The 72,089-nt window shown below is 39.2% G+C and overlaps 2 protein-coding genes across 2 annotated transcripts; one reads left to right on the top strand and one right to left on the bottom strand.

The window, feature by feature from the left end:
• The first annotated feature begins 961 nt into the window (after window positions 1-961).
• mapkap1 (MAPK associated protein 1) lies at window positions 962-24,693 on the top strand. The gene is made up of 12 exons (XM_053339943.1): window positions 962-1,127; window positions 3,757-4,259; window positions 8,831-8,920; window positions 9,887-10,035; window positions 10,375-10,547; window positions 10,642-10,818; window positions 11,550-11,659; window positions 17,255-17,362; window positions 17,504-17,644; window positions 20,353-20,490; window positions 21,756-21,853; window positions 23,849-24,693. The coding sequence occupies exons 2-12, from the start codon at window positions 3,968-3,970 to the stop codon at window positions 23,969-23,971; spliced, it is 1,599 nt and encodes a 532-aa protein (XP_053195918.1). The 5' UTR covers window positions 962-1,127; window positions 3,757-3,967; the 3' UTR covers window positions 23,972-24,693.
• Window positions 24,694-47,903: 23,210 nt separating this feature from the next.
• On the bottom strand, window positions 47,904-51,182 carry ajm1 (apical junction component 1 homolog). Its single transcript, XM_053340000.1, has one exon. The coding sequence runs from the start codon at window positions 51,180-51,182 to the stop codon at window positions 47,904-47,906; it is 3,279 nt and encodes a 1,092-aa protein (XP_053195975.1).
• Window positions 51,183-72,089: the final 20,907 nt, after the last annotated feature.

Raw genomic sequence — 72,089 nt, forward strand, 5'->3', positions numbered from 1 at the left:
AGAAGTCGTACACAGTGGTGGAAGAGTTCAGATCCCATACTTATGTACAAGTATCTAAACTACTATGTACAAGTGAAGGTCCTGCATTTGAAATCCTACTTAAGTAGAAGTATTAGGCCTACCTGCTAAATATAATTAAAGTACTAAAGATAAATATACTAAATGCATTTAATAGTCGATTCATAAGCGATACACTATCTTATGCTCTGTGGAGATAGTTTGAACTGCTATGTGAGTGTCACAAGCAGGGGCGTCACCAGGGATTTGGGGCCCCATGAAAAGATATCACATTGGGCCCCACCACCACACACAGACCACACCAACCATTGCTGTAACCACACCTCTACCTGTGAAGGCTTGTAACTCGCTTATAGTCCAATACTAACTGTACAATATTTACTGACATTGAACTGTGAATACTCAAGGACATTAAAATTGGTAAAAATGACTTGCAATAAACATTTGTTTAAAAATAAAAGTTGCTATTGTGAATTTAAAATTTAAATAATTGTTGACAAAAAGTCAGAAGAATTAATATTTCATCACAATGAAGTGATTAAAAATGTATCATGTTATATGAGTATTTATTTAATGACTAGACTCAATTCTAAAGAGAAATGAATTGGATGCTGAGGTGAATTAACATTTTGATTTAAAGCTTTTATTGTCTCACTTTAGCCTGTGATGACACGCTCTTAATGACGTCACCACAGTAATAATACACATTCATTCCCAGAGAGGAAGAGAAAGTTAGGATTAATCTGACACATTTCTCTGATTGTAAGTAGAGAAAATATGTATATAGAGCAGTTTTATCATGTGTGGTTTGGGTGCAGTTTGGTGATTAACATGAATCTCTGCAGAACAGCATAAATCCTTCTAAATCCTTCTAGTGCCTTTTATTCTGAAAAGAAAGAACCGGAAGTAAAATCGAGCTGCTCCGGCTAACAGAATGTAGCAACAGCCACTGCATTGACTTGCAGTTGTATTATGATTTTGCCAAATTATTATGCAATTTATATATATGTATTATAAATTAAACGAGTTATTTCCACAGTTCGGAGTGTGTGTAGATGAAATGGGGCATTGTGGACATTTCTTTCCTTCATCGGATGTGACTTCTAAAGGTGAGACACTGACATAAACTAACTAACTGTCGGAGGCTCTGATAGCAGCTAGCCTAAACATTCATAGTTTAATGTTTTCACAGCCTGAAACCAATACATATGCCCTGTACATGATCTCTACTTTCAACAAGTGTACACTAACCTAATAATGTGAAGGGGGTTAAAGGCAGGTAGCGAAGGTCAGGAAAAGCTAGGAAACACAAAGTAAGCTAACGTCAACCTAGCTGTCGGGAATCACCACTATCGTTAGCCAACCGGGCAGCTGGGTGAGAGTGTTTCAGAGTATCATTTAATATAAGACACTTCCTTCTTTAGAAGAACCGTATGTCAATGCAATGTGTTACAGTGTATTTTCCAGTTTCAAGCAACGGAACAGAAACTTCACGTCGCATTGTTTTGATAGCTTAGCATTAGCCCCACTTAGCTTCCCCTTGGAAAAGCTCATTAAAATTAACTTGCTGTTTAAATATGAAATAAAGCCCACACTACACATGATTTTTAGCTACATGTGGTTGTTTGTGTGGTGTTTGTTCGCTTACATTAACTGTTTCCTGCCCCTGTTTTGTGTTTGAGCATCTTTTAACACACGCACACGAACACGCACGCACGCACGCAGTTCAGGTAGGTAGGATTGTTTTGCCCTGGCTCTCTGGTCACTGCTATGTGTTGTAACGATCAACAGCTTAGTGTCCACAGTGTAAACACTCAGGACAATTCCAGCGTCTCATTTGTAAAGAGGGATTGGGTTTATTGTTCTATACTAATGTTCAGTCATGGCTGACACCAGGTCTGAGGAGTCACTGACAACACCATTAATATTTTGACTACACACAATCATTCATTTAACTGGTGAGTGAATGCAAGCTGCTCCTAATAACACACTGGCAGGAGATATGTATTATACATGAAGTGAGTGTATGAGTAATCTACATAAGGACCAGTATTGTAAATTTAGACTGTAGGCTGACTGTTACTGTTTTGCAGGCCTGTGTTACCCACATTGGTCAACATACCTAAATCTCTGGTCTCCATCAGGCTGTGCTTTACTTCTGTCTATTGCAGACTACTTGGACAATGTGACAAATTAACCACATACTTTTGAGATTCAGATGTTTCATATGTTGTTGCCAATGTCATCTAGAGCTGCAACGATTAGCTGACTAATCAGTTAGTTCAATGTTAAATGGACCGTACTTGTATAGAGCTTTTCTAGTCATTATGATCACTCAAAGCACTTTTACACTACATGTCTCATTCACACATTCACACACATTCATACACTGATGACAGGAGCTACCATGCAGGTAGCTCATCAAGAGAACCAACATTCACACACATCCACACACCATTGTTGCAGCCATCGGGAGCAATTTGGGGTTAAGTATCTTGCCCAAGGACACACTGACATGTGGAGAAACTGGGAATCGAACCAATGATCTTCTGTTTGGTGGATGACCAAAATGTCCAAATGATCCTAGTTCCAGCTTCTCAAATATGAATATTTCCTGTTTTCTTTTAGTCCTCTATGATAGTATACTTGAATATCCATGTTGGGATGTTGACTGTTGATCAGTAAATGTTTTAGACAAAACAACGAATCAATGAATCTGGAAAGTAATGATTAGTTGTTCTAAAGATGCAGAGATGCAGCTCCCTCCTCACCTTTAATAGCAGAATATACTGGCCACACTGACAGGTCTTGTCACTTTCCTCCTAATATTTACTGTTCAAGTTACTGTACCATGCATAGATACTGTAGGACCTAACACTTTAAGGGAGATATATAGATTAACCTTGACTTTAATGTTGTGCACATCATCTTTCTTCATCATCAAAATTATGACATGAAGAGGTCCAAAAGTGTAGGTAGGGGTGCACATCTCCTAAAGGTTAAACAGTTCCTGGACCAATGAAACAACGTAACAAAGAAAAATGAAGCTCTTCACAATAGCTCCCTTTACATACTGAAACATCCAGCAGATACATTTCTAACTACACTACACTACAACCCTACTTCAGATTAAACTCAATCTATACAGTTGTAATCATAGACTGTATGTGGTCATGTGACAGCTGCTCATAGAGGAGGTCACATTGACTCTTTCCTCCTGTGCTGAGGACTGTTTTGGATTGACACACTGGATCCTGGATGAGGACTTCAGTATCACACCGTTCCTTTGATTGTTTGTTTATTGTTGTCGTGTTGTCTTCAGGCATGAATGAATTCCTGTGCTCTTTATTCACATCTGCATTATGTGTGCATTATTTTAAGTGAGGTTATCATTTTATTTAGTTTACTATGTAACACTTGAGAGACAGATATTGTAGACACTTATTTAAATCTAGGAATGCCTCTATTTACATCAAGCTAATATTGAAAGTATGATGCTATTAGCCTGATAGATTTCTATTGTGCTCTGTGGGTGCCTCTATTAATCTATATTTCTTTCAAAGAGTGTAGTGAATGCAATACGCTTCCATAACATAGAATATATAATACAGTTTGTATTATATATTCTATTTTAACAAACATTCTAATGTTTATACATGCATTTTCTAATAGTTTTTTAATTGTAATCTTTAAGTTGAATTCAGCATCATGTAATGATTGTAATGTGTCCTCTTACAGGTACTGGCTCCATTCCTAGCTTGAAGCAGAGACAATAACCAAGAACAGGAGATGGAAGTGATGACTGCTCTTCACTTGTCATCAGACACTGCTTTAACAGTCTCCCAGAGAGACTGAGATTCGGGGGAGTCCTCTGCTGTACAAGCCAAAAGGGTGAAGACGGAAACAGACTACATCCACAGCCCTGAACCGGACTTTAAAAGGAGACGAAATGGCTTTCTTGGACAATCCAGCCATTATCCTGGCCCACATTAGACAGTCTCATGTGACCAGTGATGATACAGGAATGTGTGAGATGGTACTCATAGACCAGGATGTGGATCTGGAGAAGTGCCAGCTGGCTCTGGTGCCCGGCAGCAGCTGTGGGTCAACGGGGTCGGCCTCCCTGAGCGACGGGGGCGGAGGCGGCGGCAGCGTGACGGACAACCACGCCTGCGATCTCTCCCAGTCCATGGACATCACCTCTAGCTGGGACTTTGGTATCCGCCGGCGATCCAACACAGGTAGGCTCAGCTCCTGGTGAGACTGATCAGCAGGGCAGGCTTTCTGTTAGGTGCACCTCTCCCTTCTCTGGCATTATGGTGGAGGGGGGGGGGGGCAGCCAGAAAGCCTGTACTGCTGCTGTTTGGATGGGTTGTGTGTCTAATCTTGGCCAGGGGTTCAGTGAAGCTCAACTTAAATTGTGTGCTGTTGAAGATTGTTGCTGCACAGGTGGAAAGTTTGGGGTTAGATTCATTGAGTTTTATCAGTTGCTGTGAGGTAAGTAGTGCTGATCAGAGTATGTTTACACTATACGTCCCATTCATCCATTCACACACATTCATACGCTGATGACAGGAGCTACCACACAGGGTGTTAACCTGCTCATCAGTAAGGAACCAGTATTCACACACAGTTGGTGCAGCTATTAGGAGCCATTCAGAGTGAGCAGTCAGACAATCAGACTAGCTGGAAGCAAAAGCCCCCCCCCCGTAAATGCTTCATATAGGAAGGGACTGCAATTCTTACCTTGTTCTATTTGTACCACCGATTGTATTTTGTCACTCTCCTTCAATTTAAGGTATTTTATGAACTATATTATATCAGGGTGGCCGCGGGTCCTTAAAAAGTCTTAAAAAGTCGTAAATCAATTTTCATGAAAATAAGGCCTTAAAAAGTATTAAATTGTCTTAAATTCAGATTGCTTGGGTCTTAAATATTTGAGTCTCGTCGCCGCGAAAATGCGGGCAATCTGTTTTGTTAGGTCGAATATTTTTTCTCCGGTGCTGCGTTGTCTATGGTTAGGTCAGAGCGTAGTCTACTGCGCAGCTCGTATTGCGCAGCTCTTGATGGCGTAGGCCAAAGCATCTACAGGTGGGCCTAATTCAGCACTGATAGCCACTCGACTTAAACATGGGGAAATGCAAGTTCAATCACAAATGGCTAGACAGGAATGAATACTCTTGGTTACGATCGGTGCCTGGCAGTGTGTATTCAGGGCCTGAATTTCAGCGCGGGATTGCGGGTATTGCGCACAATTTAATTGATTCCCGCAAATCCAACACTTATAATGCGGGAAATTCCCGCACACATTTACAGCGATGTATTAATGTTCAACCAACGTCTGCAGCGGGCCGGAACCGCTGTGTCCGACTGTCCCTGCGACCCTGAACACACCTGTAGCTCTCTGCACCTCCCGCTAGCATAACACAGACAAGCTAACAGTGATATTAAGTTTAAGGAACAAACACAGACCGCTGGTTAAAACATAAATCTACATCATCTGAGGAAGAACCTGCTCAGAAAAAAACAGCGGAGCCCGCAAAACTAATGAAAACAGCTCCATGTGATGTCAACATTAACAACGTTAATCCTCAGACAGGTAACTGTGACGTTACTATACACTATGCTGTGGTGCTGCGCGTTTTATCAGCTGATGTTACACAACATCAATTTTAAGTCACTCAGAGGTTTCTCATTCAACAGAACTGAAGAGAGAGAGTGAGGCATTCAACAAAAACATGACGCTACTGAAGCTGAATATAACTACTTAACTGTATAATACTAGATAACTTGTAATATAGTTCAGAGAATAAGTTAACTATATAAAATAGACTCACTGGCTTCCAATCTAATTTAATCCAATACAGCAGCTCTGCTATAAATTCTACATTTATGAAGTTTATACATTTTTTGACAAGAAGGTGAAAATTCAGCTTTATGTTCATTATTGAGAGATTTTCCTAATATTGTGTCCACTCCATTAACATACATGAGGAGTCACACCACCACCACTTAGTACAGCCGCAGTAATTTAATTTAGGACAGTGATGACATTTTTGTGATCTTTTTGCATGACACACATTTAGCCGATGTTCTTAAACTCAACCGTCATTTGTCATTTTACCATACTGTCAGTGTGTTTACTTGGAAATATTACTGTATTTCCATCGTACGTTTGGTCTTAAATTTCATTTAGAAGTGGTATTAAAAGGTCTTAAAAAGTCTTAAATTTAACTTGTTTATACCTGTATACACCCTGTTATATAGTAATTTGTTTTTTTATTATATACTTAAGTAGTTATATTCTCTGAACTACAGTCACTGACCTATTCATTAGATACACCTGTACAATCTAATTTAATCCAATACAACAGCTCTGCTATAAATTCTACTTTTTTCAATTTAATACATTTTCAGTTTTGTTAACATTGTCAAAGAAGTGATGATTCTACTGGTGGTGTACTGAGGTGCATCATATTGAATGGTGTTAATATATTGCCCTCCTCATGTATGTTAATGGGGTGGACAGAATAGAACATTATACATCATAGCTGTAAATGTGTGCAGGAATGTCCCACATTAGAAGTGTCAGAACTATGTGCAATACCTGGAGTCTTACACTGAAATTCAAGCCCTGCTGTAAAAGAGAAAACAAAGAGTGAATGATGAAATTATTCCAAATAATCATCTATCAGTTTACAGAGCAACTTCCTGCTTTCACTTTGAACATGTGCACTCAGTCTGTGGACACACTTTAAGTTTGACCTCCAGATGAAGTAGTTTGTTTCCTGTCTGATCACCTGACTGCTCCTGTTTGTTGAATGGCTAGACCTTGTGATATCACTGCGTTCTCAGATGTGAGCAGCTGTGTATGAAAATGAAACCCAACTTTTAATAAACTGGAGTTTCCCTTTAATGCGAATGAACCAATCACTTAGCTACATCTGCAATGCTCCAAATCCAATGGTTGAATTAGAACGAGGCTTAGAAGTTCTACCTAGGGCTTCATGCATTGTTTTATTACAAAGAAATGATTACATTGTTATGAATTATAATATTAGGCTTATTAAGCATCAGTCAGTTAGATGCTGATGTAAGAGAAAAAACTGAAGTGACTGAAGTTAGTCCGATAATTACAGAAGAGTGTTGCATTCACTTCATTCACATTTTCTGAATTAACAAGAACATTGTTCCTCTTATTTCTGAATATTTTTTCCTGTTTTTCTAAATTAACAAGATAAATTGTTCCTGTTTTTAAAAAAATCTTGTTAATTCAGAAAAACAGGAAAAATTATCTTGTTAATTCAGACAAATAGGAAAAATGTGTTAGAAAAACAGAAAAAATGATGTTGTTAATTCAGACAAACAGAGCTTTTTTATTATTTTCAAGTGAATGCAATACCCTTCCACAGATAGTCATGTGTATGTAGACTGACCAACCACTGCTACAAACACAATTGCAGCCTGCAGAGTGTCTTCCTGCCCATACAAAACCTGCTACTGCCAACAAGGTGAATTATTATTGCCTGTGTTATGAGTTTGAAATCATAAAGTATTCACATGTGTACTTTCTCCCAGCCTGGTAAACACTGTTGCTGCTGAAGCTCAGAGTGTTCCCGTTGTTTCTGTTTCATCTGCTCACTTTTTGTGGTTTTTCTGTGTGACTTTTGGTCACCCTGTCTATTAACTTTTTAGCTGTGTTTGATGTGAGTGTGTGCAGGCAGACAGAGTGATTAGGTGTGTTTCCATCCACCTGCTTTTATTCACATCTTCATTTTGTGCATAAAAAACCTGTGAGTGAAGACAATGAAAAAATTAAGTAAAATAAAATAAAATAGTTATATTTGGCTGAAGGAAACAGACACAAACTCGAGCTCTGTGTGGAAATAATATATCTCTATCATCATGTCACTGTAATATTGTGTCCTCTCCTTTTTCTATGTCTGTTTTAATAGCACAGACTAGACAGCTGTTTATTTCATCAACTTTCTGAAAATCCAGTGAAAATTTGTACTAAATTTGGATGGAAACATACCTACTGTTTATTTTTCCCTAACACAGAAAAGTGGTCGCTATGTTTGTCTGAAAAACAAAGTGAATACATATTACTTTAATGTTTTCTTTACACTAGGCAGCAACTATTGGTCTGTTTTACATTTCAAAGTAAATGTCAGAATACAAGGTTTGGTGTTATAATCAACCTCAGATCATCAAATGAGTACAGTGTGTGTAAGGCTGGGATGCGGGTGTGTTAACATCTAAAAAAAAATGAAGCATAGTGAGTTGGAATCAAATGAAGAGAGTGCTTTTATTTTGAAGGTCAGCGTGGTTTGCTTTGGTGTTTAGAGGGAGTCCAAAGGTAGACGGTGTTGTCTCCTTTTGGCTCTCTTGGTTGTTTTCTAGTGAGTTTGGTGGAGTGCTGGTCATGGTTGTGGGTTGTGGGGTAGAAAGCTACAATCCTTTCAGACTGACTGAGAGTGACCTGTGGCTGCGGCTGTCTCATCAGGACTCCAGCAGGACAGCCGAGACAAACCCGGGGCTGCTGGTAAGATGAGAGGGAACAACCATTATACAAGTTTTATATAACATAAGTATCTGTGCACTGAGATGGCTCATGTCAGTCACTTTGGTCTCTATGTCTTACCTTTTGCTCTCACAAACCCATTGAATGCTTTTGAACCAAAGTGTACAGATATATTAATGGTGTGTTTTACCTAATGCTGACTTTTTCCCCCTACCAGCAGGTTTTCAGAGACCATTTTTAGCTTGTTTGAATGTGACTGAAATCTAACAATTGTTCTCTTTTTTTCAGCCCAAAGACTTGAAAGGCTAAGGAAAGAACGACAGAACCAAATCAAATGTAAAAACATTCAGTGGAAGGAGAGGTCTTCCTCCCAATCAGGTAGTGTTCTCATTCCATTTTAAATGCAATGCATATTCAAATATCAGATTAAAGCCTTTTTTCACTGCTAACTTTATAGAAAACTCCTACCTTTTACTTTTCACTTAGTACTGTTTTTAAAGTATATTCTAAATGAAAAGGCTGCTGAGACATTATATCCTATAATGTTTTCTACAATATTATATTAAACAGTAATTACACTTTGAATCCACTAATTAATAGTAAAAATACATTTTATTTAAAACAAATCTCAAAGTGCTACAAAGTAAAAGCATCAATATAAAAGACATAAATGTTATAAAGATATAAGCATAAAAAAACCAATAAACAATAAAAACTTGATTTATATTTGAGGCCAGTGGTTGCCAATAGAGCCTGACCCATATAACGGTCAGTTGATATTATCGGCCAATATTGGCCATCACAGATATATCAGTATCTGCATATATGTTGTCTAATATGGACCGATATTTAATTTTTTGTTATATAGACAGCATTTTTTGTATATTTGATACTTTTTCTTAATTCAAGTTTAATATACGTCTTTCTTCTTGTATGTGTTTTATTATTTACAGTAATTTATAATTATTTAATTACTGTTACTGTATTACTGTTTCAGTGCACTCATTTTCTACAATAAAGTTTATAGATAAAAATGTAAATGTAAAATATCATCACCTTCATTACATATCTTTGTCACAAGTGTTTGATAACCACATTGCAAAAAATATGCATTTTATGTACAATTACCAGCTGATATATCATTATCAGAGTTGTTTTTACATCCTAATATTGGTATCGGCATCAGCTCCGAAAATCCAGTCAAAGTATTAGCACTGGATATAGAGATATGGATATACTCACTCCTTCCATAATCAGGTATAATTTACAGCATCCAGAATAGTGGCAGTAATAAATGGATGAGAAAATAACCAAGTGTTTTGTGCTCTGCGTCTTCCTGTTCAGTCGAGGATCTAGGCTCCTTGTTTGAAAAGCGAGACTTCAAAGACAGACCTCGGACAACAGGTACCAAATCCACCCTCTCACTGCGGCTGGAGCAGTGTCCCCAGCAGCTCAACAACCCCTTCAATGAATACTCCAAATTTGATGGCAAGGTGAGTTTTTACCCACACTTATGTCCTCCAGTATCTTCTTCTTAAATAATCATTCAAATCATTTTGTAGAGAAGGAAAACTAGGCAGGAAGGTTAAGTTAATATGAATGGTAAATGTGATCTTAATGCACCATCATATCACCATAGATACGGATTTGAACAGATTGAAGTGGCTGAATTAATACTGAATAAACTTACACACACTTACTCTTCTGCCTGTCTGCTTGTATATTCCGTCTGTGTTTAATCAGCTGTTGTGCTTTGTCAGTATTTGCCATGTTATCCCTCTACTGTCTGTAATCAGGTTTTTTTTTCTCCCTGTCTCTTGTTCACCTCTCAGGGCCACATCGGCACAACGGCTACAAAAAAGATAGACGTCTACCTCTCAATGCAAATAGCTCAGGAGAAAGTTCACCCAATGACAGTGGTAACCATCGCCAACGCCCGCGTCCACGACCTCATCGGCCTCATCTGCTGGCAGTACACAGGCGAGGGACGAGAACCTAAACTCAAGTGAGTCCAAACACATTTCAACAGCAGTTTTCATCAGAACGTCCATTTCTGTGTGACACACTCTTCTTCTTTCTCGCTCCGTGTCTCTCCACAGTGAGAATGTGAATGCATACTGCCTCCACATTGCGGAGGACGATGGCGAGGTGGACACCGACTTCCCTCCACTGGACTCCAACGAGCCCATCCACAAGTTTGGTTTCAGCACTCTGGCCCTGGTGGAGAAATACTCCTCACCTGGCCTCGCTTCCAGACAGTCGCTGTTTGTAAGAATGTAAGTGTATGGAAATAATTCATATGTACATGAATATGAAGATGTTGTGGTATCCTGCTCATGATTCCAGGACTGTGTTCATGTGCAGCATCATACTGTTTGCACTGTGTAAATATGAACATATATCCAAACTGAACCACATACTGAACCACATACTGACAGCATCTGAAAACTTCTGTGATGTTTCCAAACAAATATTTTGTATGTATCATGCAACAAATTCAATTTAAATAATCTTTATTGGCATGACAGATCATAAATCTATATTACCAAAGCAGTACAGACGATAACTAACATTAACAGATGATTACAAATAAAAATACAATATAATATCAATAAACATATCGAATACAATATAGTAAAAGGCTTTTGAATAAAAAAATATTAATAAACATATCAAATACAATATAGTAAAATTATTTTTATTTTTTAAAATATCAATAGACATTAAATTCAGTATAGTAACAGGCTTTTGTGATTGATTGTGAACACAGAACTGTACAGTCTTTGAAAATAAGACCCCCTCTTCTTCAAATGTAAGTGGCAGTTTATTGTTATTGAAGCCAGAGCTCCATATGTGTGTATTGAGTCAGAACTGAAGAAGCCATCAGTATGAGCAGCCAGGTGGCTGTTCCAGGTCTAGTTAAGTGATGTTTATTACACTTTTCTGTCCGGACGACTGAGATAGATCTGCATCCTTTAACGTTCCTGTCTTTTGTTTTCCATTCTAGAAATGCTGCTCATGGATTCTCTCTAATCCCTGTGGACAGTCTGAAGGTAACCATGAAGGAAATTCTCCAGAAAGCACTCAAGAAGAGGAAAGGCTCACAGAAAGGCTCAGGTAAGTTAACACAGCAGACACATCTGTTTTTAGTGTCACTATGAAAGCTATAGATCAGTGTTCTCCAACCCTGCTCCTGCATGTTTTAGGTTTCTCCTCACTCTAACACACCTGATTCTCATTATTAGTTGCTTATCAAGCAGCTGAAGCCTGTCAAGAGGTTTGGAAGCAAGTAAAGTAGCTAATAATTAGAATTAGTTAATTAGTTTTACTTTTGTACAATGTGGAGGACAAATAAAACGGTTTGAAGTTTACTTTAATTCTAATAAACACCTCAGTGAGATATAAAATTGGAGCTGCATTTAAAACCAACCAGCTCCTAACCAAGACACTTTATGTTGGCTTTTCCTTTCATTAGTCACCTGTCTGTATGTCTAGAGGAGGATCCATATATAAAAAATGGTGATGAGGGTGCAGCCGATTGTCAATATCAAATGTAACTTAACCTCCCTACTGTCTACACACACACAAACTGTATGTGTGTACACCCTCACATCACACACACACACACACTGAAGAGAAAGCTGTTGTCTCATTTACATTTAGATGAGTATTGATCATTTACTGTATTCACACACATTCTTCCTCTTCTCTCTCACTTCCACACATTCTCTTTTTACAAGGACAGTTCAAGGTGCTGCACTGTTGCTGTGTTGGAATAATTATATGTGTCTTCTCACTGGCATAGTAATCATGTGATTCACTGACACAATGTGATCAGCTCCATACATAGCTGCTGATATAATACTAGTGTTGTTAGTGTCACCTTCTGTTAGTAGCAAAATGTCATCTTTATTTCCAAATATTTGTATTGTTTATGGATATATTCCAACAATAAAGTATTCTAACGAGGTAGAAACTAAAGAACTACAGAACCAACACTGAAGACATCATAACTATAAAGTCATATAGAAAAATGTGGGTCATGCTGCAACTGCGCTTGCCCAACAAGTCACAGCCTATCAGTGCATTGTTGGCATGGAGACCAAAATACACACGGTGAAGGACTGGAGTCACACATCCATACCAGCGATAAAACGGATCATTCCGACTCGCGCAAACACTCACATTTAATAATAATAATATTTCATGCAAGATTTTTCTTTTTTTAAGATTAGACCAGGGTCCGCAGATAGTTGTCCCGCGGTCCGGATGCGGACCGGAGTCTGTCTACAACATACCCTTTACTTCCTTTAGTCCTTTGTGACAGTTTACAGGATTTCTGTGTTTTGGACATTTGAGGACATCATCTTAGGCTTTGGAAAACAGTTTTCCAAAAACATTTCTGGCATGTTATGGACCAAAAAACTAATAGATTAATTGAGAAAATAAAGTAGAGATGAACTGATAATGAAAATAATGGTTAGTTGAGGCTCTAATAGGGTTATTGTATTTTAAAGAGCTTAGCATCAGCCTGTGTGCAGCTGTTAAACTTGCTGTAAATAGGTCTGTAGTGTTCACATGCCTCATCATATCATACCTTTTTATAGTGCCGTCCTCCTTTTCCTGACTCACAAACTGTTTTCTTCTCCATCCACCCCCCCCCCCCCCCCACCCCCCCACCCCCCCACAACACTTTAAAGCACACAAAAATCAAATTCTAAAATTTAAGCCAACATCATGAAGAAATATTACTAATTTAGTTTCCGATCCTGGCAGAAACATGGATGTAAAGAGCAGGCATGACAGTTGACTGGAAGAAGCTGTGAAATAAATATGATGTGCTGGAAAGCTGCAGTGGAATATAAAACAATGTGGCCTGTGCCAGCAGATAAGGGAGTATTGAATGATGCTTGTGCACATTATCAGGCAAACTGTAGTGACATTTGGGTAGGTGGTGATGGCTGGGTCTCAGATGATGGGCTGTGTTTGAACTGCAAATGAGCTGCCAGAGGCTGGAAAGTGAGTGTGTGCTTGATGTTTGTACATCATATTTTCTGTTTCAACCTCTCCACATAGATTATGCACATGTGGACTGTAGGATGCTGAAAGCAGGTTTAAAACATGTTTCATAAATAACAATGTACAATTTGCTCACTCACAGTACATCACAGCAAAAGTTATTTCCTTCAACATAGCACATGTCCAAATTAAAGGGCCATCCCAATGATTTGCTTATACGTCTACTACACATTTTGTAGACTTCATGTTTTCAAATTCATATGGTACATTTCATTTTAATTTATAGTTTCTGTTGTTCCTCCATTCATTTCCATTTATTTCTGTATTTTAAGAAAATTAAATAGCAAAATGTTGTAATTAGTTTAATCCGTTATATCACTCAATTGATCAAACTTTATTTAAAATAACAATAACAATAATAATCATAATAATAAGAAAAATAAATAATAAATCAAATAAATGCACTATAAAAAAGTGGGTAAAACCAGAAATGTTAGAAGAGATGATAAGAGGAAAATAAAATAAAACAACTAAGAGGAAATGTGATGATCATAGTTACATTATTCTTATTAAATTATTCATATCAATCTGCACTTATTGCATTCCTACATAGGAATAATGACAATGATTACATTGTAAAAATTTAATACAGACTTGATGTGGATTTTAATGGATTTGCACAGCTCAAGTGAGCTTCAGTAGTCTTCTAATTGGTTTGATTTGATTACAGTAGGGAAATAAATAGAAAGCAATGGAACAGTGGTGAAAATTACATCCATTTTTAAAAACACAATAGCACTGGTTGTTAAATGGTCGGCTGTGATGCTGAGGAGTAGACATTTTGGGAAATACACATACTCATATCAGCACTGTCACTATGAGGCTAGAGCCTGCAGCTTAGCATAAAGAATACATGTTTATTTCTAGTTCATCTAAAGAAAGGAAGCAGGTGGAAACAGCCTGCCTGGCTTTAACAAGATCCACCTACTCACACCTCTAATGCTCACTAATGAACACATTATATGTTGTCTGTTACAAGACATTGTAACAAGCTGTTGTATTGTTTGGGTTGATTGTATCTAGTCTGGAAGCAGTAACTTCCTGTAGTCCCAACCAACAAATAGGCCAGAACATAACCACTGTAAAACAATGAGCCTATTCCCAAAATGTCAAACTATTACTTTAAATATATGTGCTGTGGTCCTATAATCACAGTAGAAGAGGAGGATCTTTATATTCATTGTCTGTCCGTTTGAAGCTAATGATAGTTCAAGCTGCTAACATTTCAACACTGTCAGAAGTGAATAGGTCAATACTCTTGGGAGGAAACGAGCAGTTTGTCATTATGACCATCACTGGCCATCCATTTAGCTGTTTTCAATAGATTTAACATGGCTTCTAATTATACTGTACTATGTAGGCCTAGTTGAATTAAACTGATAATACATGTGTTCAGTTGTCCTTAAAGACAGTGTAAAGTGAATTCAGACATTTTCTTCTAAACACATTAAATAGGTCATAAATGTATTTCTAAAAAAGGTGTAAAAAGCATTTCAACCATTTAGATTTGAATTGTGGAGTTAGGCTTCACAAACTGTGTTTCAAGATTTCTGTGTTCAGGATTTAGTGGGCGGGTCTGAAAATCACATGATTAGCATAAACCCGCCCCTGCTGCTGTAGAGGTATAAATACATTCAGTGCACACTACTACTACTACTACAGTCTACAGTTAGCCAGTTAGCTGAGTTAGCTGCCGAGCTAGCAGCTGAGTTAGCCGCTGAGCTAGCAGCTGAGTTAGCCGCTGAGCTAGCAGCAGAAAGCTCTCAGACATAGCATCCATGTTTCTGGTAGAGGTGGTGACTTTGATTGACAGATGACACTTGGTAGGGGGCGGGGTTTCAGCGAACTCCCACAGCGTTTGGTAGCAGAGAAAGAAAGTTTTACACAACTTTGAAGCCTAATTTCATATATTTGGCGATATTTTTAATAATTCAAATTTGGCAGGGTAGTTAACAACACACTTTTCTGTGATATGTCAAACTCAGAACACATATTTATTCTTATTTTACACAGACTTTAAGTGTAGTATAATATTGATAATGGTGCACATATATATTCAGTAATATGCAAAAATTGACATGATGCCTGCTAGTTTGATCTGTGGCTGTAGAGACTAAGCCAAGTTATCTGTTAAAGTGACAAAATACATTTTATTCTGTAGCCTAGCTTTATTTGGCTAACGTAAGACTATGCTAGATGGCAAAACACATTGCTAACTTTTAAATGGGAGAAAGAAAATAACCACTGTGTTGAAGGCTGAGAGGACTGGGGTTCACTCTTAGGTAAGTCACTGTCCTCTGGCTCACAGCTTGATTCTGGCTCTTATGGCACGAACATGTAGAGCTGAGTTGGCAGAAGACAGCTCGTAGACGTAGTATCCATTTTTCAGGTTGCGGTGATGATATGTGATTGCTAGTTGATTATTGTCAGGGAGCGTGGTTTTGGTGCGTTTGGCGGATTCGCTCAAAGCATTTGGAAGCAGAGAAAATGGCTTGATTTCATATATTTGGCAATTTTTTTAACCATTCAAATTTGGCAGGGTGCTTAACAGCACACTTTTCTATGGTATGTCAAACTCAGAACTTACTTTACACAGACCTTAAGGATGTTCTATATATACTGCTGACATCATATCTTAATAAATATGAACCAAGTGTATTTAAAATCTGACTTTTCTGTGATGGACTTGTTTGAACCCTGAGACCTCAACATCAAACAATTGCATCATTTTATATCTGTGTATGTTTATCAGTTTTCAGATGCATTGATGGCTGGATCTTATTTAATACTAGGCAGACCATGAAAGCTTGGATTTTAATTTACAGAAAATGATTTAAATTTCAATCACAGTATTGGTCAGACAATTTAAAAAAAGAGTGTGTGTGTGTAGCCTTTTGTGGTGGGAAAAGTGAAAGGAGTGAGCAGCCCAGCTCACCCTTCTTTGACCCTGTTGGGTTCACTTTCATGTACTTTTACAAAACTGCAACATTGTCATTCATGGGAGAGCAAATCTACTGGCTCGTCTCAGACATATCCATTCAATCACAGTCAAGTTCTTCAAGTCTCTTATGGATTTCCACATGAGCTACTAGCTTATACAGCAATACACATAGCAGCCAACAAAAGTAAAACCATCTCATCCAGGTCAGGCAGTATTTCATTACAGAGTGCAGGTAATTGTATCTTGCTTTACTTGACCTGAAGAGGTCAAACAAAAGTGGGTCCACATTACAGGAAAGTCTAGGAATCTAATAATGGACAGAGAGAGAACAGACTGAATACAAGCTTTTGTTGGGCTGCCAAAAGAGGCTGGAGCTGAGCTGGAGGTGAACTGCAGTCACCAAGGTAACATTGGTCTATGATGAGTGTGACAGGAGCCAGAAAACGGCTAATCACGGAGGTCAAAACTTTTCACTTTTCAGACACACATGTAAATTATGATGAATAGACAATAAAATAGATCATTCTAAAACCTTTATAAGATATGTGACCAGACTTATGGCCACAAACTAAGCTGAAATAACAGAATTATCTCTTAAGATGGAGCATCAACAAGAACGACTGCGGTCTTCCAACTAACACAAAGAAAATGTAGTTGTGTTGCTGTGGTCTGACTCCATCTTTCACCAACAGGACCCTTGTATCGTCTGGAGAAGCAGACGGAGCCAAACGTGGCAGTGGATCTGGACTCTACACTGGAGAACCAGAGCACCCTGGAGTTCTGCCTGGTCAGAGAAAACAGTAAGTCCAGTACCAGTCTTACTTCACCTCTGACCTGACAGCAGATGTAGGATTTAGTTTGGGTCCTGAATGAGTCACACTCAAGTTCTACTATATGTCAAAATCCAGACTAAAGTTTATGTGTCCTTCTTCTTTCTCCAGGCTCTAGGGGTGAGGAGAGCTCAGAGGAAGACCCCCCTATTGACATCACCACAGTCCAAGACATGCTGAGCAGTCACCACTATAAGTCCTTCAAGATCAGTATGATCCACAAGCTGCGCTTCACCACAGATGTCCAGCTAGGTACATCCTGCTGACTGCAGGCTAACCTCAACACAAACAATGCTTTCTCTCCTTGTAGAACACTAAAGTCACACAGTAGATCTACAAATATGTCATATATTGATTGTTTGCTGGTTACAATGACACAGTCAGTAGATGTACTACTCTAAACAATGGATCCTTCATTTGAATTCTTCTTTCTTTAATGACAACTAGTGCTAGCAGATGTTATTAGCTGTAGTTGGTTAGTAGATTAAGTTGGTTGGATTATCAGGTTAGCATTTTAATGAAAGGTGTTCTAAATATGCATTTGATGGCTACATAAATCATATGCTAACTCATTGATGTGTAATGATACTGTAAGATTTCAGTTATAGCTAAAAGGGAAGAAGTCCTCACCATGTGATGATCTTCATAGAAGACATTAACATAAAGTGATGTTCTTGAATTGCAGGGTAGAGATATTTAGTGTTACCATATTATACCAGTTTGTTCTAACAGAACTCGAAAGATAATGTAGTTAGCTGATGTTAATGCTCATTCTTGATCTTAGAAGACTTGGGTCACTACTCTAGGTTGTAAGTTAGTCAGACGAGCTAACAGTAGCAGTGTACATTATGGTGTGTTCCATTTGTACTCGCAAGTTGGAAATCTCATCTGGAATTCCCTCTGAAGTCAGATTTCTGTCTCAGAAGGTCGCACATACTCACCAGCCCCGACCTCAAAATCCGTGATCGCTGCTCCGTACATCAACAGTGTGAAAGTTGTAGTAATATCCTGTTTATTAGAAGTTTTGTCTTATTTGTGTCTCATTAAATCAGTCGCACACACAGCACTGTCCAACTTCTATATGTGGACATTAAAGCTGGGTATCAGTACCCAAAATAAATCTATACCGAGTAGTATGGAAATGTCTCCCGTCAAACAATACCTACAATCCATCCTTTTTGCACCCAGAGCTAGAAAATATGACTGTATGGACTTGTTCACAGCCAATCAACGCACATGTTTTTCAGTTTAATGCAACATGTGATTGGCCCACTGCCACAGCAGCTACAACCTGTCTGTTGTAGTGAAGCCGCAGTCAAGATGCCACCTAAACACTCTAAAGTGTGTCTACACTACACACTGTTACACCAGATTAAAGACAGAGCACTAAATGTAGAATGGGTTACTGAATTAAGTACTCGGTTGGTATCAGTATCACTTTAAGGGTACTTGGATTGTTACTGGTATCATTTTTTTAAACAATACCCTGCACTAGTGGACATGTTGCTATGTGTTGTTATCAGATGGTATTGCTATCACTGGCTAACCTGGCTAGAAATGGTTTTCTGACTTCTAAACTGACATGATTCAAACTCAGGTGTGACGTCATGCCCAGCTCCAAAGTCCAACCTCCGAGGTAAATGGAATGCATCATTAGAGCAGACACAGTGTTCGCAGCTACTAATAGTTCATCCTTTCTCAGACCTGCATGAGGATGAACAGCATCAGTGTCCCAGTGAGACAGTCATACCTGTCTTTTGATTGACAGCTGGCTTTATTTCATGTCTCTTTATTTTCCAATCCTCACTTTCAGTGATGTGATTGTCAGCTGACGAGCCTGCTATACAGCAGCAGCAGCTGTGTATGCTGTGTGTCTGTGTTTGGCTCTGTAATCCTTAACTCTGTGACTTTAATAAAGATCATGGACGTGCACTCAATACAAAGCCTATAACCACATTCACACAGAGAGATACTCTATAATATAAACACACAACTGTCACCACTGCTGGCTTTGATGAGCTTGAGGTGTCCCCATTCTGTCGAGCTCCCCTGTTTCACAGGCCCTCACATGCTGTTCACTTTCCTCTTTACTTGTTTTAAATGATAATAAACTGCGACTTAAATCAAACTTGGCTTTACAAAGAATGTACAAGTGCACATCAGCTTCACAGAGGATGCAGCATCAGCACAGTGCTTATACAATATTTACCAATATGTAACAGTCAACATGAGTCTACAGCCATGTTATAGCACTGTGAGGATGTACTTAGGCACAGCTACATGCTATATGACAATGCTAACATGCTGATGTTTAGGTATGATGGTTACCATGTTAGTTTAGTGTGTTTAGAGTGTTAATTAGCACTCAATACAAAGTACATCTGAAGCTAAAGGAATAGTTTTGCAGGTTTTAAGTAGAGCCAGATTGATAAATCGCTCAATCGATTATTATCGGCCGATATTGGCCTATCACAGATATATATTGGTATTGGTGTTTATATCGTCCGATACGTGCTGATATAAGTGTGTTTATGTACATATTCTGTGTAGCCTATATAAGATTATCGATATTGGAATTTTTTTACTCCCTAATATCAATATTGGCATCGGCCTCAAAAATCCAGTATTGGTCGGCCCTAGTCTTAAATCACAAACCAAAGTATTGAAATATTGAAATTTTGGTGGCGTTAGATGAAAAGTCAGAAAATGTCCAGCAGTATTATAGAACATAGATGTCTGCATTAAATGTCATCAAACTCATGGTGGCACTAGAGGAAAAGTCAGAGCAACATCAGTAGTATTCATCCACTGGGAACCATGAATGTCATAAATGTGTCAACCTATACTACAGTAGTCTGAACCAAACTGACTCACAGCCTGTTGTATATTGTAATTCAGCAGTGTAACAATGAGAGCTTATCATGTGTGACTGTATTTGTGACATATATGATCCTCTGCAGGCGTTTCAGGAGAGAAAGTGGAGATTGATCCCGTCACCAATCAGAAGGCCAGCACTAAGTTCTGGATTCGACAGAAACCCATCTCTATCGACTCAGACCACCTCTGTGCCTGTGACCTTGTAGAGGAGAGAAGCCCCAGTAAGTGGACCATGGAGACAGAGAGTCACTTATCATGTCAACATTTCATCATGCAAACACAGTAAATCATTCTGTTAAGAGTTTAGCAGCTGTTTGCTTATATAGCAAGGTCTTACTATAAAATAATAAGCAGGCTGAAGAAGGCTGAAAGTCAGAGTGTGTCGTACATGATATTTCACGGAGGTAGAAGAAGTGACTCCAGCTGTCTCTCATTAAGTCCTCATCCTTAATACCTAAATGTTGATTGGACTTTATATTGAAATAACAGCTGATGACCAATAAATAGTGTTTTTCATAAGCTACTTGGTCCTGTTCCTGTTCAAAACTATCAGGTCACTTTCACACACTAAGATCCCATTCACACCTTCCACCTAAATACTCTCTATATCTAGATATGGGTTAATGCTGTTGTAAATGTACTGAGGATGTGATGTGCAATCAGACAGAGCAGTCACCACATCTGGAGGTTTCTCTGGGTAGGTGTATATGCAGTCCGTGAAGAACATCTACCCAGGAAGTTTAAAAAGGTGACCTAACTCCACCTTTTCCTGTTAGCTAAAGATGCAAGTAGCAGCAGTAACTTTATGTCTTCCCTCATAAAATAAATGACACCCTTCCACAACATATCCAATTTCAAAGTAGGTAGAATAAAGATAACATAAGTCCTTATTAGTACTGTATGAGGTTTAAATGCAAAGGCTCATGGATCCAGATGTATATAGCAGGTGTAAACTCTGCCTAAATTCTAACAGTGGAATCTTGCAGCATCACAGCTGATACAGATCCATTAATACAATCTATGTGGATGTTAAGGGTGGACTCAGGTCATCTCTGCAGTGTGTGTTGCATGCTGGGTGTTAAACAGGATCTGTCTCAGGTAACTGGATTACATTTGATCATGTTAGAGCTGACATAGCCAGTGAAGGAATGAATACACTGACACACTGTGAAAATTCACTTTGCCCTTTTTTTGTCATGTAAATATATTTTCATATTAAATCTGGTGACAGTCTTTGGCTTATTATAGAATCTTCTTCTCACATGATAATCCACAGAACTGAGCCTGCCAAATCAATTTGACATTTTATAAAATCTTAATAAATTTATGCCCCGTGAAGAACCTGATGTCTTTTTATTATTATTATTTACAAATAGTTTTTCATCATCAGTCATCTTCCTCAGCTGACATGTGAAGAAGGGATGATGTATAGAGTGATCACTGTCTGTGTCAGTCTCATTAAGCATGTTTCCTCTGTGTGTTACAGGTCACGCCATATTTAAGGTCACGTATCTTAGCAACCATGACTACAAGCCTCTTTACTTTGAGTCTGATGCTGCTACTGTCAATGAAATAGTGCTAAAGGTGAGTTCTGTGTTTAGAGTTAGAGCATGAAAAACTCTTCCAGCTCATGATTCAGCTTTTTATGAGCCATTTGTTGTCATTCAGATATCATTTAGTGACATCTGCTGGATATGACAGAGTAAGTAGCAGCAGAGACTGAAACTGATGGAAGACCAGTCGGTACACAGATGTACATATTGTACTAAAGTGACATTTGAATGTAGCAGTACTTTACTAATATTCTTTATAGTTCTACTTATTTCAGTGTAGTGAGGTTTGACTGGTTTATTGTGCTGCATTATTCTTCAGTCTCAGCTCTGGACTCAAACAGAAGCCTGTGTTACAAACTGGAGGAGTGGACTTTTAAAGACAAAGGCAGTGAGAGTCTCAGGAAAAGATACTGCTGAGCTGCATGATGGGAAATGTAGGATTCAGTGTGTCAGCAGCTTGAAGCACGTGAGGCTATATTGTTTAATCTGAACCTTGTGAGTCCCTCAACTTTATGCTAGTGTGATAACCTCAAGTCTCCAGAACACATTTTAATAGAGATTAATTTTATGATGATCATCCACCCAACAACCCACCCAATCACTGTGTATAAGAATAAAAATGTCACTTATTGTGATGAACCAGCTGTGCACTTCCTCTCAGAGCTGGTCAGATCAGCTGGTGAACATAGTGGAGCATATTATTCTCATATTTACATTATAAACATGACTCCAAACTGATGTTAATGTTGCTCTATGCCTGCTTGATGTTAGTAGAAATGTCCTAGTTTAGAGATAGTGATATTATGTTTATATTATGTGTAAGCTGTCTTGTGTTAATATTACTTAAACTTGTGCATTTGATTTGCATAAGAATCAAAATTCTAATCTTTTACAATTCTGAATTGATTCACAAATAGTTGATTTTTATAATAAAAACAGTTAATGTCTGATGTGAGGGCAGTGCAGCTCATCTTTAAAAAGCCAAGTGTTTGGTTACATTTAGGATTTAATAAGAGCTTCCCCCTGTGATTATTAACAGCAGATGTCATTAATAATGAAGATATATTTCATATAAGTCAGCTGTGTTTTATCATATTCTCATTCATTATGTGTTTCTACAGCAGCCTCCACTAACAGGAGGGGCTGTAGTTTCTGATGAATACATTAATAAACATTATGTTGTGTTAACTGTTTGTACACTGCTGACTAAGCAGGAAGTGTTAGCAGAAAGATATGTTGTGAAGCATTAATGAAGAAAATAAATCAACACACACTTTGTATATAAATAAATATGTTATATTTTCATTTTTCTAGAAGTATATTCACATCATACATACACCAGCTGCACAATATGTTAACAGAAACAAATAGTCGAAACAACAAATGCAAGAAAAGGAGCTAATGGCAAACGCCAAACGCCAACAAACAAAACAAAAAGTAAAGGTCCAAATTTAAAACCATGATCATAATTCCTTCAAACAAGAAAATAAAATAAAGGCCTCCACATAAATCTCTCCATGACCATAATTCTCATCCGTCATTAGGTGTGCCTAAGGGGTTTAAAAACATATTCAAACTACGAGCTGATTCACTTTTCCACTGAATAAGAATACATTTTTTGGCAAATTATGATAATTATTAAAAGTCTTCATTTTGTATTATAATAATATTTATTTGTAGAGTGGTTAAACCACATTTCAAAGTGCTTCACAAGGCAGCAGAAAGTTAGTACAGGAAAAAACATAAAAGCAGGAGATAGATAAAAAGATACAACTCAAATGAAATCAGGAAAGGCTCTCCAATAACAGTATATTTTAAGTAGAGATTTAAAAGGGATTACTGACTTTTATCATATTTAAAATATGAAGACATATTTAATGTAACTGTTATTGTCAGCCATTGATTATGTGTTTATACTTCGTGCAGACAGTACACAGGAGGAGTTGTAGTTGTTAAATGAATATTTAAACCTGCTTACAGTGTTTCTGTGATGATGTAATATTTCATAATATCTTTCCATCCACAGGTGAACTATATCCTGGAGTCTCGGGCCAGCTCTTCGAGGGCCGACTACTTTGCTCAGAAGCAGCGTAAACTGAGCCGGAGGACCAGCTTCAGTTTCCAGAAGGAGAAGAAGACCGGCCAGTAGAGAGACTGAAGCTGCTCAGCCACCTGTCTGTCACACAGAGACACACACACACACACCAAGCCTGACAGTCTTATACACAGACAGTCTCAGGCTTGATATGAAAAGGAGAGTGACAAAGGAAAGTCACTTTTCACGAGGACAGAGGAGAAGAAGAAGACGGTCAGAGACATGTGACGTGTCTGTCTCTGCATCAGCTGATGCTACGCACCAGAGAGGAGTCCACATGCAAAAACATTTCTTATTCTTTTTCTAAAAAAAACAAAAAGAAAAAGACAAGAACAGAGGGTTTTGGATGTCATGTTGCCGTCATTTTTTTTTTGTTCATTCACTGCCTCTGAATTTAAGCTCCGTCCTCTAGGATGGATTTGTACAGCTTCAAGTTGGTTATATACACCCAACAAACATGAATCAAAGCTACAAACTAAATCTTTGCTTCTGTCTTCATCTTTAACTGATCTAATACAACAGCAGTGAAAAAGAAAGCATCACATTTTTAATGTCATTTAACTGCAATGAATTATAAGACATTTTGCATTCAGGATTTGAAATTATGACACAAAAATAAAATAGTCCTGCCTGGATTTTTAAACACATTATTTCCCTCCTGCCTTCAATCCAGATAAGCAAATCCTTGGAAATGATCTATGAGTAGTGTTGATTCAGGGTGTTTAGGAAGGCTGTTATCATCATGACATTTTTTTTTTAGGTGAAAGCTTTGAAGACACAGCAGCAGCAGCAGCAGCTAAGAGAAATAGTCAGATTAGTGTTAGTGATGGGAGGTGATACCAGGACACATTGAAATGTCTGTACAGTGTTACAGCTACAGTTTGGGTTCATACTTCACTCTTTCTGAAGCTAAGAACTGGCCACTCGGCATGGCCCAATGTGATAGGTGGAGACACATGTCAATCAAGCCAACACACCCACAAATGTTAAGCCTCTTTAAAGGGCTAGTTTGCATGTTTTTGAAGTGAGATTGTATCCATAGTCAGTGTATAACACAGTAGATTTGAGAAGCAGGCAGGAGTACCAGCATGGAACAGTATCATTATTAGTCTACACTATATGTAGAACATTTTCACCGCTTTATCTTACCATCTGACAATATCAGACAAATACAACATACACTTTAAACTGATATTGATTTTTAGGTGTCTAAAATACATTTTGCTGCTGACCTGCCTACATCAGTATACTCCTGCCCCCACCAGGTAATACACTGTCTATGGCGAAGTACTTCATTCAACCATACTTTAAAAAACAAAAAGCAAACTATTCCTTTAAAGCCTTACAAAGGGACCCTGTGGAGTTTTTGACCACTAGTGATGTTCCAAAGCAGAAGCTCACAACTGCCACAATAACACCTTAACACTATTCCACTGACAGACAGTTGGGGGTGCTGTCGCACCAACGAATGTAGCAATGCTCCAGCAAAAAGCAGTGAAGAAGACTGTTCGACAATTAAAAAATGCAGGTTGAAAATAGTTAAAAATATTCAAAAATAGCATGTTTAGCAGTTCATTTACACAAAGTGGCAGACTCTCTTGTCTTTTAATGTGTATGCATCAAGCATATAATCTGTGTATTCAGCACCAAATAGTTCATTTCCCTAATCATTTTTCTGTTAAGAAGTTTGAAGTCTCAGTGGTTGTTGAAGTTGTATCAGAGACTCTGACTCATAATTAGGAGAATTGAATTGAAGCTTTTTTTCTCAGCCTCTCCACATCACAGAGACTTTGAGTAGTAGAGCCAGTCACATCTCTACTGTGTGGGTGTGTATGTGTGTGTGAACAGGGTTTTAGACCTCAAAGACACACACAATGTAGTTATAATAACAGTATTTGGTTATAATAAAACTCCACAGGGTAACTGCTCAATTTAATACACACATTGGAAGAGGTATTGCTGTAATTACTCCTGTTACTGGTTGTGATACAACCTCATTTCTATAAGCATGTACATGGGGGGGTTTCTCGTATATGTGTGGGATTGGAGGAGAGAATCCATAGCTGTTATTCAGTAAAAGAAAAAAAAGCATTGTAAAGTTCAGCCAAAGCTATTCTGAGTTAACTGCTGCATGTGTACATCTTCAAATAATCACATCATGCAGATCCTTGCAGCTTTGTGGATGAGTAAAGTAGTCAAAGTCATTTTAGTCAAATCTAATGGGTCTTTCAGGCCTGGAAGAGAAGGGTTTATTACCCTACTGGCAACAAATCTTCATGTGACACCCAGGATGAAAGAAGAAAGGATGTAAACACAGGAAGAAGGTCCTGAAGAAGATCCTTTCTCCAAGAGACCTGGATTACATGTTCCCATCACAAATAAACCGCTCTAAAATTCCTTTATGACTGGACAGAGAGCACTTCCTCTGAAGGGTCTCCATGTGGGTTTTTTTTTTCTTTCGTTCTTTTTTTCAGTCCACACCTGAATATCTGTGTTCAGATCTGCCCAAACTAATGGTGGAAACCAAAGCACAGTCCTGTTCACCCTGACTTTACATCGCAGGTTTCAAAACACCCTAAGAATGCATTTTTGGACACGAACTGCAGATTATTTCCTATATTTTTTACAGTGTAACTTCAGCAGGGACTGATCACTTCACAGCCAGTTAAAGTTGTGGCCTACCCTCAAACATCATACTGAAACAGGAGAAAAGACTTGACAGCTTCATGTTTTCTCATTCACTTCAATGTGGTCAGTTTTCTTAAAGGTGTCTAGAGGCCAGTGGTTTGGCTCTCTCTGCTGTCTGTGGACAAAACAACAGTTTCTCTGTAAGAAAGGGGCTCACTGATCACGTTTCACTGCTTTACACACAGTGAGTGTGTTCATCTCTCTGCTGCTAAGGCCACAAACTCGCCTAACCTTACTTGAATTTGAACCTTAATTACTGTGTATCAGCACACAGCAGTCAGCAGGTAAAGAACAAAGCAAAAATAGGAACTGCTCTTCGGTGAATGTTTCACTCTCTACACAGCAGTAGCTTTACAAACTAACAGAGTGGCATATTTTTATGGCAGGTCTATGCCTTCATAATAAAAATCATTCCACTCAATTTTGACTTTCATATCTCATAATTATGATGTAGAGTGTCTTGTAACTACAGAAGGAGAAACACATTAGAGTTACTCATTATTTATATCCCAGTATTTCTAATATTTAATTTCCTAGAAAGTAACTGACGATGATGATGATGGGAATGGCGTCAGTATGGAATTTGGTTTTGAATATAAAGAAAATTAAGTATTAAACTGCTACTTTTTAATTCATTTAGAATGATTAGCGAATTATTTTGATTAATAATAATTGTCTGCTAGTGTAACCTTCTTATTAGTCAGGGCAGCTGACAAAGATTTGAGATGAAAGTTCATTATAACCTTGCAAACAGCTTGACAGATTTAAAAAAACGTTCAGGTTGTGAGAATTGGCTAAATATGAATCAACCAAGCAAACTTCTTGATTCTTTTTTAAAAATGTCAAATAAATCAGCTACTTCCTGTGTGTATGTTTCTATATGTCCTGTAATTGGTACCAAATTGCATAACTCTGTCTAGAAACTGTCCTGTTATTATTGAGAAATAACAGGACCCATAAGAATAGGTGTCATTTTTTCTTATAATGCACAGATTAAATCTGATCAATCATCAATCAAATCAATACATAATGATGTCATAATTATGATATCTGAAATTCATAATTAATGTAGAAACATCTTTTTTGTTTAATACCATGTGTTTCTGTATATGTCTGTGTAAAATGTATATCAGTTATTTTGGTCTGTATTAAGAATCATTGTCAGGTAGATTTTTTTATTAGTTTTATTTTCTGTCTAGCAGTCAGTGGAGCCTGAGCAGGTGCTGGTTTATGCATACTGCCTCACAGTAAGCATGGCTATGTTCAGAGCTGTGGTTGAAGGCCTCAGTATGCTTCACACAAACTAGTTTGTACGACCTGTCCATCAACCACATGTGAATAGAAAGGTGTTTCTATCTGTTGTGAATGTCCACACTGGAGGTGACAGGTCCTCACCTCTCCATCATCTCTGTCCTTTCTGCCACTCTTTGTTGTCCTGACATCACCAAACATACAAATATGGAGAACCCCCCCACCCCAATTTCAGCAGTAGAAACAGCTGTTGCTGCAGCTTTGTTTGAAGCATGCTGAGACCTTAACGTTCCTACTGCGTATAGAAAGTTCTGGACTTCTGGGTCCATATCCAGCTTTCAGATCTTGAAGACCTCCAGTTAAGTATGTAGACCTCTGTTTCCCCAAGTTTTCCACTGTCAACTATTAAATAAAGAGGACATGCCAAAACATCATCTCAAAGGACATTTAATGAGGACATACAGATACTGGAGTTAGGACCTTTGTTATGTAGAATTTCATCAATTTGTGTCATAAACATGATATCAATGTTTCAAAATGTTTTGAAAGTTTGGCTTTTTTTTAAAAGGGAGTTTTTATTTTATTTATTTTAATTTCATTAATTTACTTCATTCTGTTATATATCTTTTATGTAAATATGTAGTACATGAAAATAAGATCATCTGTGTTATTTTAAAACAAACATTACAGTCTAGATATATTGGTCAGGAGTATACTTACCGTTATGATTTGTCACTATACAATATGTCAGATGCACATCATGCCTACATGAATGTGATATATATTATTCATATTTTTTAAGCTTTCATATTTCTAACACCAGTGTTGATAGAAGGGCACTGGAGCGCTGTAAACATGATCATGTAAACAGGTGTTTGTAGGTTTTTGAACGAGAGGTACCACTGCCATCTGGTGGTCAGATACATAGTAATACATCATCTATTGACAAAAATATTCTGTACCACACAGTGTGTCTGTATTAACAAATCCTAATCCATAATGTTCCTGTCTTTATTCTATCAGCTCCATCAAAGAACTTGTTTGTAGAGTTGGACTCCCCTTTTCTTCTCTTTGGGCCTTTTAAACACTTCGATATCAGTGAGTTTGCACATCCAGCAATGTTTCCAGGTATAAGGCAGTTTTTACCTGTTCATGTGGGAGTCTAACCCTAACCCTAACCTTAACCCTTACCAACTTACCTCATGTTTAACCAGCACAGCTCTGGGATAATAGTGACAGTTGGTCGGTCGTTCGTCGGTGTTAGCATCCTTACAAGACAAAACTAAGATGGTGAACATGGTAAACATAAGCATGTTAACTCTAACACTGACATGAGTGTGCTGACATTAGCCCTTAGCTCAAAGCACCGTTGTACCTAAATAAAGTCTCACAGAGCACTTGAGCACAGCTGCAGACTCTTCTTGCAGTGTCTACAAAATCAGCCTGAAAAATGTATGAGAGTCTCAATAGTGAATTTTATATTTATTAGTTTAAATGTATATGCAATGACATAAACTCATAAACTTTGGTACCACTTTAAATTACAGCCCACAACATACAGAATGGTTCTTCCCAGTTTATAGTGTGTTAACTGTCAGTACAGTAAATCCTGATACAGGTAGACGGGAAAAATAACTAATTGGGACATATTCTCATTTTATGGGGTACAGTTTGACCATTACTGAGCAACAAAGCTGGAAGTTTTTACAATTACACTGTGACAAAAAAATTATTGTCTTCTACGTCAAACTTATTGGCTGTTAGATGGACACTCTTATTTTTCTGTTCAACTGTATTTACTGTAGAAACCTGATCATTAAAAAACGTTTTTTATAATAACAATGGACAGCAGCAACAGTCTCAATCCACATAAATCTGAACCACCTCAGGCTTTTCAATCCCCCTGTAAGTACAGTGTTTACTCCATAAGGCCTACTTTACAAACAGGCCAGCCCACAGTGTGTTTCTGACAACAATAACACAAATCAACCCAATAGTATGCAGTATACAGAAAATGCCATGGTATTTTGAAACATTGACTGTGCTATGGACAAAGTCCATAACAAATGAAGTGCCCCCAGAACATCTGTTGGGCTTTGTTGATTATAAATGCGCTATAATGCGTGTTTCTAGTCTTTACACTGCATGCCAACATTCAACCCTTAACACACACATTTATACACTGATGGTGGAGGCTGTGCAAGATGGTTGTCAGGAGGAGTATTTAGTCCTTCACTCACTCAGTCACACACCAATGGAACAACCTTCAGGATCAAATCACTGATTTTCCAATTAATGGACGACCCGCTCTACCTTCTGAGCCACTGCCACTGTTACGCAGCTTATATTGATGTCCCATCCTTGGAGATGGTGGTGCAAAGGAACTTAATTGACTCCAGAGCGGTGCCATGGTGCATTTGATGGTGAATGGAGGGAGGCATAGAGGGGCTCCCCTGAAGTCTTATTGTCAACTCCACTGTCAGGAGGGTGTTTAGCTCCAGGCTGTTATTGCTGTCTGTACACAGACTCGTCACCGTCCTGGAACAGACAAAAGACGGTTGTGTCATCTGTGAACGTGAGGAGCTTGTGGAGGTAGAGGAGAGGGGAGAGCAAGCAGTCCTGTGGTGCTCCGGTGGTGGAAGCACGTTTTACCGAGAAGGGTCCAGCTGCAGGCACGAGAACACCTATTTTGTGTCTGCAGTGGGATGATATTGGTTTTACCAGCCTCACACACTGCTCTCTGTCTGTCAGCAAGTCTGTGACCAAGAGAGACTCAAACACAGTCAGCTGGGAGATCTTGGTGAGGAGGAGCTCTGGAACAATAGTGTTAAATGCCGAGCTGTAGTCAAAGAAAAGCAACCTTGTGTAGGATTCACAGCAGCCCAGATGCTGGAGGATGAAGTGCAGTCCTAGGTTGACTATGTTATCCACAGACCTGTTAGTCCTGTCTGAAAACTGCATGGGATCCAGTCAGTGATTGATTTTAGGTGGGACAGGACAAGTCTTTCAAAAACTGACATGGCCATAGGGATCCAGGTTAAGCCATTGTCTATCGAACCTGCAGTAAAACTCATTAAGGTTGTCTGCCAGCTGATGGTCGTTGAGCTTCTCATTGCGGCTCTACTTGGCTGCTCTGATTCCTCTCTTCATCTTGTACTTGGTCTGCCTGCAAATGTTCTTATCTCTAATCCTGTAGGCCTCATGCTTGATTCAACAGAGCTGGCTGAGTTCTGCAGTAAACCATGATTTGTCGTTGTTGTACTTTACCTGCTGAGGATGCAGTTATCCTCACAAAACTGATAGTATGATAGTGTCTGCGTACTGCTGAGGTCAGGATTAGGTGAATTACAGTGATCAGAGAGACCCAGTGCTGCACAGGGAGCAGAGTGATATACAGTATAGCAGTGGTGGAGTGTACTCTGTTCTCTGGTGGGGCAGGTAACATGCTGTCTGAATTTAGAGAGCTCATGGCTGAGGTTTGCCTTGTTAAAGCATCCTAAAACAATAACCACAGAGTCTGGAAAGTTTCTATGACACCAATGTTCAGTGACTTGGGTTTGTACTGTTTGCACACTCATGGGATAGCTATACACTCCCATGAGAATGAATGAACTGAATTTCCTCAGAAAGTGAAACAGCCAACAGTTTATGAAAGAGTACCCTAAACGTACAAAAAATGAATTATGTAGTTTACCTGTCTTCTTTAGTTATTGTATATATCTATCACAGCAGATTTATGAAGTTCTCAAGAACTCATTACCCAATCTTATTGTTAATCTTGTATGTTGCTGACTGTTATCATGCCTTTGAAATTTAATTGAAGTATCTAAATCCATTCTGGGGAAAATTCAACTTTGACAGCAAATGCAGTAGATCAGATCAATACCAGACCAATCACATCAAATTAAAGTCCTTTCACTGCCTTAACTGAAAGCCTGTTTTTCGATAAAACATCTATTTTTTTACTGGTATATATATGTCAATTATTCTAGGCTTTTACCAGAGCCTCAGTTTGTCACTGTCCATTGTCAAATTCAAGGCAGTCAAAAATTCCACTGTTGGTTTTAGGGTTATATAAGGACTGGAAGCAATGCAGCATAATGAAGCACAGTTGGAGGATTATGTAAATGAAAGATAATGAGCTGCTGTTCAGGGACCACCCAGGTGTCTTGGCCCATGCTGATGACTGGCTCGTTAACTGATTCTTCTTATCAAGAGCTGTTGAACTTTGTGCTGGACTCAGTCTGAAACAGGGTCAATCCAGGGAAGCTGTGATCCTTTACGAGCACCACTGGGTGTTCAGGTACCATGGAGGGTATGGGGGGTTTTGGATCACAATGGTGTAGTGTACTCTCTTCCATGCACTATTTTTTTAAGAGGTCAAATAGGCTAATAGTCATTTGTCCTCCTGCTCACTCTCACTCCTCTCAGCTCTCCTCCATGCTGCCTTTGTCAGGTGTTCCCTTCCCCCAACTCACAGGTGTGCCTGATTTATCTCTTCCCCCTCCTCTTTCTTTGTGGGCTGTAGAGGGCTATACTGCTCTTTCTGTCACAATGAGACATGTTCACAATGTTTCAAGTCTGTCTTAAATCAAGTCAGGAGCCAAAAACAAATGTTTAAAAATGTTCCTTGTTGTAATGATTCCTCCTGTTCATACTGACCATTAGAAGATCTCTTCATAATGTACTTACAATGGAAGTGATGGAGGACTAAATCCACAGTCCTCCTTCTGTGTAACAATATATTTAAAAAATGATGTGAAGCTAATATGAAGCTTCAGCATCCAAATAAGTCAAATCTTGTTATCTGTGTTACAGTGTTTTTAGTACCAAAGTTCCTTTTTTGTTGAATGTTCTGGATTTTTAAGACTTTTTAACAGGGAAAATTAATTTTGGAAAAACCATGTCAGCCACAAATATATCTAAAAACATGTCAGGAGAGGGTTTTAAAATGTTATTCACAGGATTAGGGTTAGGGTTAAAAAGAAAAGGAGAGTCAGAAAAGCAGAAAGAAGGAGAAAAGACAGATGGAACATAAAGCAAAAGGAAACAAAAAAAGAGGCAAAAGAGGGACAAGGCCGAGGAGGTAACAAGCGGTACAAAAGGTGAGAGGAGGACAGAATCAGAGGCAATGGTCATGGTCAAGTGGAAATTCTGCTTCCTTGAAGATACGTCTATTTGAACCTATATGCAAAGAAGGATTTTGTGGGTAATCATTAAAGAAAGAGAAAAAAAAGAGCCAGAGAAGCATAATTCCAGTCTTCAGCAGCTACACCAACATGGTCAGGAGCAGACCATCAGACAAACATTTTCTGAAGTCAGGAAAGATGAGACCACAGGACTGGAAGCTGGTTTAAGCATCCAAGTCAAGGTGGTTAGTTTGCTTAAAGTCTGTGTAAAGTAAGAATAAATGTGTTCTGAGTTTGACATACCACAGAAAAGTGTGTTGTTAACCACCCTGCCAAATTTGAATGATTAAAAAATGATTTTCACGAGCAAGGAACACATCATCAACGAGATACGTTTTAACAGATTTATTGACAGAATTTGAATGAATTGCGTATTCTTGATGCAGAGTGATTCTTGATGCGGTGTGGGGAGGCCGAATAAAGGATCCGCCGCAGCACCCGGGCAGCGACGAACCCCCAAAACCTCCAATTATTTGAGACGTGCGTTCGTGGATATTAGATCATTGAGTCTGAGCGGATATATCGGTGATACGTTAATGAAGCCCAACGACCCATGATTTGGATAAAGTGCTCGGGTACGCCGTTGCGGGAAGCTGAAGTAACAGCCCCGATCCTAAAAGAGTGCCCGGAGTAGTGCGTAGGCGATAAACCGGCGTAAGTGATGATGAAACCAGGACCGAGTGGTGATTTGACCGGATTCGGAGATGAAGAGGGGGTGAGATAGAGGCGTGCCGTTGGATTTTCGGTAGAGGAGATAGTTAGAGAGGATGACGAATTGATCTAGGGGAGACTGGTTTTTAAAATAAAAAACTGGTGTAGGATGGCCGATTTGATTAGTTTTAGTTTTCTTCAGGTAGAATGCTATGGTGTCTTCAGAAAATAGTGATAAGTCCGAGATACAAACATGACGGCATGGGTCGAAGTGCGATGGTGACGCCGTGAATTCTGAGCATCTAAGAAAACCGAAAAATGCTAATATGAACATAGCTTCGAGGGTCAGGGCGATGTGAGGTGTTTGGTATCCTGAGCGAATGGTGTGTATGCAAGTGGACAGCAGTTCGGCGGTAAGAGGAATCCATTTAGGAGGTTTGGCTGGTTCTTGGCGGAGGAGACCAGAGAGAAGTGACTTTACTTGGGGATGGTTTAAGGCTGAGCTGGGATTACATGTGATTAGTTTGGAGAAAAAACTAGTACTGCTGAGGTAAGATTTGATAGTAGGCATTTTTATGTTCATGGCAGAATGAGCATAAGTGATGTAGCAGATGATGGTGGTGAGATTGAACGAGGGGAAAATGAAGTTGTGTCGGTCATGAAAGTGATGGAAATTATTCCAAGCTGTCCAGTAGGAGGAGAGTGTAGAAGGTGATAAGCTGTTAATGATGTAGTTTGGAATTCGATGATCAGGGGTATTAAAGATGGATTTACAGATTGAAAGTCAGTGCAGAATATGGAGGAACTGGAGTCGGCAGCGGTTCGGCGTGCGGAGCCAGTTTCTCAACTTCTGGAACATAAAACGAGAGAGAGTCAGCAATGGTATTATAGTGGCCAGGGACGTGGGCGGCGCAGAGGATATATTGGTTAGTGACGGAGTGCCACATGAGCGACGCATGAATGGCATGATTGAAGGGGAGTTGGAGCGACCTTTGTCTTATCAGAGTGTATGAGAATGGATTTACTAGACCATTTGTGTCCCCATAGAACGGCGGTGGCTGCTATGGGGTAGATTTCGAAGAGGTGGAGGAAGCGACCTGGCAATTGTTCATGAGTTCTGGGGGCCATTCTGATGTGAACCATATACCGTTGTAGAAACCCTCAAAACCGGCAGAGGGAGCGGCATCAGTGTAGAGCTGGATGTCAAGGGATTTGGTCAGTTGATCATCATAAAAGACGGAGATAACGTTCCAGTTAGAGAGGAACAAGCGAAGCTCGTTGAAACATGATTGGTTCAGTGAGAAGGAAGACTGAAGCAACGGGACTGAAGATGCAATAGACAGCAGGAGGGCTCTAAGAGGCGTTGATAATGAAATAGTTATTGTGACGAAATAGGACAACATGTATGTTACGTTGAACGTGTGAAATGGGCATTGATAATGAAATGGTGGAAGTGACGAGAGAGAGCGACAGGTAGTTTACGTTAAACGTGTGAAAGGAGGTGGTCTCAGCTGGCCATTTGGCGGAGAACGATCAGCCACCATGGAACCCCCAAAATTGGCTTGCATGGTTCTGTCCGATGAAGTTGAAGAATGACATCCCGGTGTCACTGCCCGGGAGAAATGAGCTGCAGGGATCAGTGTAGTCAAATATGGGTTATCCTGGTACCTCGATGACGAGACAGCGGGGCGCTGGTATCCCGGTGGCGGATGTCCCAGTTGAAGCAGAGTGTTGGCAGCTCTCGTTGCCAGGAGTCTTGACTAGAGCAGGCTTCTGTGGCAACTAGAGCAGGACGTCCACGATAAAAGCTGCCTGCTGTCGAACTAGGTGAGGAGCCAAGGTTGGACTGAGTAAATGGTGGGGTCACTGACATCAAACATCCTGGCCGAATTGAAGTGGTGCAAATGTAGTGAAAAAAAGCAGGGGTCATTGGCATCCTGGTGCTGATGTTCTGGTCTAAGCCGAGTGCTGTGATTGAAGTGAAGAGACGGCAGGGGTTGTAGGCATCCCAGTGCCCGATGTTCCCGTTGGAATGAAGTGCTGTGGTTGGACAGATAAACAGCATGGGTTGCAGGCATCCCGGTGCCTGATGTCCATAACTAAGCAAAGCGCTGCTGTTAGATTTAAGGAAACCGCATGGTCGCAGGCATCCTGGTGCCTGATGTCCCTGTTTAGGAGCAGCACTGCGGTTGTAGTGAGGAAATGGCAGAGGGTGTTTATGACGCAGACGATATGGAAGCAATTTCAGGTTAGTTGTATTTGTGATAAATTGTGCTTTTAACGTGGACGATACGGAGTGATTTTAGTATTTGTGATAAGCTGTGTTAGTAATGTGGAACACGATGCATTTAATGGCAGATGATGCCATAAAATTACGATTGACTCGATGTACTAGCAACGTGCAACCCAGTGTTTGTAATGTGCAAGTGCGTGTAACGGTGTGCAATGGCAAAGTGATGTTAGAGTTGCTGCACAAGAAGCTTGCAGCTGGTATATGGAAAAAGACCATGTGGAAGTAACTTTAAATTAATTATGAGTCTTTACTACAAAGTAGTGGAAATGGATAACGTATGATGCAGGACTGATGTCTCGTGCCGTTGGTATAAATGCCATAGACTGTATAGAAGAAATGGACGCAACATCGGTGACATCACCCATTGGTTTGTGGACTGCTGCTCGGAAGCCAATAGTTTCTAATCTGGGCAGCGCCATCTTGAAATTTTCAGGTGCATGCTGGGAAAAATAAAAACACAGATTCTACTTATATGAGGCGGGGCCATGGGCGGAGCCACGGGCGGAGCGGGGAAGTTGCAATCAACCTGTCAATCACGACGTAGCCACACCCTAATGCATACCCTGCTTTATGGTCAAATATAAAATCAGGGAGGGCAAATTTTCACAAATGAACATCATACTGCATTAAAGAAGGCATTAAACTAGCGATTGTGACCATAAACACATTTTGAAAACGTTTACTGAGGTTAGATATTAAGTGAGAAGTTGGTGAATTCTCCATTGACTTGTATAGAGACAGAAGTCCTTTTGACACCAAAACGATAATACTGACAAGTCTGAGTAGAATGAGTAGTGCAATACTACCTGGCCCCCGCCAGGGGGGGCTGTGGCGATGGGGCTACAGGGCTCTGTGACGTCATGCATGCCGATCCGGGCGATGATTGGCTTTGGCGAAAACCCGGAAGTGCAGGACAACCGGTGGTTGTTGTTGACGCTGAGTAAACAATGAAGCTGATAGGTTGATAGGAAATGCATTCTATGCAGGAACCATTGGAAGCGGACGACAGTGTGGTCGCTGATGTCGGGGTCCGCTTGTGGATGTAAAGGCGGCCGGACGGAGAGCGCGAGTTCGGTGTGGTGGAGAATTACCTGGACTGTTGAAGCAGCTGAGGAGGGGAGAGTTGAAGCTCCTGCTCCAGCGGCTATGCCCGTTGCTTCCCTGGTTTTTTGCCCTCGCTAGTGGAGGAGAGGAAGCCGCTGATCTACTGGGAGTGTCACATCAGCAGAGCGTGAGTTGAAAAGCCTGTGAGGCCGGCATATGCCCCGCTGAGCGCAGCAGCTCCTCCGGGACGCTCGGCTGCGGTCTGCTGCTGAATGACGAGAGGAGAACCGGTTTCACACCAATCTTCAGTCAAGTTGGGTTGATCTGCAGTTTGTGATCCGTGGTGAGTTCACTCTTGGAGTAGTAATCGTTGCGTTTGTTCAAGTTTTGTTGGTGCAATTATGCATACGATCTGTTTCTGGGATGACCATGAAAGCTTGACTGAGACTGCCTGCACGTGAAACTCGAATGCGAGAGTGAACGAGGGGGAAGATGTTAGGGTTAGGGTTAGGGTAACCTAATTGTAAGTGTAATTGGTGTGTGTTCCCCTCTCCTGAAACTGCGCTTATCAAGCTTTGATTTAAAAAAAACGGCAAATATATGAAATTTGGCTTCAAAGTTGTGTAAAACGCCTCTTTCTCTGCTCCCAAACACTGTGGGAGTGCCGGCCGAGTTCGGTAAAACCCCGCCCCCTACCAAGTGTCACCTGTCAATCAAAGTCACCACCTCTACCAGAAACATGGACACTACATCTGAGAGCTTTCTGCTGCTAGCTCGGCGGCTAACTCGACGGCTAACTGGCTAGCTGTAGACTGTAGTAGTAGTAGCAGTGTGTGCTGAATGTATTTATACCTCTACAGCAGCAGGGGCGGGTTTATGCTAACGCAGAGGTGATTTTCAGACCCACCCACTAAATTCTGAACACAGAAATCTTGAAACACAGTTTGTGAAGCCTAACTCCACAATTAAAATCTAAATGGTTGAATTGCTTTTTACACATTTTTAGAAATACATTTATGACCTATTTAATGTGTTTAGAAGAAAATGTCTGAATTCACTTAACACAGTCTTTAATGGGTCTTGAGAACTACACGAGTTAAACTACCCACACGTCTGTGCTGTATGAAAGCACAGGTATATAGAGTGAATGTGTGTGTGCAGTTTCCTTCTTTTTTTAATGAAATAAGTATGTGTCCCTTTAGAACTGGCTTCTCACCTCATTTCCACTGCACAGAGTGTGAAGGAGGCGCTTCAGCCAGCAGCAGGTACAGAACAGACTGTCGACCTGTGCGAGGCTGATGGAGATGCCAAGATTCCACATGCGGCATGTTGCTGTGAACGTGAGCCATATTGTTAGAGCATGTGTTGTTATGCACAATAAGGCACAGTGGAATGACCTCCATTTGCCCCCAGACATAAGCATCACTGACCCTGATCCACTCTCCCCATGCTATCATATCTATACTGTGCACATGTGGAAGGGACAAGTTAAAGCTGAAAGAATGATTAAACAAAGTTCCCAGAAATGAAACACAGAGTGGAACCATGATAAAAGCATGAGTGTATTACCAATGACAAGTGTTGGGGTAATGCATTACTTTGTAACAAGTTCAATTACTCACATTACTTTTTTTTATGTAACCAGTACTCAGTTGTTAAATGATGTTTTCAAAAAAAAAAAAATCAATTATTATTTTTAACAACTATTACTGTAGCTACCTTTTTACCACAACAAATCTGCCATCAATGCACCATTGCTACTTTTTTGGCAAGCAGGCTCCTGGCTATGTGCTATAGTTATATCACTCTGTGTGTGTGTGTGTGTGTGTGTGTGTGTGTGTGTGCGTGTGTGTGTATGCATGTGCGCACAGCACAGCACAGTGAGCAAGATGGCAGAAGGGACAGTTTCACTTTGTGGAAATATTCACATTATTTTGAATTCATGGGAGGAAACAAAGGCAAGAGCATTACAGTAACCTGTAAGTTGTGTGTGTTGCTCTGTTGCAGTGATGAAAAGCATTTATGTGTTTATAATCTGTATTCAGGTATGTGATTTGAAATGAATAAATGTAGTTTTATAACTTGTATGTGAGCATACGTTTGAGAAGCTACTTTAGTCCAATAAAGACTGTAAATGGAACATTGTGTGGCATTCCTGCTATTAGTGTAAAGATTTACAGATGAGGGGTCAGACTTGGTACATTCATTATATTTAAAGGAGGTCTGGACTAAAACTACATGAGGAATCACAAAGTAACACTAAAGTACTCTAACCACTTACTGTTCTCAGAAAGAGATGTAATGTAACTAGTTACTTTGTAATGGCAGTCAGTTTCACTTTCAAAAGTAACATTCCCCTACACTGTCAAAAACATGTTAACTAATAGGTTTAAGTTTATGGAATTAAAAATGTAGAATTTAACAGACATTTGCTAAACTAGGCAAAGCGAGCTACTGCATCAGAGACTAAACCCCTATTATAAGTACACAAGTGTTTAAGCTCATTGTTTGGTAAATTGATGCATTGCATGTTTACTAGCAGATATACACAAGTAGCCAGGATGTTTAGCCAGTAAATAAGAAGCATCACTGGGCACATTGAGTAACCGCTCTGGTCCGAGGTTGGCAAAATACCAACCTCATGTTTGAATAAGTTAATATTGTTGTTCCTCACTCCCTGCTGTGGTGGACTTGATGTTTCCTTGTGGGGAGCAATGAGGTCAGAGCTTTGATACTAAAATCTCTTCCATGTGAGTTAACTGACTGAAATGAATTGAAGCCTGTGAGCTAGTTCAAGGCAAGGCAGTTTTATTTATATAGCACATTTCATACACAATGGCAACTCAATGCACATAAAACAGAAAAACATGTAATTTGAGAAACATTAAAACATACAATTAATGTTATTTCCTTGCACTGAAATACAGATTTAAAGATGCATCACTGTCCAACACACCCTTTTAATCATGGCAGTGTGCCACTCTGCATCCTTGTTGCACTGCTCACCTAAAAGCTTCAGTGCTGCTTGCTGCTGCAGACACTGGCCCACATCCATCCCATCATGCCCCTGAAGGTAGACTCTCCCTGCATGCTGAGCTCTGTGCTTCCACTTCCACAAGAGTTGGCTGACTGAACTAATTACTGATTACTAATGAATGCACACACAATGTAAGAGGGATTTTTTTTTTTTTTTTTTTTGCCCCGAGGGCCAATAGCAGTTTAAAACCCTGTGTGTGCTTGTAACTTGGAATGCTGATATATCCAACAGGTGTTTGAACCAGCTGTTTAGCTTAGCTTAGTTTAGCATAAATATTGGAAGCCGGGGGGGGGGCATTTAGCCTGGCTCTATTTAAAGCAAAACTAACCAGTCAAAATTTTTTTTTAAATCTCCTCTGCACTTTTGAATGCTGTTTAATCTAAGCTTTTATTTTGTTTATCAAGTTTATTTATTGACATAATTTATAGATTTTAATTTGCATTTGCATATTTGCTTTTCTTTGCATATTTTATTGCTAATGAAAATGTTGACGATTACAAAGGAGGTTACATCTGAAGTCAGACCTTTAAGATTTTGCTCATTTTTTAATATTAGCATGTTACTGAATACTAAATATTGCTGTCTTTAATTCTTTGAAATCAATATTTTTTTGACGTGGGTTTATTTGGAGCACACATGAGCTTAAATGGAGTCACAGTACCTTTTAAACCCACTTTATTCATCAAATATCTTTATTTTATATTCCAAAACCTATATGAACTAATGAATAGATTTTCAAATGAGAGATAAATGTTGCTTTATAAGAAATGATCTCTCTTATAAATCATGTCAGTATCCACGAAAAACAGCTGAACTTAGATTTTGGTGCTTAACGGGAACACTTCCCCTAACAGCTGGAAACATTGGTTAGAACATTAGAAAAGTCATCACATGTAATAAGTTACATTACTTTGATGAAGTCACTGAAATAGTTACATTACGTATTACATTTTAAAAAGAGTAACTAGTAATCTGTAATCTATTACATTTCCATAGTAACCTTCACAACCCTGTGTATAACTGAGTACAACAAGCCTGACCCTATTGGGATTAATAAAGTTGTTTTGAGGGTTTTTCTTATGTCATATTCTTGAGTAGGGTTCCCTCAGTTAGTCAGTTTGGACAAATCACATCCACTCTCAGTCCACTCTAAAGGGAGCAGCTACTATACAGCCAGAAGACTACTTTACCCATTTCCCCTCACATTCTTTCACTCACATGGCCTTTTCTGTGTGAATACTCTCACACATATATATTCACTGGTGGGGCTCAGAGCTCTTGTATTGACTGGGCCTACAGTTGAGTTGGTCTCTTCAATGAACTGCAGTGCACTAATGTGCTGCACTTATCTGAGGCTCCACAGTCCTGTCAGACTGCCAGCAGTCACAAAAGATGCTGAGCCGAGCAGCTTGATGCCCAGCCAGAGGGATGAGGCCTGCTCTATTTTACCCTTACTGCTTTACATTCTTTCACTGTTCTGGCCTACATCACACACACACACACACACACACACAAACACACACACACACACACACACACACACACACACACACACACACACACACACACACACACACACACACAGCTGTAACAAAGACCATGCCTGAGAAAGTTCAATGATATATTGATTGTGAAACTGAAGGTGGAGGAAGCTGGGATGTAGGACTGATGGAGGTCAGCTCCTGGAGTAGATAAGGGGGGGGGGGTTATCTCATCTTCAGAGTCTAAGGCTCCATCGAGTCCCACCCAGGTCCCTGAAGAAAGTGACACAGAGACAAAGAAGACATAATAGACAGGAAGGAGACAGAGAGGAAGTGCCTCAAAAATAAAGCTGGAGACTTGACGAACCTGCAAAGTGAAGGTAGTGATGGAAGAGGTGTTCAGATCCTTCACTTCAATAAAAAAGAATAGTACAGCAATGTAAAAATACTGTTAAAAAGTCCTACATGAAAATTCCTACCCAAGGAAAGGTACTGCAGTAAAAGTACTGCAGTATTATGAGAGTCTCTCTCTCTCTCATAATAATGTCTTTTGCAATTTAATATTGTCTCATGTCTTTTTATGACGTAAACCCCACACTTCCATGAAGTTCTGCTCATTTTCACTTTCACAAGCAAGGACCACACCACCAATGAGATACATTTGACAAATGTATTAACAAGATTTGAATGACATCCCCACACAATGTTCCTGGTGTGGGGAGGCCGTATGAAGGATCCGCTGCTGCACCCGGGCACCAAAGACCCCCAAAAACCTCCACCAAGACTGAGCGGATCTTAAGAATGGTGCAACGATGATATGTGGAGAAAGTGCTGGTGTGGCCGGGAATGATTAGGCGCTTGTCTGAATTCGGCGATGAAGAGACGCCCTAAGAGGCATCGATAATGAAACAGCTGTGGTGACGAAATAGGACAACATGTATGTAACGTTGAATGTGTGAAAGGGCGTTGATAATGAAATGGTCGAAGTTACGAGAGAGAACGACAGGCAGGTTGCGTTGAACGTATGAAAGGGGCTTTGAAAATGAAATGGACGGAGTGACGATAGAAAGAAATGTAGGTTACGTTGAACATGTGAAAGGGGCGTTGATAGTGAAATGGTGACGGGATAGAACGACAGGTAGGTTACATTAAAGGTGTGAAAGGGGGTGGTCTCAGCTGGTCATTTGGCGGAGAATGATCATCCATCATGGAACCCCCAAAATTGGCTTGCATGGTTCTGTCTGATGAAGTTGCGGGAGTAGCACTCGGGGGCAATGACATCCTGGTGTCACTGCCAAGGAGAAATGAGCTGCAGAGATCAGTGTGGTCAAATATGGGTTATCCTGGTACCTCGATGACGAGACAGCCAAGTGCTGTGACTGGAGTGAAGAGACGGCAGACGGAAGAGACGGTGTTTAATGGCAGATGATGCCTAAAATGACGATTGACTAGATGTACTAGCAACGTGCAACCCGGTGTTTGTAATGTGAGAGTGCGGATAACAGTGTGCAATGGCAAGTGATGTTAGAGTTGCTGCACGAGAAGCTTGCAGCTGGTATATGGAAAAAGACAATGTGGAAGTAACTTTAAATTAATTATGAACGGCCGTGACTTCGGTGTGGTGGAGAGTCACCTGGACTGTTGAAGCAGCTGAGGAGGGGAGAGTTGAAGCTTCTGCTCTGCTTCTGCCCGTTGCTTCCCTGGTTTTTTGCCCTAGCTGATAGAGGAGAGGAAGCCGCTGATCTACTGTCACATCAGGGGAGAGTGAGTTGAAGAGCCCATAAGGCCGGCATGTGCCCCACTGAGCGCAGCGGCTCCACTGGAACGTTCGGCTGCGGTCTGCTGCTGAGTGACGAGAGGAGAACCGGTTTCACACCAATCTTCAGTCAAGTCGGACAGGTTGATCTGCAGTTTGTGATCCGTGGTGAGTTCGCTCGGAGTAGTAATCTTAGCGGTTGTTCAAGTTTTGTTAATGCCAAAAAAGTATGATCTGTTTCTGGGATGACCATGAAAGCTTGACTGAGACTGCCTGCACGTGAAACTCGAATATGAGAGCGAAAGAGGGGGAAGGTGTTTAGGTTTGTTTATATAGGAGCCGGAAGAGGTGTAATTGGGGTGTGTTCCCGCTCCTGAAACTGCCCTTCACAAGCTTCGATTACATAAAATACATTTCCATAATTATTGCTGTGTTATATTTTCATGTCTTAGGTAAAATAGGACATGATATTGTGTGATAGGAGCTGTTTTTGGCGTAAACCCTAAAAAATACACTCTCTCTGCTCTCTGAAACATGAAGCAAGGTTTAATCACATTTATTGATCAGTCTGATCCACTATTGATGCTTTCTAAACACATCTGTGGTTCAACATTTGGTATACACACTTTTATGAGGTTATTCTTAGACTGGAACATACTGTCAGGGTGTAAAATATGAACAGTATGTAAGGGTCAATACCTAAATTTAAAAAATAAGTTGTTTGTAATTGCCTTCCAACACTGTTTTCTGAACATGCACTTCTATGGTAATGGTTTGATTAACTTTAGACTACTCAATCTACCTTCATGTTGAGCTTGAAGGTTTATTCTTGATCTTGGAAAAAGTTACTTGGCCAAAGTTGAAAAGGAAGTGAAGTGTTGGTTGGGTAAAGGAGGTACAGCACCACTATGTCTAATATGTCTGGAGGCACATATAACATTTAAGCAGCCAGCAGCTGGTTACAAACCCTCATCTTGACATCTTCCATCTGAAATATCCAAACCTAGTGTAGCTTCTGACAGTTTATTCACATAACCACACATGGCTTTGTGGGAGGAATCTGGCCGTGAGTGTGTACCACTGTATGATCTGCTGTCATCTATAAAGCAGTCTTCACTTGTGCTCATCCTGAGTGCTTCTGTGGTCAACAGACACTATTCACCACAGAATGTTAATGTACATAATAACTGAGAAGAGATTAAGTCTTTTGATTTAAATGACTCCATGGTACTTCTGTCAGGGTTAGCCTTGTTGCTCCACTGGTAATAAAACCGCTAGCCGTTATTTTTCTGGTGGTACATTTGTATTCTGGGGTGTAATAAAAAGTCTCTTTAAGCATTAGGATTCACTTTAGGATTCACATTTATACAAACTGACATTAACTGGTGTGACTTCTATAATTCTGTACATTTTCTATAGTACTCTTTAAAAGTCAAAGGGTGGTTTGTGATATTATAGACACTATAATGTCTATATTATGCTGGCTAATTAACATAATAAATAAGTTTTAACACTGCAGACCAAAGATAGAAGAATGCTTAATTTTCCACTGAAATAAAGAACATATCGTCATGAAGTGATCCTAATATCAATAACTGTACTTCTACCTATTGCATGTAACTGAACAAGTATACTGTTTTCTTCCTCTTCTTTTATTTGGTGGATGCGTCGACCATCTCTTCTTGTTTTTCTTCTCTTTTCTTCATCCACCATGCTAGCCAGAAGAAGCAATCTGTCATCCTTCTCATCCTCAATTCAAATGACCACATATCGTCTAGCAATGACAGTGTAGCTTCAGTGTTGTATACTGCTCGACATACAACACAATGATGTAATACCACCATCACCATCTGGATGGAACGTGGATTGTGAATCTAATCATGCTAATAAGATGCTAACCATCTAAAGGGACATATTTAGTTCAGTAATGAAATCTTTATCATTTTTGACCCAAATTTCATTCAAATGTATCATTTTCTCGATCCATAATTTAAATGCTACATTTCATATATCAAGATAATTCAATGTATAATGTACATAGATACGGTGGCCGGGAAGTGCAAAACAACATCACAAAGTAATTAGTAAATTTGTCTCAGGACTTGTAAAAGTGTTTAGCATCTTGTTCATTTGTTTTATAAAATCCTTGGTAAGTGTTTTTCTCACGTCATTTTGTTGTATGATATGTAAAATGTTTTCCAAAATGTAAATTTGTATCAAGCTTTGTAAAAGTGTTTCACACTTTGTAATGTTGTTTTGCACTTCCCAGCCATACATAGCCATACATAGAGCTTATCTAACAGAATCAAGACAATGAATAAGACTATATCAGAATTTTAAAAAGGTTATTTTACACATCTATGTCTAAAATCATTATGATAACAATAATTGAAGTTGGGCCAACTCAGTTATCCACATAGAAAAAATAGAGCCCAGTTTTGACAAAATCTAAGGGACTTGGCTTGGATAGATGCGCTTCAACTGAAAAACAAGCAGTAGCACCCAGAGTTCCCATTCCATTTATTAGATATAGTTTATAAATAGACACACTCAGACACAGATGTTGAAAGTATAAAAAAATACAAGATTACGGGATTTTCTAGACATTTTAGTGAGGTCTCTTCATCATTGCCTTTGACACGTTATTTTATCTTGAATGGCTGACCAAAAAAAAAAAGTGTTTTTTTTTCTTCTTACACAGCATAGTAGTTATCACTTTCACAAGTCCATTCATCAAGCAAGTTACTATCATCAATGTCATGTTAAAATGAGATCAGAGCATAGAAAACAGAATCACATGCAGCCAGCAACTTTTCACTGAATGTATACAGCACGCTCTGTCAGCCAAACAAATGAATTTCACTCAGTGAAATAGGTTTTTCAATGTATGTGCTTCAAGTTTCATTATACTTTGTCTTACAAACTCTATGGAAAGCTGAGATCACAGGGGGAAATGTTGGGATAGAGGAAAATGATTAATGACTGGGGAGAGAACAGCTTATTCAACCTTTACTGAGGACTGATTGACAAATGCTCCTTAACGTCTTCCACATATGTTCAGTCATTTGTCCAACCATTTTTCATTTGTTTGGATATTAGCATTTCAAATATACAATATATTCTAGTTACATTATTTGTTTGTTTTTAAACTCAACTGTAGCTTTCAAATCATCATCAGTGCCCTGGCAAGAAATTAGGGACATAGGGCAGTATAACAAAATCAAGCATTTTACTGTATCTTTAAAAAAGAAGAAGAATGAGGCAGCATGGCTAAGTTGATAATGTTTTTAAAACCTCTGCAACCAATGAGCATTTTAATGATTTGATTGGCTAAAATCAAAATGGACAATATAAATCACACATGTAATAAACTTAGTGCAGCACAAATACACAACTAATGTCTTCTTCAAGCATTAACGTACCATATAGCTACTGTGCCAAATCTGGCTCACCTTGTTCTAAGGACAATAACTCCTGCTGCTAATTCATATATTTTAATTTGTAAATATATCTAAAAAATACAACTTATCAACTTATATGAGTTATATGAAATTGCATGATTTCTTGGTATAACACCAAGTTTTGTTTTTATATTAGATTACTCTTATTATTCACAGTGTTTCAAACTGAACAGTATAGGCCAACACCTACTGTGTGGCTGGTAACTGGCACCATTTCAGTATTCATTGTGGAGGCAGCTTTCAAGTCTAGTATTGCTCCATTAATTCTGTAAAGCAGAATTAAAGCACTACAGAGTTTAGCCTTTCTCCAATCTACACCATTAGACTCAGTTAAGAAGAAAACAAAAACATTCCGTATAGTACTCCTACCTAAACAACAGTACAATTTTGTGCCTTCTTTTTTTTCTTGTCTTTTTTTTTTTTTTTAGCACAACTGCCTCTTTTTCAGTTTTCATTACTTCCTTATGATGAGGATCTATGTTTCCACAAACAGTTATCTTGACAAAATCTTTCTTTCTTTCTTTACAGATGTATCTATAATATAATATGATATAATATAATATATAATATAATATAATATAATATAATAAACAACTCCTTTTACAGGAACGTAGTACTTAACTCATGAAGCAACTTTGCATAGAAAGTATTTTCGTAGCTAAGAAAATAATGTTTCATATTTTCTGCATGATATACCATTTAAGTCACATATGAAAAATAGTCATGTTGTAATCGCTTACTGAAATGAACTCTCGTTTAAAGAAGCTAAGTTTCAAAGAACACACAGTAGTAGCTAATATTTGGAAAAAATCAAAATACAAGAATGTCCGTTTCGGTAATCCCTACTAAAGGGAATGTGTTGTAACAGTTAATGGCCAAGATACAGATAAATGACTTGTGGTGAATAAAAAGTATGTACTTGTTAAAAAGATTAAAATAAATAATGTACTGTACTCATTCTGCACCTGACAGGAAATATTCTGATAAAGAATAATACTGACCAAGCAGACATGAATATATATCTATTTGATAACAAAATACATATCTACAAATGTTTGTAACTGTATTGATATATAAATATGTGTAACAATATATATGTATTTCTATACATATATATTTACAACAAAAGGTGCACTTAAATAATGTCATCAAGGAGATGCGGGGTGCCTACCCAGTCCAAAGTCCTGGGCTCAGAGGCAGCCATAATCATGCACATAAACTGTTTACCGGTCCTCTTGTCAATAGGGTAAATAGTAGTGGGTGTGAACCTTCTGTTACTTTCTACAAACTCACAGAGCTGCTGATACACCTGTGGGTATTCGTGGCGTAGGAAAACCCCTCGAATCCTCAACTCCCGTTGTATATTAATAAAACAGATTTCCCTGGCCTTCCTGCCTTCCTCTCCCTCTTTGTCAATATCTGCTGTTCCTGGTGGTGGAGTAAGGATTAGCGTTTCCATGTCACCCTCTTTCTTGTGAACCTTTCTTTCGGGGCTGAAAGAAGCCAGTGCGACCTTTGCATATTTTCTGACAGTTGGAGCTTGATTCCTTGGCGATGGCCCGTCAGGCATTTGCTCACCGACAGCAATTGATACATTCAAGATGAAACATTCATTTGGGTCGTACTCTTTACCAGCCTCCTGCAGTTCCTTACAGTACTCCCCTAGGTTGTCCTTGAAGCTTTCAAGCTCTCGAAGGGACAAGTATGTAGGAGACATAAGTAGACTATCCAGGCCATACTGCAGAAAGTTACTGGATGACCCAGGATTTGGGAAACCAAGGAAGAGAACTCCTCTACCTCGAGAAAGGTAGCCAACTTTGGCAATACGGGAGAAGGCTTTGTGGACTTCAACAGTCTCCCGGCAGTGTTTGATAATATGACGACATATGCTGCCAATTCTTCCATACACGCAGCTTTCTTTATGAATGTCCCAGTCCTCCCTGCGACAGTTACGAGAGCAGTAGTAGGTGTAGCAGCTGTGGCAGGATTTAAAATATAGGCAAGCATTGAACAGGGTCTCTGTCCGCCGGCATTTGTTGTTAGAACACATCATTGTATCATCCTCATCTGGGCTCTGATCTGGGGAGCACTCATCTGCACTCTTCATTGCGTCACTGGCCCCGTCCATATCTTGAAAAGCATCAGGATTCATTCTTATTGAGGTCGGCTGCTTGTCAAGTGGAGGAGGTTCATCTGTACCTGCCTTTGAGCTCTTTCTGGATAAAGATACTGCTTCTTCCTCATCAATTAGCTTCTTTAGTTGATCCAGAATGTCCTCACTTGCCCTTCTACTGGGTGGCTTGTAATCAGTCACAAGATCTGCCAGAAGCTCATCAAGTTGTTCAAGGCTTTGCTGTAGTGAGGCATTGTCATGTGTCTTCTCTTTGGTTGAGCTTTCAAAGTCACGCTGAGATAGTTCTGGACCCTCTGTGCTTCTAGAGTCAAGAATGTCCCAGCTGGCAGACCGTGCTTCAGCCCTACTAAGGTTCCCAGTTCGAATGTCGTTATCAGTGATCGTTATCTCAGGAGTGACAAACCAGAGTTTACTAGTAGTGCTCTTTGATGTTTCTGTTGGGCTTTTGTCAATCAGTGAGTTATCTGACATTGATAAAGCTGCATAGCGTCTTGGTGAACTGGATAGATTAACTACCACTGGTTGCGGTTTGTCACCTGTGGCTGCTGCAGGCTTCCTTGAGTCGAGAAGATCATCATAGCTCTGACCTCTCTGGACAGGGAGAGGTTGTTCCCTCTCTACACGAGAGTTAAGAATATTGTCCCAGGACCTTGAGTAAGATTTGGACTCTGTGCCAATTCTTTGAGGTTCTACACATGGGTTGGCATACCATGGTGTTAGCACAGGGTCTTGACGGGATCTGGTTGGAGTGACTTGGGATACATAAGAGGCAGGATTGGTGGAATATCCAGATGCATCTGAGCCGTACCAGTCATCTGTTTGTGCCTGAATGACTCTAGCATGTCTTCGACCCTCTGTGTAATATGCCCTTGCTGGGATATGATGCTCTGGAGGCATTGCATACATGTCGCTGGAGTAATAAAACCTTGGCGGAGCAGTTTGGATTTGGTAAGACCTTGGATCATCCCCGTAAAATATTCTTGTTGGGGGTGTCTGTATTATGTATGGCCCTGGCTCATTTGCTGTGTAGGGTTTGGGATACCCTGCCTGCACAGAGTATGGATAGGTCTCCATCTCAGGATAATAGGGTCTTGTAGCTACAGCATGCACCACTCGAGTCCTTGGATCTTGCACATATTGCACTTTTGGAGTGTATGTTTGTCCTGGTGTGTAACGTTCATCATGAAAGTAAGAACTTGGTTGAGGAGGAGCAGTGGTGACATATCTCCCTGGGTCATCTGCATAAAAGAACTTGGTTGGCACATTAGGGCTGGAATGAGCTCTGCGTTCCCTACCATAGTACTCACCTGATGAAGGCATTCTTTGCAAAGGAATCTCCATTGGTTGTATGTAACTATTTGGCATGCTGCGGGAATATTGATAAGCTTGCCTACTTTCTGTGCCTAATGAGTCAGTGGGAGTTGGTGTTCTAGAGTAGGAGAAATGGCGTGGCACTGTCAGGCTCCTACTCCCCCCACTGTGGTGCCTCTGCCAGGGTATGTCCATTTGAGGTGTAGCCTGCTTCCGTCCAGATTGATGTAATGCTGCGTCATCAGGTTTGATGTCCACCCGACACCTGACATGAGGGCTAGTTGCTGGTTTATCCAGCCCTGTATCCTCAGAATTATCAGCACCATAGTGAGGTGAATATCTACTGCTGTCCCCTATTTGAGGCTGCAACTTAATGGGATGTACTTCATGCATATGAGCCCTAGTTGCTGCATAGGAGGATTCCCTACGCGGTGATACTTCTGGTCTCCAGCGAGAGTCTCTTGGAGCCCTTTGTGACTCCCTGCCCTTCCTCCCTGAAGATGTGGAGCCTTCAAAAGACACAGGGGTTAGACTGGTTTGGACACGAGTGGCACTTTTTGACCTGGTCCTTCGTTTTTGTTCAGGGACAACTACCTCACTGGCCATATCTGCTGCCATTGATTGAGGAGTTACCCTATGGCTGAAAATGTCTGGAGCAGAAAAGCGGTATCTCTGCTGACGGCCCAAAGCATTCCAGGCAACATCTGGGTTGGCTGCATGCCTATCAGCCTTCCTGTATGGGGACTCCATTGAGTATTTGTGTGATTTTGGGTAATCCAATGACTTATAGTCAAAGGTACGGCAGTGCCTCTTATTGACTTTGCTCTTACTGTCCTCCAGTTTGCTGCAATTTATAGAATCACATTGTTTGGAGGGTTGCAAGGACTTATAATGTGAAGAAATGGGGATCACTTTTATATCTCGATGCACAGTTGATACCAGTATGTCAGGCGGGTCTGTGCGTGTCATCTTAAAGGGACTCCTCTAGTTCTCTCCATCAAGTTGCTTTAATGTTGATGTGGCCTGGGGAGGAAAATAGAGAATTTCAGTCAGTGATATTAATCTGGGTAATACAAATTTGTTCCACCAGCGAAGCAAGAAATACTATTCAGTGTGAGTTAGTTGATAGTCTGTGGACTAAACTCTGGCAGAAATATTAAACATGCAGTGATATTCAATAATGAACATTAATTCTATACTGCGTGTTTAGGCTTATGCAAAATAAAATCAGTGATGTGGTCTATTTGTGAAAACTGACATATCCTCCGTTCGTTCTGGGGAACATATCACTGAAGTTAGTTCAAAAAAGGTTTTAAATGGTGTTTCAAATGTGCAAATGTAAAAGACAAAGTAAATGACTCCACAACGGACCACAATTAGTTTGAGCTTGAGCTTCACAGCTTTTTATGAATCTAAAAACTCTGGATACTGTGGGAGGAATAACTGTAAAACATCAAGGATTTTTTAAACAAAGAAACAAACTATTCTGGGAGCTATTTCTGTCTCTGTTACAAGACATCCATTTGAAGACTAAAATAAGTTCCTCTAATGACTTTTGACCTCATGCTGTCTTCACTGATGACATGACATCAAAAGTATGCAAGAATATAAATACATGAAGCTTAATGTGTGTAAAGGCATCTGGAACTGGTTATTATAACAACAAGCAATACAGTGGCTGTATTCTAGTTCAAAACTTCACGTTGTTGAAGTTTTTGCATTTTCCATTGTCCATTTTCAATACTGCAACTATATCTCCATTTTTAAACTTAAACTTTAAGTCCTCATAGCATTTCTACTACATGAGAGGTACCAGTTTGCCAAAAACCCTGCCCTCAAAATTCCTGTACTTTTTGAAAGTACACCCCCGCCAGCAGGGAATGAGGTAAAGGTAAAACAATCTCCCTGGAACTTAATTTAGACTCTAGCCCCTCTGGTGGAAAGCAGGTTGAAGAACTGAGCTCCCCAAAAGCTTTTTAGTCCCTGGGGAAAGTCCAGCTCCAAACAGGTCAATTTTACTTGTGTAGCCCAATGTCACTGTACTAATGTCCCCCAACTTTACAAAATGAAAGGATTACTGTCTTTAAAATATGAAAATAGAGGTATCCAAATGTATTTTTGTGTTGTTGTCTCTAGGCAGAGAAAAGGTTATCTGGCTCACTCATTGATTAGGACTTCATGGTCTGGACAGAAGGCCATAGTCACGTAGCCTAATGTTTGTTTAAGTTACGAGTGAATTAACCACACATTTTGACTTATAATAGGTCGGGGGAAAAATCATCCTCCTAGGCCTTCCCAAAGCCCAGTGATGCCAACTTAGTAACTTTGCCAATAGATTCAGCAACTTTTCATTAAAAGAAGTTATCGACATATCTAGCAACTTTTTTGATGGACCAGCGGATTCACCAGTATTCCTCAGTGAATGAGTGCTTCTGTGGCTCTCTGGATTGACTGTTCCGTAGGTGGGAAAGAGCAGCAGCGCATTCAATGCAAGTAGCCAGACAAAGTCACAAATTAGCTGTTAATGTGTGTATATAATGACCAATCATTGATCCTCATGATTTTGGTCTAAATCAGAGGTTTTCACAGTAGGAGGTGGGCAGGAGAGCGTCAGTGAATGGAAGTTAAAAAAATATTTGATTGAATTTGTTGAATTACTCCTGTTCCATTATTATGGGTTCATAAAGACCATTTTGCAAACACACCTGGCACTTGTTTTAAATGAAATAGTGTAATGCTAACTCTGATACCTTCGACGTTTTTTAATGGGATTTCCCATTGTATTAGTACGTTGTTGGCATCGTGCTAAGCGAGGATTAATGTCCTGTCAGCCAGTCCACATGGAAACCTATTTGCAAATAGTAATGCATTTTTTAAAGCTCTAAGGACAAGACCAAATAGGTTTGAAGACAAATGTATTTTTATTTAATTTTTTGTACATGAATAATAACAGCATACATGACTGTTTGTAGTTTTGTTGTTGTTTGTTGAGAGAGAGCTGTAAGCTGTTTCTGCACCTCTCCCTGCTGATTTAGAGTGATTTTTGTGATTGCTATGATGAATTAATCTATTTTGAAACAGTAGCCTTGTGTTGTTGTTAGTTTACCTTTCTGGGGTTATTGCATGGTTAAATCAACACCATTTAACATTAATTTAATTTGGTGAAAAAAATTGCTCACATGCAATTTTTAACAGCACCCTCAGTCACTTCACTGAGGTGCTGGGCATGAAAGAGACAAAGGCTATTATGATTAAACTGGCTGAGATGAAGGCTTGGCTCTAATAGCCACTGCTATACAGAATAAGTCATTTTAAAGTATAGGCAGAAGATGAAGCAAGCAGCTCAGCCTATTAGATGTGCTGTTAAGTCAGTCAGTCAGTCAATCAGCCAGCCAGCCAGCCAGCCAGCCAGCCAGCCAGTCAGTCAGTCAGTCAGTCAGGTCAAGCCACAGTTATGTATTCTATGTTGGCAATGTTCCAATACATCATTTTTCAACATTTACTGATTTCCCTGAACTCTTGGTATAACTTTTTGCCTTCAAGTGTTACAGGACAAAAACTGCCCACATATTGAAAATGTTGGTTGTATTTGTGTCTCCTTTTTCCATTGGCTGTGTCTAGAAATGGGGGACAAAAAGAAAATGAATGAAGACTCTGTGCTTCCTCAGCTATAAGTAGAAATAAGATTGTTGGTAGGTCTGCTTGAACTTCAGAATGTAGTTTTGCACAGAATGAGGACAGTGTGGATAGGAAGAATGATTACAGTGACCAAAATTGATTTCAGTGTAATGTACAGTCTTCAGCTCTGCTACAGGCAACAAATCTTATAGACACACAGAGCAGGTTCATTTAAACCACAGTAGTGCTTTATTTATTGTAACAATTTCCCTCCACACTAAAACACATGAACAATAGAAGAATGGCTTAATGGAAGTGTGCGTCACAGCCAACATCTGGACAAGAGTGGAGAGTACTGTTACTCCCTTCCTGCTGTCTGACCTTACCAAGTGGAAAGTACCATGGCCTGAGGCTGAAGCCAAGATAGAAGAATCTGAAATTGCAATGTCACCAATGACTGCTCCCCCCCTTCCTATCTCCAGGTTTATACAGTCTAAAGACCTCCAGAATTAGCCAACAAAAGCAGTTAAAAAGTATCTTTATTTTGCTGCTAGTCACTCATTAATCAATGCCTGATGAATAATAAATAATGCCATGTGATGCCACTGACTGTACTCGCAATCTGCATGAATTTAACATACGATTTAAAAGGCAACAGCTGAACACTGACAGGCATCCTTAAAAGATGCAGTTGACATCTCAGCAAGTCAGCAACAGAAGAAACTTGTTGGTCGTGAAACAGTAAAACTTTAAATTTTAATAAAGTTGTGAAAAGGTTTGTAACATGAATGCAGTAGAAGTTATTAAACTTCTGAAATGAACAAGAGTAGAATTAACCTTCACCTACTGTTCTTATTCTGACTCATAATACGTCTCTACACTAATTTATATTCATAAATTCCCCATCAGTCATTAATAAATGTTTCATTTATTGTTTTGTAAAAAAAAGACGTTGACAATCATTTTTTATGAAGCAGGAGAACATTTTATAGAATATGATGAGTACAATATATTTTAATGCTGATTTTTGAATTTTTTTAATAAACAAAGGTCAAATTTTACATTTGCATTTATAAAAATGTGTATCAGCTGTAAAATGTAAAAATGGGTAAAATTTGACCCAGAACACTATGTAAGAGTTAAAAGAGTAGAAATAGAAAGATGCAGAAATGAAAATATTGCTTACACAAAAATAAAAAAACAAGATGCTGCAACCTGTGTAAGACCACCACAGGAGAAAGAGCTGACCCAGATACAGCAACTGGTCGAGCAGATGCTCAGACTGGAGCAGACGGAGGATGATTATGGTGTTGAGATGGCTAACGTCTTCCTAAAATACTGCAGCAAATGCACAAGTGTGTATTTGCATATACAGCCCTTTAAAAGAGTCAGAGTATAATAGCAGCACACTGAAGGTCATGTTCTGATTTAATGAGCACAAAACAACTACAGGTCTTCCCTCACTATACACTGCACTGCAGGCACCACAACATTCAAAACCAGCTTTCAACATCCAGCTAAACTCACTGGTTTTATATGTAAGTATTCAGAACACATATGTATACCATCCATCCATGTTTTAACACTGATCTGGGAGCAGGTCTTTGTGAGGAAGGACTGAGTGAAGAAACCCAGACAGGACAGGTCTCTAGCACATCCTGGGGATCCCAAGCCATTCTCAGACCAGAGGACATATATAGTCCCTCCAGTATATTCTGGGTCTGGGTGTCTTGCCAGTTGGATGTGCCTGGAACACCTCCAGAAGGAGGCACCTAAAAGGCGAAGCTGACTCCTTTTGATGCAGACATATGTATGTCCTCATGTAATTTACACCATTTTACTGAGTCACGCTTCACTGATTACATCAAGCTGTGCCTCAGATTACAGGCTAACTGCCTCCAGGCAGGTGTAACAGCTAAATAAAATTACATCTTCAGGTGCAGAAATAACTTTGGATCCTGCTTCACCATACTTTATTTCTGTCTTTGTATTTGTTTGTTAAAATTCTAAATGGTTTTGCACTTCATTTACTTAAAAAATCCCCACATTCACATCATCCATTAGGTTGTTAAAAATTGCAAATTTTTCCACAAATGTGGATGATACATTTTAGAAAGTTCATTAGATACAATGGTTTGAAAATGAAACTAAGCATGGGATACTGCATTAAAGTAAGCCACACGTGTGTTATGCCACGCATACAAAAACAGATTTTTTTTTTTGTCTACATAATGAATCATTATTGTGATCATGTCTGAAGTTGAATGACAATGAAACCTCACATACTGAAGGAAGAGGCTACCAGACTAATCCAAGAGAAATGAAATGTAATGCATTTTTAAAGGTGAAGTTGCTCTGACACATTTTTATTAATTACTACATTTCAATGTGAGCAGGTTGTGAGTATTGTTATAAATGCATGAATAGTAGCAACAAATGCAAACTGATGCCATCTGTGAAGTGATTCAACTTATCTTGATAATAGTATACAATGTGGCATGACTAGCTGGGACATGTAGCAAATCAAATCTGTGAATACAAGGACAGAAGGCCAAGCAAAAGAAGACAAAAGCCTTGGGTTGAAAGGGTTAAAAATAACTTTCCTTTTTTTAGGCTGGACCATGATTGGCTGAAGACTGTCAGCCGCAGATGTCTGCATGCAGTGAATGTTACTCTGCCTTCACTCTGTCTGTCAGCTCTTCTGTAAGTAGCTTGCAGGCACTTCAGAGGGTTTGAATCTTAGTCCAGAAACTAGGACATGTAGTTACCGTTCTGTGTGTTGCATTTTTGTTAAGTCATAACTCTATTTTAATTACTTGTGCTTAATTGTACTCTGCATGAATCCTCATCATTTAGAGAAAGCATGTTTCACTAGCAAGGACCACACCCATGACATGATGTGATTGAACCATTTATTAAGAAAACGTTTGATTCTGGCCGAATTGAAGCGCTGCAGTTGGAGTGAGGAAACAGCAGGGGTTGCTGGTCTCCTAGTGCCCGAAGTCCCGGTCAAAACGAAGTGCTGCGGTTGGAGTAGGGATACAGCAGGAGTCCCTGGCCTCCCGATGCTAGGTTGCCCTTCTTAGAATGCTTTTAATGGTGGATATTGAAGTAACGTTAGGTTAGCTAGCTAACAACTTGCATGTCAGGAGGGACTGTACAGAAGAGACTAAATCTGTTTTAGTAACTGCGAGTGACTCGAGGCTTGTAACGTGGATGACGTGATGATGTTAGATTAAGTGTACCAGTTCTTGGTGCACCTGGTGCGCACGATAGGCGACAATACAGAGGTAATGTTAGATTAGATGTATTAATAACTTGTAACCCAGTGCTTATAACACAGATGATATAGAAGCGATTTCAACTGTATGAGTGAGAAGTTGTGTCAGTAACTTGCAACCCGGTGCTTTTAACGAGGATGATGGAAGCGATTTTGGTTAGCTATATTTATGATAAGTTGTGTTCTCTGTGACGTCACGCGTGCCGATACGTGCGGTAATTGGCTTTGGTGAAAAAAATGGAAGTGCGGTAGACTCGGTGGCCGTTGTTGCCACTGAGTAAACAATGACGCTTTAGTTTAATGTCGCTGATGTTGAAGCGAATGCATTCTTGTGCAGGAATCATTGGAGGCGGGCGGTGGTTCGGTCACTGATGTCGAGGTCCGTTTGTGGATGTAAAAGGCGGCCACACGGAGGGGCAGTTGTGCAGTGGTCCTGTTCCTGAAAATATGCTTATATATGCTCCTCTTTAAAATATGGCAACATTTTCTGTGCTCATTTTCTCATTAGCAGGGAGGTCATTCCTCTAATCAGTAAGACCTGCAATGAACACACTGCATTACACAGCAAAAAGGGCTTGTTTATAACTTAAATTGTTCCTTTATTTAATACATAATGGATGGCTCTCCAGTGTAATGGATGTCACTTCTCCAGTGGAAGTGTAGTAGTCTTACTTCAGGTCAGTGAGCATAGTGAGCACTGCTTTATGCTGCATTGTGGGTATTTTCTATGGAAGTAAAGTGTCAGTGCACTGCATCACTGCACCATTGGCACAGAAACCCGAGAAAATGTCAGAGCAGAACTAATTCATCATCTCTAGATTTACCCTCCCCCCCACATTACCATCCTGTGTCACCACTACACATTCCCTCTCCCAACACTACTACATTTGCATGTACACGTCTTATAATGGTTTAATATTCTGCATTGTCACATTTGGTACTTTGATTCTGTGTGCAGGAGGTAATCAGGGGTTAAACTGTGTATGGACTATGTGTCGAGGGTATGTGTCATTATAGCATTGCTAAAACAATAAATCTAATGGTGGCCTAAGACTTGTGCACAGTACTGTATACCTGTGGACTATGAGCAAAGTGATGGAGGACTTTGAGGTGTGTCAGCTGAAAAAGATGATGTGGAAATGTCAGATTTTTCACTGAATTTGACAGATTTTCCTGCTTTTTACAGATAAACACACAGTCCTCTCTGACAAGTCTTAGGCCACCATTAGATTAGCTGTTTTAGCAATGCTATAATGACCATATATAATTATTTCTCAGTCTCTTTATTAGAATACAACCAAAAAATACAGGAAATGTGTATGCAGTATTAAAAAACAGAAAGAAAACAGCTTGTATTGGCTAAAGTGTGTAAGTATTCAGACCTCCTCTTACACTGGAGCAATAGCAGGAACCTGACTGTCTTAAACCTAAATGGAATGGAGCCTTAATTAATAATACTATGTAATGTGTAATGTAATTAATATATATACCTCTGTTTCAGTGCAGCAGGGAAAAGAAAGAAGAAATAGAAGATAACATTTTGTTGATTGCTTTTGAAATGGGGGGTAATTGGCCATAAAGGGGTCAGTATGCTTCAAAGAAACTAGTTCATATTGACTTGGCGTGTCTGAAGGCAAACTGTTTGTATCTGTTCCAAAGGGGCAGACATGAAAAGAGGGTGAAATGGGGTTGAAAATAGACTATTTGTACAGCCTCTCCTCTGAGGGAGTCATGTTTTCTTTCAGTTAAACACTCAAACTGAAGGAGCTGTGTGAAGAATAAAATAAGAGTGCTTGAGAGAGAAGTTGAATAATACCTCCACATATCTTGTTGATCACTGCGTAAAGTGGCCATGCCTGTTGGATCGCCATTTTCGGAAAATGTCTTGATTCATAGGAGGCAGGATTACCAGCACTGCAACACACTCCAATTACATTCCAAGCAATGCTCAACAATAGACAGAGGTCAGCAAGCTACAGTCCTCTTAAGTCTAACAAGCTAATTAATGAACATGTCAGCCACACATGAAAGCTGATGCACAGGGTGAGTAGTCAAAAACAAAAAAACTCTAGCATTATGTTCTGGGTCAATTTGAACCTGGTCTAAGAATCCCCCTGTGTATTCCAAATGTTGAACCACAGATGTGTTTAGAAAGCATCAATAGTGGATCTGACTGATTTTTTAGCTTTTACACCAAAAACAGCTCCTATCACACAATATCATGTCCTATTTGACCTAAGACATGAACATATAACATAGCAATAATGATGGAAATGTATTTTATAACTTTATGGAAGTGTGGGGTTTATTGTAATAATGGTTATTAGAGCCATCAGTCTTCACTGCTACATCATAAAAATAAATCCTTATTAAAACTATGAACTATTCATTTCACTAAAACACATGGCAATAGATACAGAGATCATTTGACCCAGAACAGCCTCAATGGACAAACATTTGTAGCATCTATACAAAAGTATAATATTTTATAATATTTTCATTGTTGTGTATTTTGGACTACTTTAGGAAAAGTCATCGAATTTCAGAGTAAAAGACATTTGGGATTTTTTTACAGCTGTCAAATGTAAAAATGTGTCAAATTTGACCCAAACAGTATTGTAAGGGTTAATTTGTTTCTCACAAAACAGTTCAACACTAAATGTTTTTAACAGGAAATGAAGACAATCTAGTGTTTGGGGTGTGGGGGAGGGGGAGTGGCAAGACTTTCTTTGTTGTGGCTTGCCAGGTCTTGAGGCCATTTTGACTCCTTGCTCATCTCATTAATTTCTTCTTTATCACATTCACTGGTGAGGCTCTGTACAATCCCCAAGTCTCTCTGTCACTCACTCTAGAAACTCTGATCTTCATAATCCCCTCAGAGCCCTTAACACTGGATGAAGCCTTTTCATTGTTGAGCTATGAGAACGCATCATAGTGCTGTGAGTGAGACTGTTAGTGCTTACAAAAGAGATTCACTTCTGTTTAAAAAATGTTATATAGTCTGTTCATGAATTAGAGAGCATATTTAACAGTTCATATACTGTAGATGTTCAGCTATTAGATGCTGAACAATGGTTGATTGCAATGCTGCATGTAGATTGGATGTGTCAGCGTAATCTCAATGTGTGAAGTTCACCTTCCTGCAAAGCAGTCAACCTGTATGCCTCCAGTCATTAATACTTTGAGTTATAGCACATTGAAGTCTGGAACTCATTTATATATATATATATTTATATAGCTATGGTACAAATGAAGACATGGTTTCAGAGTAAAATGGTTTTCAAATCACAAAAATGGACGTTGCTATAGTTTCTTCATGCATATGAACCGGGATTCAAGCTACCTGCCCAAAGTGTGACACAAGTTTACATTTCAAGTTGACTTAGGGCGCTTTCACACCAACAGCAGTTGGTGCACTAAACAGTCCATTAGGACCAAAAGCTCTTAGTTCGGTTTGTTTTCGTTGGTGTCAAAGCATCAATCACACTCGTGTGCACACTAAATCAAGCGAACTGAGACCTCCAAAAAGAGGTGGTCTCGGTCCGCTTGACTCCGCACCAAATGCCAACCTACCGGAAGATGAGGGAACGTCAATTGGACCAATTTTGATTGGTTTGCAGGTGTGAACACGGACCACAACACAGTCTGTATGCTACATAGTAACAATTTTACAGCCTGGTGCGGACCTAATAATCCAACTAGTGGTGTGAAAATGCCCTTAACGTTTTCTGGCCCATTCAAGAAGAAGGAAAATGCAGCTACCTGCTTCTTTGGGCAAGACATTCATAACACATCCACTCTGAGAAGATAAATTAAATGGTACTGAAATTATATCATGATCACATTGAAGTGTATATTATGCCAAAGGCAAATGTGATATTCATTACAAATACCAGGAAAAAGTTAACAAGCTGTTTGAACAGTTGGTGACAAATGTGTGAGTGCTTATGAAAGACTGTAATAATGCTAACAGTGAAGAGATGATAAGAGGCCGGCTGGTTTTTGGGATTCGATCATCCAGAGTGAGAAAGAAGCTGCAGAACTTCAGCTCTGACTTAATGTTGGAAAATAAAATAGCACAAACGCAGCTTAAAACAATAGCTCGCAGCAACAGTGGTGCGTGTAAGCTGACTGTTTATGCAATCAGCAGTTTTCAAAGAAAAATGTGCTTGAAAATGTGCAAAGACAAGACAAGGAACCTCATATAATGTCTTGAGGACACAGGGAGACACAAAGAGCCCTAAAATACATGAATGACTACTGTGGGAGTAAGGCTCACAGAGTACACCACAGCTGCCCAGCAACAGGAAAGCAGTGCAGGATATAGGACCTGATGGAACCCAATGTGTCAAACACCAATCAACACACTAACCATCACACAAAAACCATAGAATGACATAATGTGATTCAAAAGGCCAATAACAGCAGGGACATATGTGTTTAAATCTCTTGGTCCAGCATCTTGGCAGACTCTATCTGTGACCAGATGGAAGCAACCTGAACTCTGACTTTGTACTCTTGGGAGAAGTCATTTACATGTGTGCCTGCAGTTTTACTTCACACTCCCTTCTAATCTATTCCTGTTTTTCAAGATAAGTGACCCAAACCAGCAAATAAATGCTGTTATCATAGACTGTATATAAGAAATGGACGTAACATCCGTGACGTCACCCATTGGTTTGTGGACTGCTGCTCGGAAGCCAATAGTATCGAATCTAGGCAGCGCCACCTTGAAAATTTCAGGTGCATGCTGGGAAAAAAAGAACACGGATTCTACTTATATGGGCATGAGGCGGAGTCATGGACGGAAGTATGGGCGGGGCTAACGGCGGAGCGGGGAGGCTGCGATTGGTTGCGAGGCTGGATCTCAAGGACATTGGTCAATCACCCTGTCAATCACAACGTAGCCACGTAGCCTGCTTTATCGTCAAATATAAAATCAGGGAGGCCAAAATTTCACAAATGAACACCAGACTGCATTGAAGAAGGCTTTAAACTAGCGATTGAGACCATAAACACATTTTGAAAACGTTTACTGAGGTTAGAAATCAAGTGAGAAGTTGGTGAATTCTCCATTGACTTGTATAGAGCCGGAAGTCTTTTTGAACACAAAACGATCGCCCCCTGGTGGCCTTTTGATAGAATGCAGCTCTAAGTTACTTCCGCATTGGCTTCTTTTCAGAGGATAGGAACTCCCCGCCTGGCTGTTATATGTAGAACAGATGCAATAAAACCAGAATAAAACATTCTCATGAAGATGGTGTCCACATTAAAACTTCTGAGCTTCCAATAATAGTACATATTTATCATCAAATATTGTCCCCAGATACTTGTACTGCTGAACGCTTTCAACAGCCTGGCCCTAAAAAAAACCCCAATAGGACGACTATAGGGACAGGCTTCTTCCTGAAGTCATTTATCATTTCCTTTGTTTTAGACAAATTTATGTGTGGAGTGTTTGCACCAGATACCAGATAGAAGTTCATCCACCACTACTGAGCACAATGACAGAATCATCCACAAACCTGATGATATATCTGCCCTCATGATAACACTCATTTATATAATATACAATATAATATATAAAAGTGGTGAGAGACCAACCACCAGTAAAAGGGCATCAGATAATATAACACTGACTTTAACCTTTTGATACCTGCCAGTTCAATAGTAAACTGACAGTAAATTGGCCAACATATTAAGTCCAGGTCAGTGTTGTGGATGCTGGTAAAGCCATCTGATAAATTGTGATGTTGGATACAGTTAAAAGCTGAGGACAAGTCAATATAAAGACATCATACAAAATGATCCAGGACAATATTAAGTAGGGATCCTGTGGTGTGTACAACACCCCTGTCTGCCCTGTAAGATAATTGGAGTGGACTCCATTTTGTCTGAGTTGCACCCAAAATCTCTTTTCTTTTATAATCTTCTCAAAGTTTTTCATAAGAAGATAAGTATGTGCCACAGGCCTACAGTCACTGAGTGATTTTGGTTCTTCTATCTTGGTCACAGGAACAATTACTGAATACTTCCAGAGACATTGAACCTTATGGAGTTGACTTCATAAAACTGAAGGAACATCTGTAAGAAACTCTGCAAGTTCTCAAGAAGTCGACTGCAAATATTATCTGGACTGGAATTCTTTCTCTCCTTCATTTTCTGGAAAAGATGGCTGATAAATTAAAAGATAAAACTAGCACAGGTCTGCATACTATGACTCCTACAGTGAGGAGGTCTACTGTTATACTGTTGGAGGCATTTTGCTGCCATGGTTTGGCTCCACTTGTCCTCTTAAATGGAAACATCACTGCAAATCAATGCAAAGTAGTTGTGAGTGATCATCTTTATCACTATGATGAAACATTTCTATCCTGATGGGAGTAGTCTCTTCCAGGATGACAATGCCCCCACTGATTGGGCGCTAGGGGTCACGAAAATGATGTGAATCATATGCTATGGCCTTCACAGTCACCACATCTCAAATGAACTTATGGAAGATTTTGAACCAATTTATAGGACAGCTCTCTCCACCATCATCATCATCAAGATGCCAAATGAGGGAACATCTTTAGAAGAATGGTGTTCATCTCTCCAGTAGAGTTCACAGACTTCAGAATCATTGACTACAGACTTGGAGTCTCTCCTGCCAGCGTCTGACAGTGCTGCCAGCTGGAGAGTGGATCACATTGGCAGTAGAGGAGAAGAAGACAGAGCTGCTGGTATGTGTCTGTTTAAACAGGAGTTTAACAGCAGAGCTGAGAGCTTGGAGCAGGACACACACACACACACACACACACACACACACACTCGCACTGTCTCTGTTCTCTGTTTCCATCACTTATGCATTCAGGTCATTTAGCAACAAAACTGTAAAGGTTTGCAGTCTGTCATGTTGTCATGTATATCTAAGAGGATAATGTCACTAAGTTACAGTTAAATACAGACTTCACTTATCACATGTGAAAGCAGCGCATGAAATCTAGATGTGTGTGTGGGGGGGGGGATCATTTCAAAATCACATTAATACTTGTCCCATGTGAATAGAGCTATGGGTGGAAACCCCTGACTATTTGTGCTTTCTCGTTTTGAAAGAGAAACAGCCAATAGGGAGACGCCAACACTCTGACAGCTGACCAATGGTGTAATTTCATCACTCATGTGTAGGGCGGGTCCCACTGCTGTAAACACTGACTCTACATTTTATTTGTCTTCTCATGTACACAAATAATGTGTCAAACATACACTTGTCATTTCTAGTTGACTCTGTGTTTTTGTGTGTATTTGGGTGTGTGTGGTGTACTGTGTCTAACTTTGTATTACATATCCTGTTTGTTTTTGTTTCATACTGTTCTGTTACTGCTAATGCTTTAATTGTGACCTGCCAACAGACTGCAGAACTAATCATAGTACAGTACATATAATACTGCCCTACCCTTACTGATGAATTAAATTTATATATATACACACTACAAATTCTTCAAGATTCCCTCCACACAGGTGTGCATGAAAAAAGTAGAATTACCACTTTAAAATCCTTAAAATGACCAGTGGTGGACAATAACAAAGTAAATTTACTTGAGTACTGTACTTAAGTACAGTTTTTGAGTATCTGTACTTTACTTGAGTATTATTTTTGGGAGATACTTTTACTTTCACTCCACTACATTTGAAGGACAAATATTGTACTTTTTACTCCACTACATTTCTATTGATGCTCTCGTTACTCTCTACTTTTGAGCTTAGGTCAGATTTTTTTTTGCAAAATTCTGAGAAGATAAACTGTTTCTGCTGATTTGCATATGATTTGTCTTTGTCGTATTGCCGTACCTGTACTACGTCATGCCATATGAAGAAATGGAGGAAGAAACTGGAGAAACTAGGCGCCCGTGGCCTTATCTCAAACCCATTTTTGTCACAAAAACTGATTTGTTTCAGTTTAAATGTTTGTTGTACTTACCGCAAACAAATTATATCACGGCCTACAAAAATTTGTCTTCCAACCTGAAAAAGTACTTAATGTTACTAATGTTAATTTTAAACGTAATCGTATGTGCTTGTAGTGTCATAGTTGCCATTTTTAAATGGTTTAAACATATGGCAACTCTTGCAGTGCAGTTGAATGATTAAGTTGACTTTCTGTTCATGTTTATATGTACAATTCATATCAAAGAGTCCAAGGTAGGGGTTAGGTGTGTTGAAATGTAACTGTGTTCTGAGGCTTCTTGACTTTATGTGTTTATTTTTGAGCTATAAACATGTCTGAAGCAGAATCGCATCAGTGTATTGTATAATGACAATAAAGCTACTTTCCTGTATTTCCTGAGATATTTTAAAAATACTTTTACTTAAGTGATTTTTAAGCAAATACTTTAGTACTTTTACTTAAGTATTATTTTGACTAAGCTACTTTTACTTGTATTGGAGTAATATTTGACAAGGAGTATCTGCACTTTTACTCAAGTAGTGAAGTTGTGTACTTTGTCCACCTCTGAAAATGACATCTGCTCCTTCCTCATTAAAAATTTCAGAATCTATGAATACACAAATATAATTCATTAGTTAACTTGCTCTGCACAAGATTTCTCCTCCTTCACTGTAAATTCCATTCTCATTGTCTTCAAGTTTCCACGTCATGCTTTAAGTGCAATTTAACTATTTGTGATGTCACAACTCATGTTTTTACTGTAGGCCTCTCTGAAAACTGGACTTTATAGTGAGCCCAGACAAACTTTCTACTTTCAGCAGATCAATGTAAAAACAGTCTTCTTGTGTCAAACTGCACAAACAGCATTCTGAACAGTGAATATTTTTGAGTGGTGGGAATACAATAAATAAATAAAATCCAGAATTTATGTAAAAAAAAAAAAGCCAGGTATATCAAATATGTGGCATTTCTGGAAGACGATACAAGACTGAGCAGGGCCTGAAATTCCATTTTTTAAAATAGGGGGGAATTCCCCGCCTTAAATGCTTCATATAGGGGGGATTTTACTTTGTTGGGGGGGACTATAGGTCGCACCTTGTTTTATTCTTACCGCAGATTTGTCACTTTCCTTCAATTCCTTCAATTTAAGGTATTCTCTGAACTATATTATAGTAATTAGTTATTTAGTAAATACTTTAGTAGTTTTATTCTCTGAACTACAGTCACCTGAAACTTCTTTAGGAACACATGTGCAATATAATTCAATCCAATAAACAGCTCTGCTATAAATTCTGCTTTTTTTTGAAGTTTATACATTTTCAGTTTTTGTTGACATTGTCAAAAAAGTGATAATTCTAATTTGTTTATTACTGAGGTTGTACTAAGTGGTGGTGGTGTACCTCCTCATGTATGTTAATAGAGTGGACAAAATATTAGGAACACCTTTCAATATAATTCAGCCTAATACACCACAATCACTCAATAATGAACATAAAGCAGAATTTACACTTTCTTGTCAAAAAATGTATAAACTTCATAAATGTAGAATTAATAGCAGAGCTGCTGTATTGGATTAAATTAGATTGCACAGGTTAAACCAGTGAGTCTATTTTATATAGTAAACTTATTCTCTGAGCTATATTTTATAGTAATTATATAGTATTATACAGTAGTGATATTCAGCGTCAGTAGCATCATGTTTTTGTTGAATGCCTCACTCAGTCTCTCTCTTCAGGTGTGTTGAATGAGAAACATCTGAGTGACTTAAAATTGATGTTTTGTAACATCAGCTGATAAAACGTGCAGCACCGCAGCATTTTACACATTGCACCGCTAATATCACCTGTTTAGTTGGAGCTGTTCATATACTCTGAGCCGGTTAGCCTGAAACTTGTTACTATAGTAACGTCACAGTTACCTGTCTGAGGATTAACGTTGTTAATGTTGACCTCACATGGCGCTGTTTTCATGAGTGTTTTGGGCTCTGCTGTTTTTTTCTGAGCAGGTTCTGCCTCAGATGATGTAGATTTATGTTTTAACCAGCGGTCTGTGTTTGTTTCCTTAAACTTAATATCACTGTTAGCTTGTCTGTGTTTGTTTCCTTAAGCTTAATATCACTGTTAGCTTGTCTGTGTTATGCTAGCGGGAGGTGCAGAGAGCTACAGGTGTGTTCAGGGTCGAAGTCAGACAGTCGGACACAGAGGTTCCGGCCAGTCATCCTGCAGTAAGCACCGCTGCAGACGTTGGTTGAACATTAATATACATCACTGTAACTCCACAGTTACAACTCCCACAGCGTTTGGTAGCAGAGAAAAAAGCTGAGTTTTACACAACTTTGAAGCCTAATTTCTTTTTTTTGTTTTTTAGATTTTGTAATCATTCAAATTCGACAGGGTGGTTAACAACACACTTTTCTGTGGTATGTCAAACCCAGAACACATATTTATTCTTACTTTACACAGACTTTAACAGTTATTCTTGATATTTCATTGTATGTGAATATTACATGCAATGACAATAACGGCATTCATTCATTCAAACATCAAAAAGTGTTGAGTTTCATGATGTGAGAACTGATTGATGTTTTCAGAAAACAGTAAAGTGGAAGCAGCTGAATACAAAGTGTATTTCTGTTAATCTTAGTAAGGAGAGATTATTTAATTTATCTACTGTCCAGATCAGTATTGTTCTCTTCCAATCAGGTTCCACAGAGGTGAAATCATTCACTAACCTGTTTCAGAGAGATTAACTAGCAGCACAATCTACTAAACATGAGAACATTAGACCAAGCGTGAGCAAGCACTGCATAGATTATTAAACACACAGAGAATCTGCTTCTCTGCTTATCCAGCCACACAGTTTTCATTTCAAAGTGTGTAACCTCAACATGTCCTCTGCTTGTCCACTGATGATTTCAAAACTGCTGTGCATCAGCTGTTCATGTAGTCTGACCTCTCTGTGCTTCTGACTGATCACTGGACCCATGAGAGGAATCTCACTGAATACTTGAATCTATTTTACAACACAAGAGCTACCGGTCAAACATTACTGGTCAACTCCACTTTTTTAGCTTTTACATACACTTTACATACATACCCAGCTTTCACTTCCATAAATTGCTAGTAACAGTCAATGGTGGTGTGTATTCTCATCTACATCACAGAGCAGGGTGTGGTGATCCTGATGTGGGTGTGTAATGAATATACTGTTATCTGATCCTCTGGACAGGCTGCACACTCCCTTCATTATTACACTATATTCATATGGAACATAATGTTATGATACAATGAATAAGGGCTGGGCCATTATGGCAAAAATCAAAATCACGATTAATTGAACTTTTAACCTTGATTACGATTAATGAAGGATTATCTCCACCCTTGATGAACAATGATGTATTTTCACAGTTTCTTTAGTTTAGTATTTTACACTGCTGCCCTCACACATGAGGATCTTTAGGGAGTGAAAATAAAGATGTTTTAAGGTGTGAAGCTGTGGTTAATGTCTAGTTTACTTGATTAGAACTATGTAAAGATCATGGTTTGGGTTCAAATCATCACTGGAGACAAGTTTTCAAATTCCTTACAGATATGCAACCTTTGCTGTCATGGCAACAGTGAACACCACCATTAATTGACATGAGCAAGATTAAGTCGATTTGAGTTTCTAAATGTCAGTTTTGATTATTTTTCGATGAATTGCCTAGCCCTACAATGAATTTAAACTAAGATACAGTTGAATGAAGATGAAACAGTAGATCTCTGTAGGGAACTGAAATGTATTTATAGTTCTTAAATAATGTGAAGAGGTTGAGGTATGAGGTATCAGTGGCTGATAATGGGAACATCCCACACACATCATTATTTTTGCAGTAACCTCTGTCCAGTCTCATTAGCACATGCTTTGTACTCACTGTTTTCTACACATGTACTGAGCTCTTTCTGTTTTATTATTTGTTTACATGCATAATGCATAAAATAAGCCTAAAGAACTAGAGTTTATGACTTCAGATTACATAATTATCTTGCACTTGGATTAAAGTTTATGAAGAAGATGTAATGCTGTATCAAGCATTACATCATGGTGTATCTATATGATGCATGGCAGAGAACACTATACTGTACAGCAAGGTCAGCTGTTGCCCTGAGCAGAAATGAAGTTACATGTCATTCTCTGTCTCTTTCCTGCACATACAGCAGAGACAAGGCTGTGATACTTAGCCACATGCTAAAAGTGGGAAGCAAGCTCCATTCTAATTCAGTAGGCAGGCTATGCTTTGTTACTGTTCTGTGACCCACAGCACTGCAAATAAAGAAGCTGTTAGTTAAGGGTCAAATAACTGGAACTTTCCAGCCTGAGAGGAAATGAAATTATTGTATTATTCAGGTCTCTTCAATGTTAGTCTTGTGGAGCATACACTGGTCTGAAATACCAACAAACATCATGTTAACAGACCACTGACCAACACATACTACATATATGTGCTGTGGCAGCTGTGATATACCTCAACAGTCACTAGATGCTCTAAATCAAAGTGAATTTTCTACTAATTCTAAATGGCGACTGTCTTGAAAATGGTCATTCCACTAAGAGGATATTAAGGCTCAGACTGACAGCTCCATCCAGGTTTAACAGTCACAGCTTGCTTTGTCTCAGCTCAGCTCCACCCATGCTTTATATCACAGCCAGTTTAATCTGCTATGAGGCTCTGGGGCAAATAAAGTACATGTGGACCCCTGTTGGTTGTTCTGGGGGTAAGGACATTTTGCAAGGTTGGCAATCCAGCCTTGCTTTACATAATTGTCCAAATTAGTTTTTGGTTGAGGCCTGAAATGATATAGGAGGATATCACAGGCACTTTAGCTCTGGTTTAATGAAGTCATTTATGGTGCTCATGCCTTTAAGAAATCACAGCTGCTAAATTCAACTGAAATATTTCTTTTGAGAAACAGTGTTCTTCAATCCAAAGAATATATTATCAACTATTTATATTGAGACTATTTCTTCAGTAGAAAGTAGTTCCAGTAGGGCTGGCCAATAAATAAATATTTAATCAATATCATCATATTTTATAGATATCATCTTAGATTATGAATATAGTAATACGATGATATGGAATAAGTGTCTTTTCTGATTTTAAAGGCTGCACTACAGGAAAAATATAATTTTCTGATCTTAACTTAATGTTTATATTATCTGCCTTTATCCACTTCATTCACTTCCACAGTCATTATATCCACATTACTGATGATTATTTATCAAAAAACTCATTGTGTAAATATTTTATGAAAGCACTGATAGTCATCCTTACAATATTGTCACAATATCAATATCGAGGTATTTGGTCAAAAATATCATAATATCTGATTCTGCTCATATCACCCAGCACTAAGTTCAAGTGAGAACACACAGCAAGATCTGGGATTAATACCAACGTTCATTCTTTAATGCTGTGAGCACGAATTACATTTAATCCATGGTCTTTGTATTCAGGTAGAGGCAGAAATCTCAGTGAGCTTAACCAATAAAACTAAAACTATCTACATACATGGCAGGTTACCATTACAGGTGGTAGAAGCAGAGGTGTGTGTGTGTGTGTGTGTGTGTGTGTGTGTGTGTATGTGTGTGCGCTCCATCTCTCTCTCCGCTTCCACTGGACTACTCTCTACTATCACGTGCTTCAGCCTCTTGACTGAAGTATGTCATTCCATGTGATACTGCTGCTGTCTCAGGTCTAGAAATGCCGTTCCTGCTCTGTTCCCTGCTCTGTTCCTGCTCTGTTCCCTGCTCTGTTCCTGCTCTGTTTCCTGCTCTGTTTCCTGCATCCATTTGCAGGATCGCCTCACCAGTGGCTTCAATGGGGATAAATCTGCCACTGTGGTTCACTCGCCCCAAGAAGCTTCATGCTTCAGCAGCATTTCTTGGAAGGCGTGTGCTCTCTACTGCATCACTCTTTGATTTTGCTGCTCCGGTGCAATCTTACAGAGTGTGACCTATAAACAGCTATTCTGTTCTAAAGAATGGACACTTCTTGCTGCTGAGAGCTGGTTGCCTCTCTTATAATTAGTGAAGGACTCTCATCATGCTACTGAGAGCGGCTGTGCAACACTGTAAAAATGTCATGTGTAGCCAGTAGATTACACTCTGCTTTCAGCTCTATTTATGAATGTGCATCACATTTACTGAAGAAAATACAACTGGGGACATCTTTTTTTGTAATTAGGACTTCTGTATCATGACATTATCATAATAATCTCATAATTATGAGATCTTTATCTTGCTGTAGCAGTTGTACTGTGTTTCAACTAAAGCCTGACTGATATATCAATCGATATTATCAGCCGATATTGGCTATCACAGATATATTATATCAGTGTTAGTAATATGTGCTAATAAATTGTTAAAGATATACAGGCAGCATTTTATGAATATTTAATCATTTGTCCTGATTTAAGTTGAATATGTACATATTCAATTGTCAGTGAAGTTTACTGTTTCAGAGCACTGATGTCTTTTTATAAAAATTAAGTTTATTTTTTAACTGTAAAATATCATGCCTTCATTACATATCTGTGTGTGTTTGGTAACCACATCTGAATGTTTTTAAATGTATGTATATTCTGGATATATAAGATTATCTACCAATATATCGATATAATGTTTTTCCTTCCTAATATTGATATCGTCATTGGCCCTAAAACTCCAGTATGGGTTGGGCTCTAGTGTCATGTCATGTATGTGTCCACATGACAAATGAGTTCCACTGTATACTGTTCCAGCTGCTGACAGTATGAATGTTTTGCTGTGTCGTTTGCTATTTGCAGCTGTCATTGATATACAGTAGCTACTAATGTCAGTCCACTCATGTATTCCAACACTGTAAATTGATATTTTTAAGTTTGCTGATAGAATTTCTTACACTGGATGATTCTGCAAAAACCTCTTCCTGTTTTTGATTCTTCACTGTTTTCTTTACAATATCTGCACATAGTAAGTAAACTATGCTTTGGTACAGTTAATGATGATTAATGTTAGGAAAAGACTGAGGTTA

Source organism: Scomber japonicus, chromosome 19 (genome assembly GCF_027409825.1).
Source record: "Scomber japonicus isolate fScoJap1 chromosome 19, fScoJap1.pri, whole genome shotgun sequence".
Lineage (NCBI taxonomy): Eukaryota > Metazoa > Chordata > Actinopteri > Scombriformes > Scombridae > Scomber > Scomber japonicus.

What these genes read in the sequence shown, in the direction of transcription:
- ajm1 (XM_053340000.1), bottom strand. Translation starts at nt 51,182, where the DNA reads ATGACACGCACAGACCCGCCTGACATACTGGTATCAACTGTGCATCGA.
- mapkap1 (XM_053339943.1), top strand. Translation starts at nt 3,968, where the DNA reads ATGGCTTTCTTGGACAATCCAGCCATTATCCTGGCCCACATTAGACAG. An exon ending in CACCACAGATGTCCAGCTAG is followed by an intron (nt 17,645 to 20,352) that starts GTACATCCTGCT and finishes GATCCTCTGCAG; the next exon opens with GCGTTTCAGGAGAGAAAGTG. An exon ending in TCAATGAAATAGTGCTAAAG is followed by an intron (nt 21,854 to 23,848) that starts GTGAGTTCTGTG and finishes TTCCATCCACAG; the next exon opens with GTGAACTATATCCTGGAGTC.